We start from the raw sequence: 72,089 nt of genomic DNA on the forward strand, positions 1-72,089 counted from the left end.
ATCTGTTTTATTTCTTAAATTCCACATATGAGTGAAATCATATATATGTTTGTCTTTCTCTGACTTATTTTGCTTAGCAATAAAACTGGAATGGTGATGGGGATGGGAGGAAGATGGTGGCATAGGAGGACACTGGGCTCACCTCGTCCTGCTGATCACTTAGATTCCACCCACATCTGCCTAAATAACCCAGAAAACCACCAGAAGACTAGTGGAACAGGCTCTCTGGAGCCAAGCGTAGACAAGAGGCCCACAGAAGAGGGTAGGAAGGGCAGGGAGGCGGTGCGCGCTACAGGGACTAGCGGGAGGGAGCCCGGGCGGTTAAGGGGCGGCCTGCCCAGCAAGGCAGAACCCCCGAGTCTGGCTTGCAAAAGCAGAGGGGCTGGACTCCGTGAGTTCTGACACCCGGCAGGACTTAACATCTGGAGTGTTAAGAGTCAACACCTCTGCTCAGAGAGCAGGAGAGCAAGAGGACACCAAGAGAGAGAGGTGTTGAGCCCCGGAAGACAGAGCTCAGCACAGCAGGGGGGAAAAAAGGTGCTGGCCAGAACCATCTCCCTCTCCCATCCCCCAGCTGAAATCCCAAAGGGAATCAATTCTCGTCACCGAACTTGCTTGCACCGCACAAACACCCAACGCTGTGCTTCTGTGGATCCATTCCTCCGACAGGTCTGCCTCTCCCTCCTGGTGCTGCAGGGCCCCTCCCGCGGGGGACCACCCACAGCAAAGCAAGCTAAGCCTACCCCTCCCGCCCCTGTGCACCTTGTAGATCCACCCCAGCTAATACACCAGATCCCATCAAAGCAGCACCACAAGTCTGGCAGTGTGCAAGTAGCCCAGACAGGGGCCACACCATTCCACAGTGAGTCCTGCCCCTGGGAGAGGGGAAGATAAGGTACATACCAGTCTGACTGTGGCCCCAGCAGTGGGCTGGGAGCAGACATCAGGTCTGACTGTGGCCCCGCCCACCAACACAAGTTACTCCAGACAGCACAGAGGAAGAGCCCTGCAGTTCCGCGCAACTCCAGGGACTATCCAAAATGACGAAACGGAAGAATTCTCCTCAAAAGAAACTCCAGGAAGTAGCAACAGCTAACGAATTGATCAAAAACGATTTAAGCAATATAACAGAACATGAATTTAAAATAATAGTCATGATGGGGCGCCTGGGTGGCGCAGTCGGTTAAGCGTCCGACTTCAGCCAGGTCACGATCTCACGGTCCATGAGTTCGAGCCCGCGTCAGGCTCTGGGCTGATGGCTCAGAGCCTGGAGCCTGTTTCCGATTCTGAGTCTCCCTCTCTCTCTGCCCCTCTCCCGTTCATGCTCTGTCTCTCTCTGTCCCAAAAATAAATAAACGTTGAAAAAAAAAAACTTTAAAATAATAGTCATGAAATTAATCGTTGGGCTTGAAAAAAGTATAGAGGACAGCAGAGTATCTATTGCTATAGAGATCAAGGGACTAAGAAACTGGAGGAGCTAAAAAATGCTATAAATGAGGTGCAAAATAAAATAGAGGTGACCACAGCTTGGATTGAAGAGGCAGAGGAGAGAATAGGTGAATTAGAAGATAAAATTATGGCAAAAGAGGAAGCTGACAAAAAGAGAGATAAAAAAACCCAGGAGTATGAGAGGAAAATTAGAGAATTAAGTGACGCAATGACACACAACAATATCCGTATAATAGGGATTCCAGAGGAGAAAGAGAGAGAGAAAGGGGCTGAAGGTGTACTTCAACAAATCATAGCTGAGAACTTCCCTGATCTGGGGAAGGAAAAAGACACTGAAATCCAAGAGGCACAGAGAACTCCCTTTAGACGTAACTTGAATCAATCTCCTGCATGACATATCATAGTGAAACTGGAAAATACAAGGATAAAGAGAAAATTCTGAAAGCAGCTAGGGATAAACACGCTCTAACATATAAAGGGAGACCGATAAGACTAGAGACGGATCTCTCTACTGAAACTTGGCAGGCAAGAAAGGAATGCCAGGAAATCTTCAATGTGATAAACAAAAAATATGCAGTTGAGAATCCGTTATCCAGCAAGTCTGTCATTTAGAATAGAAGGAGAGATAAAGGTGTTCCCAAACAAAAACTGAAGGAATTCATCACCACTAAACCAGCCCTAAAAGAGATCCTAATGGCAATTCTGTGAATGAAATGTTGCAAGGACCACAAAGTACCAGAGACATCACTACAAGCATGAAACCTACAGATATCACAATGACTCTAAACCCATATCTTTCTATAATAACACTGAATGTAAATGGACTAAATGCTCCAACCAAAAGACGTAGGGTATCAGAATGGATAAAAAAACAAGACCCATCTATTTGTTATCTACAGGAGACTCATTTTAGACCTGAGGATACCTTCAGATTGAAAGTGAGGGGATGGAGAACTATCTATCATGCTATTGGAAGTCCAAAGAAAGCTGGAGTAGCCATACTTATATCAGACAAACTAGACTTTAAATTAAAGGCTGTAACAAGAGATGAAGAAGGGCATTATATAATAATTACAGGGTCTATCCATCAGGAAGAGCTAACAATTATAAATGTCTATGCAGCGAATATGGAAGCCCCCAAATATATAAAACAATTAATCACAAACATAAGCAACCTTATTGATAAGAATGTGGTAATTGCAGGGGACTTTAATACCAACCTTACAACAATGGATAGATCATCTAGACACAGGATCAATAAAGAAACGAGGGCCCTGAATGATACATTGGATCAGATGGACTTGATAGATATATTTAGAACTCTGCATCCCAAAGCAACAGAATATACTTTCTTCTCCAGTACACACAGAACATTCTCCAAGATAGATCACATACTGGGTCACAAAACAGCCCTTCATAAGTATACAAGAATTGAGATCATACCATGCACATTTTCAGACCACAATGCTATGAAAATTGAAATGAACCAGAGGAAAAAGTCTGGAAAACCTCCAAAAGCATGGAGGCTAAAGAACACCCACTAAAGAATGAATGGGTCAACCAGGCAATTAGAGAAGAAGTTAAAAAAATATGGAAACAAATGAAAATGAAAATACAACAATCCAAACGCTTTGGGATGCAGCGAAGGCAGTCCTGAGAGGACTGCAATCCAGGCCTATCTCAAGAAAGAAGAAAAATCCCAAATACAAAATCTAACAGCACACCTAAAGGAAATAGAAACAGAAGAGCAAAGACACCCCAAACCCAGCAGAAGAAGAGAAATAATAAAGATCAGAGCATAAACAAACAATAGAGAATCTAAAAAAAAAAAAAACTGTAGAGCGGATCAACGAAACCAAGACTTGGTTTTTTGAAAAAATAAACAAAATTGATAAACTTCTAGCCAAGCTTCTCAAAAAGAAAAGGGAGATGACCCAAATAGATAAAATCATGAATGAAAATGGAATTATTACAACCAATCCCTCAGAAATACAAGCAATTATTAGGGAATACTATGAAAAGTAAATGCCAACAAATTGGACAAACTGGAAGAAATGAACAAATTCCTAAACATCCACACACCTCCAAAACTCAAACAGGAAGAAATAGAAAACTTGAACAGACCCATAACCAGCAAAGAAATTGAATCAGTTACCAAAAATCTCCCAACATATAAGAGTCCAGGACCAGATGGCTTCCCTGGGGAATTCTACCAGACATTTAAAGCAGAGATAATACCTATCCTTCTCAAGCTATTCCAAGAAATAGAAAGGGAAGGAAAACTTCCAGACTCATTCTATGAAGCCACTATTACTTTGATTCCTAAACCAGACAAAGACCCAGTAAAAAAAGAGAACTACAGGCCAATATCCCTGATGAATATGGATGCAAAAATTCTCAACAAGATACTAGCAAATCGACTTCAACAGCATGTAAAAAGAATTACCATGATCAAGTGGTATTCATTCCTGGGATGCAGGGCTCGTTCAACATTTGCAAATCAATCAATGTGATACATCACATTAATAAAAGAAAAGAAAATAACCATATGATCCTGTCAATCAATGTAGAAAAAGCACTTGACAAAATTCAGCATTCTTTCTTAATAAAAACCCTCAAGAAAGTCGGGATAGAAGGAATATACTTAAACACCATAAAAGCCACTTATGAAAAGCCCACAGCTAATATCATCCTCAATGGGGAAAAACTGAGAGCTTTCCCCTAAGATGAGGAACACTACAGGGATGTCCACTATCACCACTGTTGTTTAACACAGTGTTGGAAGTGCTAGCATCAGCAATCAGACAACAAAAGGAAATCAAAGGCATCAAAATTGGCAAAGAGGAAGTCAAGCTTTCACTTTTTGCAGATGACATGATATTATACATGGAAAATCCGGTAGACTCCACCAAAAGTCTCCTAGAACTGATACATGAATTCAGCAAAGTCGCAGGAGACAAAATCAATGTACAGAAATCAGTTGCATTCTTATACACTAATAATGAAGCAACAGAAAGACAAATAAAGAAACTGATCCCATTCACAACTGCACCAAGAAGCATAAAATACCTAGGAATAAACCTAACCAAAGAGATAAAAGATCTGTATGCTGAAAACTATAGAAAGCTTATGAAGGAAATTGAAGAAGATATAAAGAAATGGAAAAACATTCCATGCTCATGGATTGGAAGAATAAATATTGTCAAAATGTCAATACTACCCAAAGCTATCTACACATTCAATACAATCCCAATCAAAATTGCATCAGCATTCCTCTCAAAGCTAGAACAATCCTAAAATTCGTATGGAACCACAAAAGGCCCTAAATAGCCAAAGTAATTTTGAAGAAGAAGACCAAAGCAGGAGGCATCACAATCCCAGACTTTAGCCTCTACTACAAAGCTGTCATCATCAAGACAGCATGGTATTGGCACAAAAACAGACACATAGACCAATGGAATAGAATAGAAACCCCAGAACTAGACCCACAAAAGTATGGCCAACTAATCTTTGACAAAGCAGGAAAGAATATCCAATGGAAAAAAGACAGTCTCTCTCACAAATGGTGCTGGGAGAACTGGACAGCAACATGCAGAAGGTTGAAAGTAGACCACTTTCTCACACCATTCACAAAAATAAATTCAAAATGGATAAAGGACTTGAATGTGAGACAGGAATCCATCAAAACCCTAAAGGAGAAAGCAGGAAAAAACCTCTCTGACCTCAGCTGTAGCAATTTCTTACTTGACACATCCCCAAAGGCAAGGGAATTAAAAGCAAAAATGAACTATTGGGACCTCATCAAGATAAAAAGCTTATGCACTGCAAAGGAAACAATCAACAAAACTAAAAGGCAACCAACGGAATGGGAAAAGATATTTGCAAATGACATATTGGACAAAGGCGTAGTATCCAAAATCTATAAAGAGTTCACCAATCTCCACACCCGAAAAACAAATAACCCAGTGAAAAAATGGGCTGAAAACATGAATAGACACTTCTCTAAAGAAGACATCCAGATGGCTAACAGGCACGTGAAAAGACACTCAATGTCGCTCCTCATCAGGGAAACAAATCAAAACCACACTCAGATACCACCTCACACAAGTCAGAGTGGCTAAAATGAACAAATCAGGAGACTATATATGCTGGCAAGGATGTGGAGAAATGGGAACCCTCTTGCACTGTTGGTGGGAATGCAAACTGGTGCAGCCGCTCTGGAAAACAGTGTGGAGGTTCCTCAAAAAATTAAAAATAGATCTACCCTATGACCCAGCAGTAGCACTGCTAGGAATTTACCCAATGGATACAGGAGTGCTGATGCATAGGGGCACCTGTACCCCAATGATTATAGCAGCACTTTCAACAATAGTCAAATTATGGAAAGAACCTAAATGTCCATCAACTGATGAATGAATAAAGAAACTGTGGTTTATATACACAATGGAATACTACTTGGCAATGAGAAAGAATGAAATATGGCTTTTGGTAGCAATGTAGGTGGAACTGGAGAGTGTTATGCTAAGTGAAATAAGTCATACAGAGAAAGACAGATACCCTATGCTTTCACTCTTATGTGGATCCTGAGAAACTTCACAGAAGACCATGGGGGAGGGGAAGAAAAAAAAAAGGTTATAGAGGGAGGAAGCCAAAACATAAAAGACTCTTAAAAACTGAGAACAAACTGAGGGTTGGTGGGGGGTGGGAGATGGGTATTGAGGGTACCTGTTGGGATGAGCACTGGGTGTTGTATGGAAACCAATTTGACAATAAATTTCATATTTTAAAAAAAAGTGAGCAAAAAAAAAATGAATGGTGACAATTTAAAAACTGAAAGGGATTATGGAGTGATGTAGAAGTCTCAGCTCAGGTTAAAGGGCACCAATTTGTTTTGACATAAGATTTCAAAGGTGTGTGATTTTTCCCAAAGTTTATATATCACCTCAGTGGGGAGAAAGGTATACAGGCTGGGCCCAGTTCAGCTGGGAGAGTGCAGCCAAAATCAAAGAGAAGAAAAGTCAGTGTGTCGCTAGAAAGAAGCTCCAGGTGAATGACCTCAGGGCAAACTGATTTAGGAAGGAAAGAAGGCAATCTGGTGGAGGAACTCTCCAGGAAGTAAGAAAGAATGAAGATGGAGTTTGTATGTGGTGAGGAAAATAGAGCAAGAATTTGCACTCAGGTCTGCCTGGCTCCATAGTTCATGTTCTTTCCACTGTCCAAGTTTCCTCCTTTTTGAAATGTTTGATTCAGCAGGTCAGACCCAGGCTGAGTGTGGGAATTTGTGCCAGCTACAGGCTGGAGATGCAAGCCCAGAGTACTGGTGTCTGTCCCAGGATGAGTGCTGAGAGTTTGGAGCAGAGTCTGTGGGCCTCCCAGAAGTTCACTCCCTCTCAATCTCCTCTAGGAAGCCTCTTCTGACTCCCTCAGGCTGGGTTAGGCCACCACCTTTAGGCTCCATATCTCTACCCTCTGCAAAGACTAAGAGCTTCTGCAGAACTAATCCTGGGGCCTGGCCAAGAGGAGTCTTTAGGAATATTGTCTTGGAAGGATCTCAAATACAGATGGGCTATTGAAGCTGATAGTCTCTGAATAGGACCATTTAAACTTGGTGAGATATTGTAGAATCCATGATTCTGTCTCCCTTGCCCCATTATTGTTTTGTTCCTCCAAAAGTTTCCCCTGATCCTGAAGCTAGCTCCAACTTTTCCATTCCACAGAGACCTGAATAGACTGACTGACTCCTCTGTGGCCCCAGCCTAGCCTTCCCTGGAGATAGGTACTGCTGCCAAGGTATCCCTGTGCAGTGGGATAAAACTCGATACCTCTGCCACAAAGACATCCTGGGCTCTTGTGGGATGTGGACCAGTGGAGCAGCCCAGAAAACCACCAGGGTGAGTAACCTGGGCCCCAGCACATCCCTTTCCCTACTTCCCAGATGGATGACTACCAGTACCTCAGCCTCAGATGCATATATCAGTGTGGAGGGCCTGCAAATAACACAGAAGAAAAAGAAGTAATCGGTCTTGAACAGGAGAGAGATTAGCCCCATCTCTTGCTTGGAGAAGAGGGCCTGAAGGAGGCTGCCTGCCTGAGATTCCAGGAGTTTATAGCTCAGAGATAAATTCCAATCCCAGATCACATTCCAGGGAGAGATTTCCCTCAATAATCTCTCCAGAGAGGGAGTGGATGATAAAATGTGCCAAGTTGTCTTCCCATCTGGCATTCTGAGGTCATCTGAGCTCTGGTTCAGCATCTCAGCTATCCTTGTCCTTGTGGGGACCAGCATTTCTCCACAGGCATTCCTTGTCACACTGGTCTGGTTGGGAGGGGTCCATGGTGGCCATCTGGTGGTACAGAGTAAACCTACTTACTAGGACTCTATGAACCAAGTGGGGAAAGAGAGCTGGGGAGCCTCATCTTCCCTCAATTCCTTTGTTTTCAACACTGTCCATCATTTCTGTCTGGTATCTCTGAGTCCAGAATCTTGCTGGGAGAATTTTTCCAGAAAGGAAGCTGTCTTCTGCAAGAATAGGAGAAGGAATAGGAGGAAAGGAAAGGATAGGAGAAGGAATCATATAGCTGTTCCCTATAAAATCATCCTGTTTTTGGGCGCCTGGGTGGCTCAGTCGGTTAAGCGGCTGACTTCAGCTTGGGTCATGATCTCGTGGTCTGTGAGTTCGAGCCCCGCGTCGGGCTCTGTGCTGACAGCTCAGAGCCTGGAGCCTGCTTCAGATTCTGTGTCTCCCTCTTTCTGACCCTCCCCCGTTCATGCTCTGTCTCTCTCTGTCTCAAAAATAAATAAGCGTTAAAAAAAAAATTTTTTTTAAATAAATAAAATCATCCTGTTTTCAATTCCATTCCTCACTCTTACCTTAGTCCTTTTGAAGTGCATGTGTGGCATAACCTCCTCTCTATGAACTTAATCTTCTATTTCTGCCAGTTTCTTTCCACTCTTCCTACGGTTATCTATTAACTATATTATTGTTGATATACCTTATATCCCATCTTGTTCTTCTGTCACTTTCAGATAATATATATTTTTTAATTCATTACTATCATTTAAATGAGATTTTGGAAAGAGTAGAGATAAAAGTTTGTGTGCATTTCACCATGTTTAACTAAACACCTCTTGCCATCAAATGTTACTCATTATAGAAAAAACTTTTGATTTGTTAATCTTTTATTATGAAAAATAATAAAATCCTCTCTCAAAAATAGAGTGTGGATAAACTTGATCTCTATATATCCATATCCAGCTACCATAATCATCAGCTCATAGCCACTCTTTGCAGCCTGGCTCCACACAATTCCCACCACAAGTGACCCCCATGCCCCCAATTATTTTGAAGTCAATATAAGTCATTGTGTCCTTCTTCATCTTACAAATTTTTCAAATCTTAAAACACAGGCATAGTATTATAATTACACCAAAATAAAAGATCATCAAGAATTCAACCAGTATTTATATTTCCCCAATTACCACATAAAAGTATTTTTTAGTGCTAGTTTGCTCACCTTTTTTATTTGATTTGCTGAAAGCAAGATCCTAACAAGTTTTGTCCATTGGATTTGGTTGATATGAGTCAAGTCTTTCTTAATCTATAGGTTTTCACTCTTCCTTTTTTTATTTTCTTATATTTATTGGTGGAAGAAACTGGAATTTTGTCCTAGAAGCTTTTGTTTTTGTTGTAGTTTGGATTTTTCTTATTCCATCTCTTGGTGTCTTTTAACGTATCTGCTTGCCTGGTGTCTCTTATATTCTCCATAAATTGGTAGTCAGATATGATTCAGGCTTATTTTGGTAAAATACAAAATGTAGTTTTCTCTCATTTGTGATGATATCAGCCCCTGATGATTTTTTGCCATTATTTCATTGGGTTTGCTCAAAAGTAATAATTCAGGGGTGCCTAAGTGGCTCAGTAGGTTAAGCGTCTGACTTCGACTTTGGCTCAGGTCATGATCTCATGACCTCTGAGTTTGTGCCCTGGTCCTGCTCTGTACTGACAGCTGAGAGCCTGGAGCCTGCTTCAGATTCTGTGTCTCTGGTTCTCTCTGCCCCTCCCCCACTCACGCTCTGTGTCTCTCTCAAAAATAAATAAACATTAAAAAAAGAAAAGTAATACTTCAGTTGTACTTTCTTATTAGCTAGAATGCTTCTGTAGAAACTTCCCTTCTTCAGTTATTTTCTTTATACCATGTCACAATTTGTAGAAGAAAAGCAGGTTATTTGCCAGTTTTCAGAATACTGAGTGCCTAGCCTTGCTGTCCTCATTCTTTCTCTCTCTCCCCCAGCCCCTCAGTGTGTTTCAATCTCTAGCAGTTATTTTATTCTCACTGATGCTTGGTGGGCCCATATTTGACAAGTGGGCTTTCTGAGTTGACTTCCTACCTTCAGAGTGAGGTGATTACATTGTCTAGATATGGCATAACTGTACCCGTTCATAGTATGTATGAACAGCGTTCATAGTAAAATATGTTCATAGTATGTATGTACAGCGTTCATAGTAAAATCCCTTTGGGGGCGCCTGGGTGGCGCAGTCGGTTAAGCGTCCGACTTCAGCCAGGTCACGATCTCGCGGTCCGTGAGTTCGAGCCCCGCGTCAGGCTCTGGGCTGATGGCTCGGAGCCTGGAGCCTGTTTCCGATTCTGTGTCTCCCTCTCTCTCTGCCCCTCCCCCATTCATGCTCTGTCTCTCTCTGTCCCAAAAATAAATAAAAACGTTGAGAAAAAATAAAATTAAAAAAAAAAATAAAAAAAATAAATAAAATCCCTTTGGCTCACAGATTTATTTGGGGTGGGTTTTTAAATCTCTGTTAAAAGATATTTCAGGGGCTGTTTCCTTATTCTTGTTTTTATTGACTTAACTTTATAGAGTGTTTTTTCTTTGCTTATTTACTTATCTGTCCATTTGACATTTTAAAGGTAAATCCAAGAAAGGAAAGATAACAAGCCCATGCTATCAACCCTTCAGGCTTCCACCATATGCTTGCAATTTATTTCATGAGGCCACTATTTCTTATTTAAAGCATTTTTGATTAGGCCCTTTAGGCTTATCTCACATATTTTTAAAGAAAGCCCTGCTTTCTTCAATATATGAAGAAATCAGTATTTCACATTACAAAATGATACTATTATACTCAATAAATTTAAATTGTAGTTATTCTCTAGTTGGTTTCTATATGGAGTCCATTTTTAAATCGCCTTTGTGTTTCATATTCAGTAATGTGTGGGAACCATGTCACCTAATATCAGAGCTGGTATATTTTCCAATCATTTTGTCTTGTCTTATTTTTCTGCCCAGACTGAAGAGGTCACATCTTTCTGGAGACTTCAACTGCTTCCCAAAGATGCTCCCTTCCCAGACCTATGTCAATATCTCCTTCTTCCAGCCACATGCCTTCCTGATGATTGGCATCCCAGGGCATGAGGCTGTTCATGGATGGATCTCTATTCCCTTCTCCTCCATGTACACTGTGGCCCTCACTGGAAACTGCCTGATCCTCTTGGCTGTGAGGAAGACTCCCAGCCTGCACCAGCCCATGTACTACTTCTTGTCCATGCTGGCCCTCACTGACGTGGGCCTCACCCTGTCCACACTGCCCACCACCTTGGCTGTGCTCTGGTTTGACCACAGGCTCATAGGCTTCAATGCCTGCCTGGTCCAGATGTTCTTCCTCCATTCCTTCTCTGTGGTGGAGTCGTCGGTGCTCCTGGCCATGTCATTTGACCGCTTTGTGGCCATCTCGAACCCTCTTCGCTATGCAACTGTCCTCACCAATAATGTCATCATCAGGATCGGGATTGCCATTGTTGCTCGGGCCACTGTATCCCTCTTTCCAGGGCCCTTCTTACTGAAGCGACTGAACTTTTGTCCTGGCAAGATTCTCCTGTCCCACTCCTTCTGTTTCCATGCAGATGTCATGAAACGGGCTTGTACTGACATTACTGTCAACATCCTCTATGGGCTCTATGTAGTTTTATCCACAGTGGGCGTAGATTCTTTGCTTATTTTCCTGTCCTATACCCTTATTCTTCGTACAGTGATGGGTCTGGCCTCTCCCAGGGAGCGTGTCCGGGCCCTCAACACATGCGTTTCTCATATATTAGCTGTTCTGATTTTCTACATCCCAGTCATAGGAGTGTCAATGATCCACCGTTTTGGCAGGCACCTGCCTCACATTGTAAATGCTCTTATTGCCTATGTGTACCTGGTGGTGCCCCCTGTGCTCAACCCCATTATTTACAGTGTGAAATCCAAGCCCATCAGGGATGCCATGCTCAGATTACTGAGAGAGAAGAGGCAAGGCTGATGAAACCAAGAAACAACCACAGAATCTGAAGAAAAACATGACCAGTCTTATGTCCAGAAAGTCCTTACTCAGATCCTTGACCCAGACACATTACCAAGAGTATGACAAGCAAATGGATACTCTCAGACTGATGGGTGACAAAACAGTCTTCATTCTTTCCTGCACTCATTGACTTCAGCTTTTTAATTCAATATTTACTTGTGTGAAAATCTCTGCCATTACTAGAGACAGTAAAATGAATCATACATGGTCTTGTCTCTCCATTGTAAGACAGAAGATTCTAAATATACAATAATACTTAAATGTATTGTACACACAAAGGCTATAGGAAACATGGTCTTGTCTCTCCATTGTAAGACAGAAGATTCTAAATATACAATGATAATGAAATGTAATGAGGCTATGATAGGTACACACAAAATGCTATGGGAATATAGAAGAGAGTTTCCTGCCTTCCTAGAGGAAACGAGAAGCAAGTCAGGGAAGAAGGAGGCTGAAAGGTGAGAAGGAGTTTGTCAGGCAGAAAAGGTGGGCAAGGGGAAGGCATACCTATGAAGGGAAAAGAATGCAAAAAATAAAAACACTGAGGTGTTGAATTATCTGGTGTGTTTGCAGAAAGGTGAGTAGCCATATGTGGCTCAGCATAATCTGTGTGTGTGTGTGTGTGTGTGTGTGTGTGTGTGTGTGTGTGTGTGTGTGTTGGAGAATGGCAGGAGATGAATTAGAAATGATGAGGAGTGGTGAGACTCCTTGGGGACCTTCAGACCTCATGGAAACATCTGCCCCCATTCCTTGTTTAAGAGTCAGCCATGGAAAGGCTATTGCATTGTAAAGTTTGCACAGACTTAACTGTGTGCTATAAGAAAGGTGAAAGGGGAGAAAAAGAGCGCAAGGAAAGCATTTAGAAGGTTGATGTAACAGTACTGGGAAAAGAGAATGGAAGCTAAAATTAAATCAATAATGGAAAAATTAGATATATTTTTTAAAATTTTATCTCTACATTTCTCTTCTTTGTCTTCTGAAAGTGTCAGAAGCAATGAGCAAAGCTAGGGCCCACATATTGGTTTTTAAAAACCATTCCCACTATAATTCCCTGGGATATTTGGAGCAATGGCTAATTCCAGGTATGAAGCAGAAAAAACATAAGGTGATACTGGAATAGCTTATGCACCCTAAAGCAGTAAAGAACACTAAGACAGCAGAGTCCTGTGGAGGGAAAAAAAAAAATACATAAACTCATTTGAAGAGGCTACCAGTGGATATAGGTGGGTCAATTAGAACATTAAAAATAATTTTGACAGCAGATGGTTATAGCAAATTGAATTTTTAAAGAAAGTGTGAGTCCATAGTAATATTCAAAACAAAGAGGGAGAAGAGAAGAAGGAAAAAATAACTCTTCTTTAGAAAGTACTGATAGATTTAGATCTGAACAATAAGAACACAAAATCATATATGTAAAATTCCTACCAAAAATGTCCAGCCTGAATCTAACCATGAGAAAGTAATCAGAAAAATCATGTATATAAGAAGCACCACACACACAAACACACACACACAAACACACATACACACATACACACACACCCCAGCCCGGAATCTTAAGAAAGGCAATTTTGGGGGTGTCTTGGTGGCTCAGTCGGTTGAATGCCAGACTTTGGCTCAGGTCATGATGTCACAGTTAGTGAGTTCGAGCCTTGTGTCAGGCTGTGTGCTGACAGCTCAGAGCCTGGAGCCTGCTTTGGATTCTGTTATCTCCCTCTCTCTCTGCCCCTCCCCCACTCACACTCAGTCTCTCTCTCAAAAATAAACACTAAAAAAAAAAATTTTTTAAAGCAATTTTGTAAAAACTATGTTGGAGAATTAATCTAAATTAAAAGAGATTAGGGGCGCCTGGGTGGCGCAGTCGGTTAAGCGTCCGACTTCAGCCAGGTCACGATCTCGCGGTCCGTGAGTTCGAGCCCCGCGTCAGGCTCTGGGCTGATGGCTCAGAGCCTGGAGCCTGTTTCCGATTCTGTGTCTCCCTCTCTCTCTGCCCCTCCCCTGTTCATGCTCTGTCTCTCTCTGTCCCAAAGATAGATAAATGTTGAAAAAAAAAAATTTTTTTTTAAAAATAAATAAATAAATAAATTAAAAGAGATTAAAGGGATATAACAACCAAATACTACCATTAACCAGTAATTATTAGGACAATTGTGAAATCTGAATATGTACTGTATATTGGCAATATTATTAGGTTAGTATAATTTGCTTAGATTTGAAAACAGTTTTCTCATCATGTAGGAGAATCTATTTTTAGGAGGTCCATAGTTAATGTTTATTAAGAAGGATTGTAATGTCTACAATTTACTTTCAAATAAGTCTGCTGAGGGGAGTCTGGGTGGCTCAGTCGGTTGAGGGTCCAATTCTTGATTCTCTTGATTTCGGTTCAGGTAATGATCCCGGGGTCATAGGACTGAGCTCTGCATCAGGCTCATGCCGAGTGTGGAACCTGCTTAAAATTCTCTCTCTCTCTCTCTCTCTCTCTCTCTCTCTCTCTCTCTCTCTCCATCTGTCCCTCTCCCTCATTCGGTCTCTCTCTCTCTTTCAAATAAAAATAAAATATTTTTTTTAAAAATGAGTCTGCAGAGGAGCGCCTGGGTGGTTCAGTTGGTTAAGCATCCAACTTCAGCTCAGGCCATGATCTCATCGTTCATGAGATTGAGCCCTGCATCAGGCTCTGTGCTAACAGTTCAGAGTCTGAGGCCTGCTTGGCCTTCTGTGTCTCCCTCTCTCTCTGCCCCTCCCCTGCTCAGGCTCTGTCTCTCTCTCTCAAAAAGAAATAAACGTTTAAAAAATTGTTTTAAATGAGTCTGCAGAAAAAGTGTGTATGTGTGTGGTGTGTGTGTTTGTGTGTGTATGCACACATGTGTGGGATGGCCAGGAGGGAGAGACCAAGCAAGCTACATGCCCATGATCCTAGTATCTCAAGAGAGACAGTACAGTGTCTCAGGTAATTATTGAATGAATGCTGAGAGTGATCCTAAGACTGAGCCTGGGTAAGGTAATCCGCTGGTGTTCAGAATACAGAATTCAAATGCAAAGGAAGCAAAAAAAAAAATTATATTTCCTCTTGACTAGAATATGCTTTTCATTAAGACTTGACTTGGGATTTTGCCCACTCCCATCCTAAGCCAAGTAAGGGGTTTCAATAGTGATCCCCAAGCACTTGTGCTTCCTCTAATTGTAGTACTTAATACATTATACTGTAATTATAAATAGTTACATTACATTTGAGACTTTGAAATCCTTAAAGCTAGGGGTCAGTGCTGATGTTCTAGTTATTTCTGTGTTCTCAGTGCTTAACTTGGGCCTGGCACACAAAAACACATTGCTCAACAAATGATGTTTCAGCGAATGCACAAATGAAGACAGTGAAAGGAGGTAGCATAAAGCCTATGGGTCTGGTCAGAAATAAAGATCTCTGGGTGTAGGGTCTAGCACTCCTCAGTTTACCTCCAAATGTAGGCAGTAGAGGATGAACCTATAACTGCACAGCCCTGGTGAGTGGATCTCCCAGCTTTTTTTTACTGCTGTAATAGTCACCTACTACTTTCTCCACCCTAAGTGGAAGACTCTTATCCTTCCAGGAAGAGATTAAAGGTTCTGTCTTCTGTGTCTTGTTTCTTGATCTTCCCTCTTCTACTCTCTTTGCAGCTTGTACACACGTCTCTCAGAGAACTTATCATCTGCTACTGAAATCATCTATTGTACTGATCTATTCTAGTTCCTGGAAGGCAATACTGATTACATTGAATGCCTTCATTATCCATAAAAGGGATTGGCCCAAACATGGCTTCAGGAATATTATTTGAATAAATCTATTTATAAATCATAATTCCTGAACAAATATACTCATGTCTATTTAACAACTAGTTTCTAAGTTCACACCACACTCAAAGCAATGAAAGCTATAGATAAAGCTCTTCACAGCTGTGGAGCAAATGGGCATCCTTTGTTCCAAAAGGGCATCTTCTTGATCAAGTACAGTTTTCCTCTGGCCTTCCATGATTGCCTGAGATTATAATATTAGAGACTCTAGACTTTGGTTACACATCACTCTATTTTGCTTTAGCTCTTAAAATTCATTGTCCCTGGGATAGGGACACCTTCATTCCAAAATTATCCCAAAAAGACCACCGGGGCAGGCACTTTCTTCACTGACAGGTGCATTGGCAGAAAACTGGGGAGTTGGCAAGTTGAAGTAGAATTTATAGGCCAATGTTAGGAAATACAAATGTTCTCTTAAGATTCTTATGCAAATATTTCTTTGAATCCTGATATCAATTCTTTTGGTATACATCTAGAAGTAGAATTGCTAGATGATATGGTATTTCCACTTTTAATTTTTTGAGTACCTGCATATTGTTTTCCATGGTGGCTACACCAGTTTACATTACTGCCAACAGTGCACAAGGGTTCCAATTTATTCACATCCTCACCAATACTTGTTATCATTTGGATTTTCCTTTCTTTTCTTCTTTTGATGATAGCAATACTAACAGTTGTGGGATGATATCTCATTGTGGTTTTGATTTGCTTTTCCCTAATAATTAGCGATGTGTTGAACACCCTTACATATACCTATTGCCCATTTGCATATTTTTGAAGAAATGTATGTTCAATCCCTTTGCCAACTTTTTAATCAGGTTATTTAGTTTTTTTGCTGTTAAGTTGTAAGAGTTCCTCATATATATTTTTTATATTCATCCTTTATCAGGTATGTGGTTTGCAAATATTTTCTCCTGTTCCATGGGTTGCCTTTTTACTTTGTTGTTCTATTTTCTGTGCATTAATTTTTTTAAGTTTACTTATTTATCGAGAGAGAGAGAGAGAGAGAGACAGAGAGACAGAGAGACAGAGAGAGAGAGAGAGAGAGAGAGAGAGAGAGAGAGAGAACCAGCAGGGGAGAGGCAGAGAGAGAAGGGAACAGAGGATCTGAAGCCGGTTCTGTGCTTACAGCAGAGAGACAAATGCAGGGCTCAAACTCACAAACTGTGAGATGGTGACCTGAGCCTAAGTCTGACACTTAACCAACTGAGCCACCCAGGTGTCCCATGGGCATTACATTTTTAGTCTGATGTAGCTCCAATTGTCTAATTTTGCTTTTATTGATTTTGCTTTTGGTGTCATATCCAATAAATTATTGCTAAGTCTAATGTCACGAAGATTCTTCTCTATGTTTTCTTCTATGAATTTTACAATCCCAGGTCCACTTTTCTGTATATTGTGTAATATAAGCATCCAATGTCATTCATTTGCATGGAGATACCCAGTTTTACCAACACCATTTGTTTACGAGACTGTCTTTTCCCCATTGCATATTCTTGGGACCCTTGTAAAAAACTAGTTGACTGCATGTGTCATTCATTTCTGGGCTCCCTATCCCAAATGTCAGTTTTTATATGAGAACTGTCTTTTTTTTAATTTTTAAAATAATCTCTGCACCCAGTGTGAGTCTTGAACTCACATTCCTGAGATCAAGAGTTGCGTGCTCTTCCAACTGAGACAGCCAGGTGCCCCAGTACCATACTGTTTTAAATTACTATAGATTTTTAATGTACTGTGAAATCAGGAAGTGTAATGCCTCCAGCTTTTTCCTTCTATCTCAAAACTGATTTGACTATTTTGGGTCTCTTGTGGCTCCATATGAATTTTAGGATTGTTTTTTCCTATTTCTGTAAAAAATGTCATTGAGATTTTGATAGGAATTGTACTGCACTCATACATCACTTTGGGTAATATGAATATTATCCAAAATATGAATATTTGGACAATATTAAATCTTTTAATCCATGAACATACAATGCCTTTCCATTTATTTGTGTCTTAATTTCTTTTATCAATGATTTATAGTTTTCTGTGTATAAGTCATCTCCTTGGTTAAGTCTATTCCTAAATATTTTATTCTTTTTCATGCTATTGTTAGTGGGATTGTTTTAGTAATTTTCTTTTTGGATAGTTCACTGTTAGCATATAGAAACACAACTGATTTTTGTATATTGATTTTGTTTCCTTCAACTTTACTATGTTTATTAGTTCTAAAAGTTTTTTAATGGAGTTTTGGGAGTTTTCTATACATAAGATCATGTTGTCTGCAAAGAAAGATAATTTTACTTCTTATGTTTCAATTTGGATGGTTTTATTTCTTTTTCTTGTCTAATTGCTCTGGTTAGGACTTTCAGTTCTATGTTGAACAGAAGCGGAAAGAATGGGCATCCTTGGAAGGAAAGGAAGGAAAATATTTTAGTTTTTCACTGTTGAGTATTTTAGTATGTTGAGGTACATTACTTACATATCTAGATTTCCATTATCATTGCAGCAGTATTCACAATAGCCAAGATCCAACAATCCAAATGTCCATCAAAAGGTGAATAAAGAAAATGTGGTATATACATACTGTAGAATATTATTCAGCCTTAAAAAAAAAAAAGGAAATCCTGCAATTTGCAACAAGGAAACTTTTGGAATTCATTGATATGTCTATTACCTCGACTATGATGATAAATTCATGAATGTATGCATATGTCAAATTTTATTAAATGAATACATTAATAATTTTTACACATCAATTATACTTTAATAAAGCTACCATGCACACACATGCACACACACAGAGATACTATTGCATTTCAGTCCTGTGGCTTCTTCATATTTTCAATTTATTTCACTATATTAGTAAAAAAAAGGAAACTCCTGGGGATGGAACAAGATAGCAAGGAAAATTTCCTATGTTGGAAGACATTCTGTATCTCTAAAAACATAAAAATAGAGATATGGAAGCTCCCAGTAAACATGTGTACCCCCATTCATCTCTCTCTACCTTGGGACCCTTTATTACCCATCTATCTTCTCAGGTTGCTTGATACATATTTGCTGTGCAACAGAATGGGGCTTTCACAATGTCACATGAAGAACAGACACAGAAAGTGGCAGTTCTTAACCTGCATGAACAATCCTAAGGGCCAAGGAGAGAGTGGAGGGAAAGAGACACAATGAACCCTGTGTTTCTGAAAGGTACCATTTAGCAGAGCCAGAAATTGTTCTGTGTGACTCCAGATGTCTGATCTGATATCACTAAAGAGAAAAGTAAAGGAAAAAACTGAAATGCCCAGAAAAATTTCCTGCAGATGTGGTAGAATGGATGAACCTACAGATGATGAGGATTCTACACCTCTCCTCCACATCTCAGTTGCTTAAATATCTCATTTTCCTTATAACCCTCTATGCCAACACACATATCCCACACATTTTCCATTGCCCAAGAAAAAACAAGTATAGACTATCCTCTGGGCTGCGGCTTGGACATCCCTGGGGAATAGCAATTCGCTAAGGTATCTAGCCAGTGGTATAAAGGTAAGTATCTTAGTTGCAGTTTTTCTGGGCTCCTTCAGGATGTGAAGAGGTAGAGAAGGCTATGACAAGCAAGGTAAGTACCTTGTGGCCAAAATACAATCCCTTCTATACTACTTAGAAGGATGGAGGTCTGGTTAGTGAGTCTGAGATTCCCCTCTCTTCAGCTGCTGCCAGGAGGAGGAGCCAATGGTAACGAGATGAGCTTATGTCAGAAGCAGGAAGAAAAGTAAGGAGGCCTGGACTTCCAGAGACAGCAGATCTATGCCCCTAGATGAAGCAGAGGAAATGAAGGAGTCTACTTTCCTAAAGCACAGAAATTTACTGATTCAGAGAATTATTCAGAAATCCAGCTCTGTGTCCAAGAAAATTAGTACCCCTTTGTTTCTCTAAGTAGGGCAACAGTATACGTGAAATGTAAATCCATTTCAGTCATTTATTTTCCAGTAATTATGAGGAAGTTAAACTATTCCCTACATTCTGCATTTGTTTGGGGGACATATTAGCTAATGTATGTACATTCCTGGAATGGTTAATAATACAAAGAGCTGAGAAGATGAGAAATAATTAATGAAAAATTATATACAGCATAAACAAATATCTTCCTAATAACAAGTGTCCTGTCACCATCTTTCTGTCTGCCCAGACTGAAGAGGTCACATCTTTCTGGAAACTTCAACTGCTTCCCAAAGATGCTCCCTTCCCAGACCTATGTCAATATCTCCTTCTTCCAGCCACATGCCTTCCTGATGATTGGCATCCCAGGGCATGAGGCTGTTCATGGATGGATCTCTATCCCCTTCTCCTCCATGTACACTATGGCCCTCACTGGAAACTGCCTGATCCTCTTGGCTGTGAGGAAGACTCCCAGCCTGCACCAGCCCATGTACTACTTCTTGTCCATGCTGGCCCTCACTGACGTGGGCCTCACCCTGTCCACACTGCCCACCACCTTGGCTGTGCTCTGGTTTGACCACAGGCTCATAGGCTTCAATGCCTGCCTGGTCCAGATGTTCTTCCTCCATTCCTTCTCTGTGGTGGAGTCGTCGGTGCTCCTGGCCATGTCATTTGACCGCTTTGTGGCCATCTCGAACCCTCTTCGCTATGCAACTGTCCTCACCAATAATGTCATCATCAGGATTGGGATGGCCATTGTGGCCCGTGCTGCCCTGTCTCTCTTCCCAGTGCCTTTCCTGCTTAAACGCTTGAACTTCTGCCCTAAAAAAATCCTTTTGTCCCACTCATTCTGTTTTCATCCTGATGTGATGAGAAGAGCCTGTGCTGACATCACCATAAACATCTTCTATGGGCTCTATGTGGTATTGTCCACTGGAGGCATAGACTCTCTGCTCATCATCCTATCCTATATTCTCATCCTACACACAATCCTGGGACTGGCATCTCCCAGGGAGCGCATCCGAGCCTTCAACACCTGTGTTTCCCATATCCTGGCTGTCTTTGTCTTTTTCATTCCAGGCATTACCATGTCCATGATCCACCGTTTTGGGAGGCACTTGTCCCCCATTGCACATGCCCTGGTTGCCTATGTATACCTGGTAGTACCCCCTGTGCTCAACCCCATCATCTACAGTGTGAAATCCAAGCCCATCAGGGAAGCCATGCTTAGGATGCTAAAGAGAAAAGGCCAAGACTGATCAAACTATGAAATATAATTGGGTCCGGGTACCATAAAGGAAACGTGTTGCTGTACTTTGCAGCAACCTGCTACCCTCATAAAGCATTGAAAATTCCTACTCAGGAAGTGGGAAGACCATCAGGATTATTTATGTTTCAAATTTACATTCATGATTTACTTTTTACTGTAAATAGTGCTGAGGATTAAAGACTGAAAAATATATTAAACATGATCCTTTCTCTCCAGAAACACATTCTTGTATGAGGATAAAGGCAAGTAAATACACACCAGCATACAAGTACAATAATAAAGTCCTGTACAAGAGGTTACTAGAGGAACTGCAAATTGGTAGTGGCCAGAAATTGCCTGGGAAGATCAGAAAACCTCTACAAAGGAGGGAATGCTTTTTATTTCACCTTGAAAAATGTGTAGGCTTCTCTAGGCAAAGTAGGAATTCAGTAAGAAAGAGAAAAATCCAGGAAAAAAGAGCAATATGAAATAAAAGGCTCCATGTTTTGAAGAAGTAAATGTGTTCATGGAAAGTTAAGCATGCCTGCGCTTCTTTATGTCTCTACCATTTGTTATACCTACACAGGTGTGACTGTGGCGTAGGGTTTGAAGAGGGAGTGGTATGGGATGAAGCCAGAAGATTGTACAATTTGTACAGAATTATACAGAACTGCACATACTAACATACCTTATATGCTAACTGCATATACTATGCTAGGTAGTTTGGTTTGCCAAAAAATATATAAATCATTTATTAAAAATTTTACTATAAAATAAGTTAGGAGTATGTATTGCAGGTTAAAAGTGTATTGACATACAAGTAAACTAGAGCCAAAAGACTATCAGCTTAAGCTTTTATCTGGTCTCAGGGTCTCCCCAGACACCATTTACTTTGCTGCAATGTTCTCATCTCCCCACCTACCTATATCTCATTTCTAGCTACACTTCTTTTTTTTTTTTTTTAATTTTTTTTTCAACGTTTTTTATTTATTTTGGGACAGAGAGAGACAGAGCATGAACGGGGGAGGGGCAGAGAGAGAGGGAGACACAGAATCGGAAACAGGCTCCAGGCTCTGAGCCATCAGCCCAGAACCCGACGCGGGGCTCGAACCCACGGACCGCGAGATCGTGACCTGGCTGAAGTCGGACGCTTAACCGACTGCGCCACCCAGGCGCCCCTCTAGCTACACTTCTTATTAGTCATGTAGAAGCCTAATTTCTCAGAAAATTCTGTCCAATTCTCTTCTCCACATTATTCACTGGACTGTGTTTGTCTCCTATGCAATATATGCACATATGCAATATGCAACAGTCTATCACTCAACTAGACTGTAAACCCCAAGCGTGCCAAAATATACTCAGTTTCTAATGGTGTTTGTGGAGTAATAGCTGCTTAATGATTCTTTTGAATATATAAATGAATTTGAATGGGGAAAAAGAATACATATAAATGATTGCAAAAGTTTGTGAAAAGGCTTCTAGTTGAGCTTGGATAGCTGACCTGGAGATGTGAGAGGTGCAAAACAGCTAACTGATTGAACTAAGGTTCCTCACCTAGTGAAGGTTTCCTACTTTTTCACCCTATGGGATCTCCTGGGCCCTTTTCCCAGACTTTATGCCCTTCACACATCAGTGAAATACTCTGGCTCCATAAAGAATTTTTGTAGGAAAAAAATTACAATACTAAGATTTTTTAATATATTTCTGCTTGAGTATACCTTCATACAAAGTGAAGCTGAAAGGGGATGTCTGTCTCTCTTCTTAACCACTCCCCATCCTCTCAAAAGTATGAGGTTCAATAGCACAATATCTTAGTATATACTGTCTGCACTGGGTTATAATGGTTAAGAACATAAACTGTAGAGTCAGGAAACAAACCTTATTCAAATTCTAAACCTGTCTCTTACACTTACCAGCTATCTAACTTGGGAGGATTTTACCTTTTATGTGTTAACAAATAGTTTGTTTATTCTTTAGTGACCCCTATGTGCCAAGCACTCTGCTAGTTGATCATAATATAAAGGTACCAAAACCAAACTTGATTTTTTTATGGAAGGAATACACATCAATTAAATATCTCTGACTTCTTCAGTCACCAGTTGCAGAAATGTCCCTTCTTTTAAAGGCTCTTGTAATTATCTCAACCCATATGAATATAAACTCCCTGTCTTAAGGTCAACTGTGCCATATAACACAACACAATCACAGGAGTGGTATTTTACCACATTTGAAGATTTGCGGGACTAGACTACATATATACCAAAATAAATGTAAATTTACAATGAATTAAGAGCTATCCATTTAGGCTCTTCTTCCCCCAGTAGACTATAAATTCAATGAAGGAAGAGCCTAACACTTTTTTTCTACACTGCATTCTGAATGCAAGGTTTGCACTCATTTTAATAGTACTTAATGTTAATAGCACTAAAAATGTTCAGTTACTATATTAGTTTTCCACTGCTGCATTAAAAAATTACAAAAAAATTTTGTATCTTGAAATAACACCCATTTATTACTTCACATTCTGGAGGATGGGCTTGGCTAGATTCTCTAACTGGGGGTCTCATAAGGCCAAAATCAAAGTGTCAGCCAACTGGGTTCTTACCTGGAAGCCCTGGAGAAGAATCTGTTTCCAAGTTCATTTGAGCTGTTGGCAGAAGCCAGTTCCTTAAGGTTGTGCAACTGCTGTCTATTGGTCTTCCTCAGTTCCTTAAGACTCCACACTCCTTCTCACATGACCCTCTTCATCACCAAACTAGCAACAATGCATCACATTCTTCTCATGCTTTGAATATCTCTAACTTCTGTCACCAGCTAGCTGCAGAAATGTCTCTTCTTCTAAGGGCTCATGTGGGCTCAAGCACACCTATCTTAAAGTCAGCTGTGCCATATAACAACATAATCATAGAATTGATATTTCACATATACAAAGGTTTTGGGAACTAGAACAGGATATTTTTGTAGTGTTTTAGAATTCTGCTCACCATGGTGACTAAATAAATAGATTAATTAATAGATGAAAGTACACAATAAACATATTTCACCTGTTCAAAGAATCAGGAATGGCTTTTCTCAAAAAGTGATAATTATGGTGATGTCCAAATTCTGAATACAAGTTAACTAGGAAAAAGGAGAGTGTTTAGGGGAAGGTATATTAGGCAAAGAAAACACTGTCTCCAAAGAACTTGTGGAAAGGGAAGCATGGCACAGTAAAGGAATGGAATGAAAAGTAGTGTTACCAGGAAGTCAAAGAGCAAAGAACCTATGGCTTAAGATAAATGTGAAAAACATAAATGAGAACCAATCAGAAATATGGGAAATAATTAGTGTGTTAATCAGGGATGTGGATCATTTTGACATGACCACATTTATTTTAAAAACATCATTTTTTTTTATATTTTGTTGTAGAGAACATATTAAATTATCAGTTAGAAGGCTAGCAAAATAGTCAAGATGAGATTTAGTGGAAACTTGGACTAGGGGTGTGGAGATAAAGAGAAGGAGATGGGTTCAAACTTATTATATAAGTAGAAATTATATAACTTGACTTTGGATCAAATATGAAGACTAAGAGAAGAAAAAGGAAAGGCCAAGGATGACTGATAGTTTGGGACACTTCAGGGTAAATGGTGGTATGATTAACTGAAATATGAAACATGAATAAAGAAACTTATTTGGGCAAAGAATATCATGAGTTCAATTATGGACACTCTGAGCCTGAACTCCCCTGAAAGCATCCAAATGACTAGAATACACAGGCCATTAGACTTATAGCCCAGGAACTCTCGACTAGCCAAATGGTCTACACTAGAGATAAAATTTAAGTCATGATATACAGATGGCAATAAAAGCCATCAACCCAAGTGTCACTGCATAACAATTAAAGGGCTAATTTCAGGCCCTCATATACCATGTTCTCTCATAAGCCCAAGTAGAATGTATGTGGCAAAGGAAACTGTGAAGTACTGAGAGAGATAAGAGGAAAACCACGGGTGTGATGCCATGGATGGCAAAGGAAGTAAATGTATCAAGAAAGAGGTAGTAGTCAACTGTGTTGAATGTTGTTGAGAAGTCAAGGAAGGTAAGGACTTAAAACCTCAGACACACAGAGCTCCTTGATGATGATAGTGAATGCCTTTGGTAGTCTGATGGAAGACAAAGTTATATTGCAGTAATGAAAGAGTTAGATGAAAGATGCACACATGGAGATAAGTTATAGATAACTTCTGTAAGAGATTGGCTAAGAAAGAGATGAAAGAGGAATATAGGATCTAGGCAGGTTTATACTTGTTGTTTTTAATATGGAAGAGGCTTGAACATAATGAATGCTGGAAATGATTGAGATGATAAGTTTAAATATCCAAGAGGGAGAAGGAACAATAATGTAAATTTCCTAAGGTGAGAGGACATTGACCAAAAGAAAATTAATAAAAGCCTATATAAGACCCAGTTTGGTGTCATCTTGATTCATAAAGACTTTGTGATAATTATGCTAATGTAAGGAAATACCTCCTCTTTTAAGAAATTCATACCTCCAATGTTTTTTCTGGAAGGATAATCAGCAGTCTTATCGGAGCCCCTCACTTTCCAGGTTTTGTTTCCTTTAGTTTCTAAGCTATTTATTCAACCAATATTTATTTAGTGTTGTATTTGCAAGGCTAGACTACTTTAAAAACAAAAATATGTTCAGTGATGACACAGTCAGTTTTCATTTATACAAATGGTGCAAATATGGGTTGGTGGAGGGTTGCAGGTAAAAGGGTTTGGCTCTACATAGTTTTTTTTTTTGGAACTTGCTGCTGGTGGTTTACCATATGCAACACGTGGATTCCCAAGTCACATGCAGTGTCAACATTGAAGACTACATAGGAGAGTTTTTAAGCCAGGTCTAGAAGCTGCACACATCACTTCCATTCACATTGAAAGTAATGGCTAGAATTTAATCATACCCAACTTACAGGAGGCTGGGAAATGCCCAGCTGTGCGTCCTGGATGCAGATGAATTAGTGTGGTGAATAGTAGTCAATGTCTGTCATAAGCATCTACTATGCCCCAGGCACATCTACTATGTCCCAGGATGCAATGATGAAGAGGTTCAATGAAACAGTGCCCTCATACACTTACATACAATTCAGCAGCAAATACAGGTATTAAATAAGCATTTCTCAAACATAATGAGTATTACAAGAGAAGAAGAAAGTGTCTTGTGGGAATACCTATCAGGGAACCCAAGGATTCAAAAGGGAAATGAATCACATGTTTCAGAGGTCACATGTTTCAGAGGCTCTTATTTTAATTTCTTGGTTAAGACTGTTTTCACATCATACTGAAGACAAAATCTGTTAACCCTTGGAAATAGTCCCCTCAGAAGCAGAACTGCCTGATTCCTATGCTTCTACAACCCAACTTTCTTCTTGTTTCATACCACACAATACCCCAAATAAAGTACAGTCCTGAAGGATCCCTCACCAGCTACTAGTCACCCTCAAATGGCCAATGTTATCTCTGTCTGCCATCCCACACTTCCCATCTTAGCCAGGGGCTCCCAAACCTTGCTATCTATCAGAATCACTTATGGACCCTTTTTAAATTTCTATCTTGCCGAGCCCTATGCCAGACTTCCTGAATCAGAATCTACAATAACTATAGGTCAAAGCAAAAATGAAAAGGAAAATTACAAGTTATTTTCAACTGAATGAAAATTAAACATATGGAATTTGTGAGATGCAGGCTGAAACAGTACTTAGAGGAAAATGCATAGCACTACAGTACCTGTATAAGAAAAAAAGATCCCAAGCATGGAGGTTAAAGAACACCCTACTAACGAATGAGTGGGTCAACCAGGCAATTAGAGAAGAAATTAAAAAATATATGGAAACAAACGAAAATGAAAATACAACAATCCAAACGCTTTGGGACGCAGCGAAGGCAGTCCTGAGAGGAAAATACATTGCAATCCAGGCCTATCTCAAGAAACAAGAAAAATCCCAAATACAAAATCTAACAGCACACCTAAAGGAAATAGAAGCAGAGCAGCAAAGGCAGCCTAAACCCAGCAGAAGAAGAGAAATAATAAAGATCAGAGCAGAAATAAACAATATAGAATCTAAAAAAACTGTAGAGCAGATCAACGAAACCAAGAGTTGGTTTTTTGAAAAAATAAACAAAATTGACAAACCTCTAGCCAGACTTCTCAAAAAGAAAAGGGAGATGACCCAAATAGATAAAATCATGAATGAAAATGGAATTATTACAACCAATCCCTCAGAGATACAAACAATTATCAGGGAATACTATGAAAAATTATATGCCAACAAATTGGACAACCTGGAAGAAATGGACAAATTCCTGAACACCCACACTCTTCCAAAACTCAATCAGGAGGAAATAGAAAGCTTGAACGGACCCATAACCAGCGAAGAAATTGAATCGGTTATCAAAAATCTCCCAACAAATAAGAGTCCAGGACCAGATGGCTTCCCAGGGGAGTTCTACCAGACGTTTAAAGCAGAGATAATACCTATCCTTCTCAAGCTATTCCAAGAAATAGAAAGGGAAGGAAAACTTCCAGACTCATTCTATGAAGCCAGTATTACTTTGATTCCTAAACCAGACAGAGACCCAGTAAAAAAAGAGAACTACAGGCCAATATCCCTGATGAATATGGATGCAAAAATTCTCAATAAGATACTAGCGAATCGAATTCAACGGCATATAAAAAGAATTATTCACCATGATCAAGTGGGATTCATTCCTGGGATGCAGGGCTGGTTCAACATTCGCAAATCAATCAATGTGATACATCACATTAACAAAAAAAAAGAGAAGAACCATATGATCCTGTCAATCGATGCAGAAAAAGCCTTTGACAAAATCCAACACCCTTTCTTAATAAAAACCCTTGAGAAAGTCGGGATAGAAGGAACATACTTAAAGATCATAAAAGCCATTTATGAAAAGCCCACAGCTAACATCATCCTCAACGGGGAAAAACTGAGAGCTTTTTCCCTGAGATCAGGAACACGACAGGGATGCCCACTCTCACCGCTGTTGTTTAACATAGTGCTGGAAGTTCTAGCATCAGCAATCAGACAACAAAAGGAAATCAAAGGCATCAAAATTGGCAAAGATGAAGTCAAGCTTTCGCTTTTTGCAGATGACATGATATTATACATGGAAAATCCGATAGACTCCACCAAAAGTCTGCTAGAACTGATACATGAATTCAGCAAAGTTGCAGGATACAAAATCAATGTACAGAAATCAGTTGCATTCTTATACACTAACAATGAAGCAACAGAAAGACAAATAAAGAAACTGATCCCATTCACAATTGCACCAAGAAGCATAAAATACCTAGGAATAAATCTAACCAAAGATGTAAAGGATCTGTATGCTGAAAACTATAGAAAGCTTATGAAGGTAATTGAAGAAGATTTAAAGAAATGGAAAGACATTCCCTGCTCATGGATTGGAAGAATAAATATTGTCAAAATGTCAATACTACCCAAAGCTATCTACACATTCAATGCAATCCCAATCAAAATTGCACCAGCATTCTTCTCGAAACTAGAACAAGCAATCCTAAAATTCATATGGAACCACAAAAGGCCCCGAATAGCCAAAGGAATTTTGAAGAAGACCAAAGCAGGAGGCATCACAATCCCAGACTTTAGCCTCTACTCCAAAGCTGTCATCATCAAGACAGCATGGTATTGGCACAAAAACAGACACATAGACCAATGGAATAGAATAGAAACCCCAGAACTAGACCCACAAACGTATGGCCAACTCATCTTTGACAAAGCAGGAAAGAACATCCAATGGAAAAAAGACAGTCTCTTTAACAAATGGTGCTGGGAGAACTGGACAGCAACATGCAGAAGGTTGAAACTAGACCACTTTCTCACACCATTCACAAAAATAATCTCAAAATGGATAAAGGACCTGAATGTGAGACAGGAAACCATCAAAACTTTAGAGGAGAAAGCAGGAAAAGACCTCTCTGACCTCAGCCGTAGCAATCTCTTACTCGACACATCCCCAAAGGCAAGGGAATTAAAAGCAAAAGTGAATTACTGGGACCTTATGAAGATAAAAAGCTTCTGCACAGCAAAGGAAACAACCAACAATACTAAAAGGGAACCAACGGAATGGGAAAAGATATTTGCAAATGACATATCGGACAAAGGGCTAGTATCCAAAATCTATAAAGAGCTCACCAAACTCCACACCCGAAAAGCAAATAACCCAGTGAAGAAATGGGCAGAAAACATGAATAGACACTTCTCTAAAGAAGACATCCGGATGGCCAACAGGCACATGAAAAGATGTTCAGCGTCGCTCCTTATCAGGGAAATACAAATCAACACCACACTCAGGTATCACCTCACGCCAGTCAGAGTGGCCAAAATGAACAAATCAGGAGACTATAGATGCCGGAGAGGATGTGGAGAAACGGGAACCCTCTTGCACTGTTGGTGGGAATGCAAATTGGTCAGCTGCTCTGGAAAACAGTGTGGAGGTTCCTCAGAAAATTAAAAATAGACCTACCCTATGACCCAGCAATAGCACTGCTAGGAATTTATCCAAGGGACACAGGAGTACTGATGCATAGGGGCACTTGTACCCCAATGTTCATAGCAGCACTCTCAACAATAGCCAAATTATGGAAAGAGCCTAAATGTCCATCAACTGATGAATGGATAAAGAAATTGTGGTTTATAGACACAATGGAATACTACGTGGCAATGAGAAAAAATGAAATATGGCCTTTTGTAGCAACGTGGATGGAACTGGAGAGTGTGATGCTAAGTGAAATAAGCCATACAGAGAAAGACAGATACCATATGGTTTCACTCTTATGTGGATCCTGAGAAACTTAACAGGAGCCCATGGGGGAGGGGAAGGAAAAAAAAAAAAAAAAGAGGTTAGAGTGGGAGAGAGCCAAAGCATAAGAGACTGTTGAGAACTGAGAACAAACTAAGGGTTGATGGGGGGTGGGAGGGAGGAGAGGGTGGGTGATGGGTATTGAGGAGGGCACCTTTTGGGATGAGCACTGGGTGTTGTATGGAAACCAATTTGACAATAAATTTCATATATAAATAAAAAAAAAATAAAAGGATTGTAAGAAAATATACCAATAAATTTCACACCTTAGATAAGATGAAAAACTTCTTGGAAGACCTAAGACGTTCTAAGTTAGATAAAGAAAGGGTGATACATCTTTCACTCCTTCTTAAAGTCCTCCTTCCCATCAGCCACCTTTTCTAAGGATACTTTTTCTGGGTGATTTTTACTAGAAGCAATATTTACCTTCCAAATGTCACACTCGCTATCTTTCAAAGTGTGGCTTCTCTCTACTGATGTATCTATATTTTAATAAGGAACAATAACTCACAAAAACAGCTTAAAAACAAAGGTAGGGAATACATTTCCTGTCAATCGTGGTCGTGAAAAAGATGAAAGGGAAGAATAAGAGGAGAAGGAGGAGGAAATGGATTTGGAAGTAAGTCAGGGATCTGGACATGTCTGGGAAGAAGACCGTGGAAGAAGAGCAGCTGATTCTCCATCCCCTTGTTCTTTAACTTTCTTAGAATTAAAAGCCCTGTATCCTGTTGGCTCCCTTAGTTGTAGAAAAGGCAGACTACAATCTGATTCTGCATCATCTTCATTCCCTTTGGATCCAGTCTAACATAAAGAAAGCTATGAGATGTCCAGGAATGAACAAGAAGTTTTGAGAATACAATAGTGCCCCCCTACCCATGGCTTCACTTTCCATGGTTTCAGTTACCCACAATCAACTGTAGTCTGGAAGCAGATGAATCTCCTTCTAACATATCATCAGAAAGTCAGTAGTTGCCTAACACTACATCACAATGCTTACATCAGTCACCTCACTTCATCTCTTCATGTAGGCATTTTATCATCTCACATCATCATAAGAAGAAAGGTGAGTATACAGTACAATAAAATATTTTGAAAAAGAGACACTACATTCATATAACTTTTATTACAGTATAATTGTTCTATTTTATTATTAATTATGTTGTTAATTTCATATTGTGCCTAACTTATAAATCAAACAATATCATAGGTATGTATATATAGAAAAAAGCATCGTACAGTACATATAGTATATATCATCTGCAGTTTCAGGCATCCACTGAGGGTCCTAGAATGTATCTCCTATGGATAGGAAGTGGGACTACTGTACCTTAAGAGATAAACAACAAACATCAACTCTGAAATCCTAAACCAATGGTATAATACGGCACTTTCCCAAATTCAGGTCTGTCTATCTTAAAGACAGACTCTCCACATGTATGCTCATTGCATCCAAAGGAGTCTTATTTCAATTTAATTAAAGTAATAATATAGTATATTTTATTAACTTGAGCGTATATGACTCAGAAGCTCACTCAAACTTTTCTGAACTGTAAATGGTCCAGTTCTAAAGTATGAACCAAGAGGTCTAGGGACACTAAAGAGAAAATGCCTCTTTTGGCCTGACAAATGATAAAAGAGTTTCATTTTATCAAGTGTTGCTAAAAAGAAAAAATGACAAAAGGCAATTCAAAGGAAACAGAGTGAAATAGAGGATTTAAAAGTGCATGAAATCATTGAGAGATGGCAAGTATTATAAAGTAGCTGAAACACACTACGTGGAAAAATTAGAGATTTTACACAGAAAAAATAAGATGGGAACATATATAAAAGTAAAAAAGAATGGCCTACTGTCATTCTAAGAAGTAACTCTGTATGGGAGGCAATAAAAGATCCTCAATGGATTTTAAGTAGGGGAGCAAGATAATCGGAATTGTGTTTGGAAAAATTCCTGCAAACTACATGGGATTTAGGACTTGTGCACAAGATGTTTAAGGCAAGGAGACAAATGTGAAAGTATGGCAATCCTCTAAGCAAGAGGTAAGTATCTGGACCAGAACACTGGTAAGCAGAATGGAGAACACAAGCCACATTTATGAAACATTCCCAAATAAACCTAAAAAAAATGACTGACTTATAGACTGAGATTTAGTATTATTCAGACTCCTCCAGGACCGAACAAAGGTCCAAGTGGCTGAGGCAGCAGGGTCAGAGGCAGCAATGCCTAAACAAAGGAAATGGAGAAGGTAAAAGGATACCTATGTGAAAGGCACATGATGAAGGTCTTTGCCAGAACATACCCTAACTTCCAGCCAAATCTCCTGAAAGAGGCAGCCTATCCCTCTCATTCTAGTCCTTAACTCCAGGCCCTTCCAGGTGACCCAGTGAGTAGTCATTAAATAAATGACCAGAAATCTGACCTAGAAGTTAAAAGAGTCCTGCTATAGCTTTGTCTCTATCTGGCATTTAATAATTTAGTATTTATTAAAACATTAGATAAAGGAAGGTGGTGGTGGTGGTGGTGTGTGTTTATACTCACAAAATGGTTAAGTCACTTAAGATTAAAGCCATGAAACTTATCATGAGCATACTATCACGGACTTGGAATCCCTTCTAAAATCTAGGATAATGGCTGTATCTTTAAATTAAAAAAAATTTAAATGTGTCCGATTTATCTGTTGATTATCCCTGTATCTAACGGGCTTTCAAATACAAAACTGGTAACACACATTCATCATATGTCCATACAGAAGCATGCATACAAACACCTATTAAAAATCTGGAGAAATAAACACAAAAATGCTAACAATGTTTGTCTTTCAATGTGACAACTTTATTGGAGTTTATTATACTTTTCTTTTGTATTTGGGGAATGTCAAAAGTTTATTATACTGCTTTCCTAATAAGAAAGAAAATCTGTCTGTTTCTCTCTCTTTAATTCTCTTTCTCTCAATCCCAATGTCAGGGCTTTACTGGGTAAGGGGCCACTCCTCTGCCCAAAATGACCAAAGCCTGCACTGACTCTAGTTCATGCTCCTAGTGCTGCTGGCCACCACTCACCTGAGCATATCAGATCCCATACTGCTCACAATTCTCATCTTCTGGATTCCAGTCCAAGAAATCACATGTGCTCTCTCTATACCCTCTCTAACAAGCAGTCTGCTAGCTATAGCCAGAAAATTCTGGCGGGTTCTGTGCCAAGCTTTCTACTATACTACCTGCTTCTGTTTAGGTCTAACAAGCGTTCCATGGGTAATGGTCTCATTTCTTCCCTGTCTATTCCTGCTGCACTCCTATAGCGCCCACACCTTCTCCTTCCCATTCTGCTTCCATCTAGAAGTGTTGTGCCTAAGTACACCTCTAGGACTATATTCATGCTAAATACTAGTCTTTATGGCTAAATACTAGTCTCCTACAGCCTTGTTCTCCAAGCACTGATGTTGTGGGCTTCACCCACAGGGCCATTCAGAGCCTAGGGGATAGGCCGTATCCACTGATATGCTCTATTTAGTTTCTTTGGATCCATGCTTGCCTTAACCTTGCTTCCCAGCTAGCCACATGGGCCGCTGGCCTTGCTCAGCCTCATGATGCTTCCTGTTCTAGACCCCTGGTCTGTGAGAGACCTGTCATTTCTGTCATGAGCTTCTAGGTCTTCTCAGCTGCATTTCTCCAAAAAGTGTCTCTCTAGGTATTCTTTGAGTGACCCCACTGCTAATCATACTATTTTCCAAACTAGCCACTGTTTGGGAATGTCCCAAACACATTCTGCTGTTACTACCCAGGTATGGTGGCAAATGGACCAGGAACTATTGGAATTAAAGCCATCAGCAACATTAACAGGAAATTCCTATATGCAATACCAAATGAGTGAGGAAGGAAATTAAATACCTCCCCTAAAAAAAAATGCAAGACTTTTGAAATGTCTAACTCACTACCTCACAGGTTTCTCTAACAGTCCCTCCCCACAATATGGATATCAAAAGACAATTTTTGTGACTTCATATAATTCACTGATCCCCATTAAGTATCAATTCTCCCATTGGTATAATGATGATTCTAATCATATTCCTCCCCAGATAAAAACACTGATAAGATAGTGAAGGGAAAGTATCCATGATCTGTAAAAATGCTCAGAACAGAGTGTGTCATCTTTCATTAATGTAGGTAACTGTAGTATTTTCAAGGTTCTACTCTAATCCTCCTCTTGAGAGCTGGTTCCTAGAATAAAAGAAATTATTTATTCTCTGTGGAGATCATTTTGAAGAAAGAAATCCCGGTACATCTGTTTTCCTGGGATCCAATACAGTTGGGGATTCTGAAGAAAAAATCATAGTTTCAAGCAAGATTACCTGATTATATTGTGCTTTTGTGTTTATTTTACTCTTGCCATGCTTAACTTTTGATCAATGTCCCTTAGATGTACAACTCTCATCTCAGAAATGCTGTGGACTATCAATGCAAGCAGAGATTTGGACTAAATGGTTAAATGGGAAGAAATAGCTCTCCAGCCACAACCATCTCAGGGTTTTAATAATTATATAAAGAGAATTATAAAGTGAAAATAATATTTAAAAACAGGGATTGGGAGTGTATGGTTCTGCTGCCCCTATCCATACAGAGATTCTCCAACCAATTTCCTGTTTGAAGGTATCCGTTGTGTTTCTATTAGGGAAGGTTTTTTTTTCCTAATAATGTCTTCCAAAATGTTGATATTAAAATCTGAATTGAAAAACTTTGAGAGGAAAAGAAATTTTCACTGACATCTAGGGATCTGAAGTATGGGTGGTCACATGGAAAAGACGAAGGATACGCTGCCGGATCTCCTTTGTCTTCACTCCATAAACAATAGGGTTGAGCACAGGAGGAACAAGCAAGTAGGTGTTGGCCATAATGATGGGCAGGAGGGAGTCATGCCGCTTCCCAAAGCGGTGCACCATAGATAACCCAATGAAAGGTACATAGAATATGAAAACAGCACACACATGAGAGACACAAGTGCCAAATGCCTTTGCCTGGGCTTCACGTGTCAAGCCCAACACAGTCTTGAGGATAAGCAGATATGACAAGGAGATGAGAAGTGAGTCCAGGCCAATGGCAGAGATGATGACAATGAGGCCATAGATGATATTGACACGGATGTCAGCACAAGCCAGCTTCATGACATCTTGATGTAGGCAGTAGGAATGGGAAAGAATGTTGGAGCGGCAGAAAGGCAGCCGTTTGATGAAGATAGGCAGGGGTGCCATAAGTGAAGTACCCCGTACCACAGCAGCCACGCCAATCTTGGTAACACGAGGCAATGTTAGCACAGTGGCATGGCGTAGCGGGTGACAAATGGCCACATAGCGGTCAAAGGCCATGGCCAGCAGTACAGTGGACTCCATGCCAGATAAGGAGTGGATGGCAAACATCTGTAGAAGACAAGCATCAAACTGGATGGTAGTGGAATTGAACCAGAAGATGGCCATCATTCTGGGCATAGATGAAGTAGAGATAAGTATGTCAAGGCCAGAAAGCATGCAAAGAAAAATATACATGGGTTCATGTAGTCTGTGCTCAGTCCGCACAATGCAGATGACTGTCAGGTTACCTAGCACAGCAATAAGGTAGAGGGAGCATAACGGGAAGGCCAACCAGAACTGAGCTTTTTCCAAGCCTGGAAGGCCTATTAGAATGAAATATGTGGCACTAGATTCACTGCCATTGGTGTCCACCATAGTGAAGAAGAGGAGCCTCAACCAGTGCCAAGCAGGTACAGGCTGGAATACATAAATAAGCCATTGTCAGATACTCCAGGATCCCAAAACCATGCTTCCTTCCCTCCACCCTGATGTCCTATTCTCTTATATAACTCTAATTTCATTGCCTATCCAAACTCTGATTCTATTCTAAACTCAATCTAACCACCATTTGTAACTCAAGGCCCAGTCCTAATTACTAATCCCACCTCTATATTCAATCCTGAAAACAAGTAAAATACTAAAACAAAAATTCTAAGCATATTTTACATCATTTAGTTCACAAAAAATAGGCTATTGACTGAGTATACAGACTTAGATGATATTTTTATGTTGTCCCATAATTTCCTCTACCCTGTCCTACCCTTATGCTCCCCTATGTTCAGTACCAACTGTAATTCTATCATTAGGCTATCTTTAAAACTAATTCTAATCCAAATATAGCAATACTAGCACAAATCAACATGGTAACCTAATCTTAGCACTAATCCTAATGATGTCTCTCATTCTAACCTTTACTCAGACTTTAACATTAATCTAACGCTTAATTCTGGAAGCTATTTCAAACTTGATCTAAAACTTAATAATACCTATTTTATTATGATAATCCCTAATCCAGTTTTAAAAACTGACAAACTAACTTCATTCTAAACTCTGACTCTATACTTTACTCCTGTCCAACGTCCATCCAGAGTCTTACATTGTCCAGACTATCCAGTTTGTATCATAAAAGGAACAATAGCTGTAGTGGGTGCCACTGGTATATCACTCAGATCCCCTCCACCAAACCAATGCACCTATATTTGCAGTGGGTGTGGAGTACTAAATGTTCACAGTTCTCCCTTTCTCCAGAAAATTATCCTTGATCAAATGAGAGGCACTTCACCCAGAAGTTATGCTATACCCGCCCACCTCAACCCCAGGACACATCTAGAGGTCAATGACTGCCTGACATAAAGGTGCAAAGAGCTAGTCGCCTTGCCTCCAGGTGGGACCTAAGCTGTGATGCAATGAGTACTTCAGAGCTTTCTGAGCAACCAGACTTTGCAGAGACCACAGCCTTGCTTAGCTTTCTCTCCCTTGTCTATCCTGCCCGTCTCACCCCTCTTCTCAGGACAGTAGTTTGTCAGTACATCACTTAAACAAGAATCACCATCTCAAGCTCTGTGTCTAGGGGACCCACCAAGCTTAAAAGAGAGGGACTGACACAGAAGACTAAACCTGAAAGATGATGATGGCATTAGAAGCACTGCAGAAATAATCAATCCTATAGCAGGGGGTTGCTATCCCCAAATTTGGCTACAAAAGTGATGGCTATAACTAGAGATTGTTGAGATGGGAAATGTCAGACGAGTTTTCTCAGATCTTATCTCTCTGTTGAAACAATTAGAGAGTTAACTAACTTCCTTTATCCGTTCCTTTTTTCCATCCACAAATATTCATGTGCTTCTATGACTTACTAGATTATATAAATTTACACTTGTTATATATATGAAAATATGCTTGGCTATAATCTGGAAACTAGCTATCTCCTCTTCCCATAATGGAAATAGTGCCACTTATTGCTAGGATATATTTAAGATAATTTTATCTTGGGAGGAAAAAAGAAAAGGTTAGATTCCTAAGATCTTGAAACTGGAATGGGGGTTACCAGAGAGCAGGTGAGTGTGAGCCATTTGTAACTCAAAGCCCAGACTAATCACTAATCTCACCTCTAAAATCAGTCCTGAAAAGAAGTGAAATACTAAGACAAGTCACCAGACAGCAGTTGACTGTAAAGAAGAGTGCATGGCCAGCATCAGGAAGGACTTACATCATTCACTGGGTTCAGAATGTGTCAATAATCTTTGTTTCACCATCGAGCTATCCCACAAGGGTTCCCTCACACCAGACAGAGAGCAAAACACTGAGAGCATGGGTTTTTGAAAGTTTAATTCCAACTGCTGGAGGGAAAGGGTATAAGGAGCCATATTTAGCCTAGAAAATCAGGCAAAGAAGCCAAAGTCATCAGTGTCTGAAATCCTCTGTACTGACCTCTCTAACCTATGACACTATGAGCAGTTCTCTCCTTTTTAAAACTCTCCCTCCTCCTCCTACTGCTCCTCATCTTTCTCTGATCATCTGTTCTTGGTCTCCTTTCTGGACCTGCAGACTCCTCTGCTTGACCCTTATGCATAATTTTAGATAATAATGCTCTCAGAATTTTATCCTTAGTTTCCCTCTTGTTCTATACCCTCTACCCTGGCCATCCCATCCCCTTCAATAAATCTATTTGTCACATAAAACTACTGATTCCCAAATCTGTTTAGCAAGCTTGAATTGTCTTTTGTGATCCAGATTCATAATTCTTTTTTTTTTTTAATTTTTTTTTCAACGTTTATTTATTTTTGGGATAGAGAGAGACAGAGCATGAACGGGGGTGGGGCAGAGAGAGAGGGAGACACAGAATCGGAAACAGGCTCCAGGCTCTGAGCCATCAGCCCAGAGCCTGACGCGGGGCTCGAACTCACGGACCGCGAGATCGTGACCTGGCTGAAGTCGGACGCTTAACCGACTGCGCCACCCAGGCGCCCCCAGATTCATAATTCTAAAGTCTTACTGAAAGGAATCACCTGACTCTCAGGCATATTCAACTCTCCCTGTCCAAAAATCAAAAGCTTTGAACTCAGTCCTGGATTCAAATCCTGGTGGATAACTTCATTAGCTATGCCATCTGGGCAGATCATTTAACCTTTATAAGCCTCAGTCTCCCCATCTTTAAAATGAGGATAATAGTGACTGCCTAATAGAGGTCAATGTGAGTATTAAATGAAACAATGAGTATAAAGCGTTTAACACAATGCCTGACACAAAGTAAAGGTGCAAATAATTACATCTATCATTGTTAACCGTTTTCTTACAGTGTTTCCTTTTTTTCTGTGGGGTGGCCTGAACAGCCACACAAGCTCAGAGGCTCTATTCTGACTGCCATGTCTCCAGTGCCACCTTCTTCATCTGCACAATCCCAACAATCTTCCCACCAAATGAAATCAGCTATCTATTGCTTAAAAAATACCTCTCAAAGTTCCAAATTGATTCTAGAAAAAAGACTCAACTGTTAGATTGTGGCAAAAAGTCTATCTTCCAGCATTTACCCTAGGTTTTTCTCTCGTCACTGCTGACCATGTCCCCTGTGCTCCAGCCATATTAGAATACATGTTGTTTCATGAAGGTGGCACTGATGCCCATGCTTCTGTGTCTTTTTCTCTTGTTTACTTTTCATTCCTTTGTCAAGATCTTCTCAGAACCCCTTCCTTGACTTCCCACTGAGAAAATCTTATTCATCTTTCACATCCTGGTTTACTGTCTCCCTCCTATGCTGTTTGCTAACTTCTACCCCTGGGTAGAATTAAATGCTTCCTGCCCTGTGTTCCCAAAGAACTTTATTTAGGTCTCTTTTCATGCATTTACAGTCTTGAACTATAATTATTTCTATATTTATTTTGCCTGAATTATGGATTCCTGAATGGCAGGGACCATACCATATTTATTAATTAGCATGCAGTTAACATTTATTGAAAATGAAAGTGAGTTTTATCAAAAGAAGAATCCCTCAATAGACATCTAATGAGGATAGTACAGGCAAGGAGGTAGGAAGGACTGCCCGTTGTATGAACTATAGATTTTGGAGAAGAATGAAAGAATATTTGGAAGGTCAGTGCAGGGTAGTCCTAATTTTAGAACAAGAATCTTGTTCTAAACAGAAAAGGCCTTTATTACCCAGGGAAGCAGAGGGCATGAAAGGATACATGGAGAACAAAGCAGGTGCAGCCTTGGCTCTACATAAATGCAAAGTAGACATGCAGCACAGTTTATGCCCAAGAGACAGGGTGACCTAGGATGCCCCCTCTGGAGACATCAGCAAGAAAGCTCTGCTACTCCAGGAGGCCAGATATCTATAGCATCCAAAAATTTCACATGAACAGACATGGTAGAACAGGATCACCATGTTCCACCTTAGGAAATATTAGGAAATAATCATTGGATTGGCATATTCCAACCTATTACCTCTAAGGGTCAAATCTGGGGCTAGAAATGCAAGTCTCAGCTCAAAATAAGCGGAGGACAGTAACAACCTTACAGTGCTGCTGCAAAATTATGAGATAAGGCATGTCAAAGGGTGCTGTAAAACCTATATCACAATATGTGAAGCACTTTTAAATTTTTTCCATTAAAGTGGAAAACAAGGTTCCTGAAAACACACAGTTCCCAAAAACTTTTCATTTTCCCATTTGTCACCTAAATCACCACTCCACCTCAGGCACATACTCATACACACATACACAGTAGCTAGCAGCCCATCTCTCTCAACGGCAAAGGATAAGCACTGATGTGGAGACATCAGACAAGGAGAAGACTCAGCTGTCTGGGAGAGAGATGCCTCAGCAGTATAAAGTGGGCAGCTACTGCTGGGGAAAATATCAGGCTGGGCCACAGAAACTTCAGCAAGAGAAAAAGGAAGGGATGGTAGGGAGACCAGCCAGAAGGCCCAAGCACTGAAGCATCCCAATCTCTCACAGTCCTGCCAGGAGGCAGGCAGAGGGAACAGATGTCATCTGGTCTGAGTGGCTGTTGGTAATTAGAACCATTTGCATGTACTCGGAGAACATTTGGAACTCTGGGGGAAATAGGAACTAAATCACTCTAGTTTGAAAGTAAAACATACTCAAGAAAAAATAAACAAAGAAAGTATTTTTTCTTTCCTTTCCCTAACCCCAGGGAATAGGCTTGGGACTTTCTTTGAAAAAGGAAAAGTCACGCTATCTCAGCAAGTCGCAGGCGTGCCTTGGAGAACTGTGAAGGACATCTTGGCCCTTTCTTGAGGATGGAGGGAGCAGAAGCCACAACTACACAGAGGAGAAATACACTTTGAAGGCTCCAATTCTCCTCATTCCCTCCCCCTGGCCTCCAGGACTCTGTCCCCCAGTGCCAGCTCAGCCCCCATGACCAGCCCACCCTCACACTCTTCCCAGACCTCTCTGAACATCCTCCTTCTCAGAAACACATGGAAAAGCAGTCAGGGAGGTAGACCAGGGGCCATGAGCTCTATTTCTTCTAATCCAAGAGAACAACAATGAGGTCACTCCCAAAACTGATTTTATTGCTTTTTATGATAAAAATAGAAATCACTGAGCTCCTACCAAATGCTGGATGCTGTAAAAATATTATCTCTAACCTAAGAAAATTCTACATGATAGGAATTCTATTTATCTTTATATATATCTGAGAAAACTGAAGTCCCACAGGATTAAAAAGTGCTCCCAGGGTTTAATAGCTGACTGGTAAAGCAGAACTGGACTAATAGCTGGACCAATACCGAGGTCTGTACATTTTCCCCTATTCTAGGCTGCTCTTAATTGTTGTTGCACCTTCTGAAAGCAATAAAATCTACCTGAGAGGCAGGGTAGAAGGGCTTGGTAAGTAGGATACCTTACCCAGGTAGACCCTTGGAAGGGAACTTAAAAGGGCAGTAAAGAGGACCCTCCCAGACTAAGACTTGGGCATTCTCCTTTTAGCCCCAACTCCTCTGGCTGTGACTTTGGGCAGTCCCCACAATGGAGATTTAAAAACTTTATCCTCTACCCTTCTTATATGATGAGAGCTTCTCATTAACCTGTATTATTAATCCTATTTGACCGATAAGGATGCTGAGAGTTTATTAGAGACTTACGGGTTAAGTGTCTGACTTCAGCTCAGGTCATGATCTTGTGATTCATGAGTTTGAACCCCACATCGGGCTCTCTGCTGTCAGCATTAAGCCTGCTTTGAATCTTCTGTTCCCCTCTCTCTCTGCCCCTCGCCCACTGTGCGTGCTCACGTGCTCCCTCTCTCAAAAATAAATATTTAGAAAAAAAAAAAGGAATGGACCAATGGTTTATAAGGTCCATTTTAATGCTATCTCCAAGAGATCCACACTTTGAGGACCGTGAGTCTAGAGGCCCTCTCCAGGACTCAGGAAACCTGACCAGCTCTCCCCACTTAGGTGCAGCAGGGAGAAGGGTTTCATGGTCATTACCATTGTTGGGGATAAACACATACAATGCTCCATGCTTAGAGCAGCGGTGTTGGGGCCTCAGGTGCCCTTGCCAGCCTCTGCGGGAACATCCGGAAGATAATGTCCTTAGAGGGAGCCCAGAACACCTGGGGGCCTCTGGATCCTACTCTCATGCCCAGAGAGAAAAGGCAAACTTCAGGGGCAATGCTGTGGTGGGCAAGAACTGCGGGAGCTCATCACTCAGTTCAGGAGGGGGGTTCCTTCCTTAATCCTCCATGTGTGTGGTAGCCCCAGAATCACTTCTACCTCAGGTCATCCTTATCTTCTGTCCCCCTACCTCTTTTGGATTTGATAAAGCAGATGAACCTTTGTAGTGTCCAACATTCATTTTAGAAGGGTCAAAATGAGAATAGACTTTGCACTTTCTCATTTTTCTAATTCAAAAAAAGTAGAGTGAGGCTCCCAGCTCTGTTCTATTCACTAGAGGCAGTGTGTGCCTCCAAAATCACCTCCAAACAGAGCTCCAGGGATTCAGGGCCCTGCCCCTCCCCTTCCCAAGTAGGATCAGAGTCTCTAAAAGTCCCACAGAGCTGCAAAGCTTGACCTGGTAATCAGTGCCCAGCAGAACTACTTTGTTGCCTACACATAGGGAAACATGGTGCAGTGAAAAAGCCTGATCTGGGACTTTGATTGGTACACGCATGTTTTTTCAGTAATGACTGACTGACTGACTGACTACCAGGTACCAGAATCTGCACTAAACACTGGAGATAATGAGACACAGAGTAAACAAGGCACACAGTAAACAATGCAGGGGTGGGGAGAAATGGAGACAAATTATGCAGCTATCACAAGTTGTGATAAATGCTAGGATAGGGGTAAGTACAAGAGCCTGGGAGCAAAGCAGACAGTAGCTTACCAAATTTTCAGGTTCAGAGAGCTTCCCTGAGGAGGTAACCTGTGAGCCAAGACTTGAGGGGCCAGTCATGGTTAACCAGGCAGGGTTGGGAATATGGGGACAGCAGCATTCAGAGATAAAACAACAGATAAAAGAGAAAAGATGGCTGTTTTCAGGGAGCTCATACACTAGGAGGGCAATAACAAATAAGCAAGAACATATCAGATAAAGATAAGTACACTAAAGATAAAATAGAGTGATAAGATAGAAAAGGACAGGGGAGAGGCACCCATATTTGAGATGCAGGTCACTGGCAGCCTCTCTGAGGTGATGATGTATGAGCTGAGAGCTGTATGATAGGAACATGCCAGACATTCTGACATCTAGGGAAAGAGCAGATGAGGCAACAAAAGGAAAAGGTCTTCTATTCTGGTGGTTCACAGATCAGAAAGAAAGTCAACATGGCCAGAGTACTGAGAGCTCAGGGGAATTTTGGAAAGTGAGGTCAGAGAGGAGGGCAGGGGCCAGATCACGGAGGGGCTTGCAAGACATGGCAAAGGGCTTTGATTTAATTGAGGGGGCCAGGGGAACTAAAGCAACATATTGGACCTAATTTGTCGTTAAAAGTGCATACTGACAAATTCGAAGACCCAGAGAGAAGGAGTACATACCTTGTTAGGAAAGCTGCACGTGGTTCAGTGGGGCCAGGGAACAGAGTGCAAGGCAGGGGAAGTCACAGTGTAGACAGTAATCCACTTTTTAAATGGAATAAAGACTGGACCCTGCCCCTAGGCACACACAGAGTCAAGACCAGAGCCCTAGGAGGATCTTGAAGTCCCAATATCAGCCACACTCTGTATCAGCCATACTCTGACTCCTGATGCAGAGTACAGAATGAGCCCCTACCCCCAACACAAACTGAACTTCAACCACACCAACAAACTAGGACTGGTCCTGTGAATACACGGATGGACCCCAGTTGAACTCTAACCCAGTCCCAACCCAGTCTGTTCTTCATTCACCTTCATTTAGGACAGCTCCTGCCAGGATCTAAATGGGGACCCCAGTAAACTGATCACTTTTTATAGTACCTGAAAATTACCCACAGGCAGCAGCTAACACTGTCCATGCTTCCCTTCACCTCACATAGAAACTGCTAACACTGTCCTTTGAGTCAGGAGCCTCCTTTATTCTTCCTGGCTCCACTCCCATACTTCATTTCATCACAGCCTGGTTTCTCCTTCACTTGGAAAATCTAATGGGAAATCCCCAGCTACAAGAAACCCACACACCTGCACATATCCCCTGGTCTCCTACACTCACCTCAATGCACTGAAGGAACGTGTCTTTTCCTCTAGTCCTCTTCCTGAAGAGGCTGCCACTCTCTGTCTCCACCCCCTCCTTTGGGCCTCCCTGGTTGGGTATTTATTCTCTGTCTTACCTCCTCCCTCCTTCTGCTTCTCCCTTCTGGTGGAGGGAGTGCTTCCCAGAGGGTCTTTGAGCAGGTACCTCTCAGTAGCCAACTGTAGGTCTGGTGTCCTTCTTGGCTTCTGTGTCCTGGGAAAGTGTACCTCAGGGTATGGGGAAGGAGGGGCAGTGGGTAGACAGGGTCTCTAGAGTCCTCCCCAGATGGACCCTGTGCCAGCTGGGCTATTGGCCAGTTCCCAGTGTAAAGTCAGACAGGGGGATGAGTAAGGAAAGGCTAGAAGAAACTCATTTGTGTGGCCATGACCTTTGTGAGGGGTTTTTCTCTTTCTTCCCAGGCTCATCAAACTCAGCCAGAGGAAAAGCAGAATAAGCTTTCAGTGAGGTCCCATGATTAAGTATGAGCTCCTTTTCTTCCTGAAGCTTTCTCTGTACTATGCCTTCTTCCCATTGGTGGCCCCTGCTTGGGTCCTTGCTAAGTCTGGATCCCAATGGACCCATCTACCTTTCCCCAAAGCTACATTTTCTTTGTCTCCCAGGCTCTGCACCCTGTGTCTAGCTAACTCATAACATGGATCCCTGGGGGACCATACTATCTTGCACTCCCTGGCTTTGGTTTTCTGAACCTCTGGCTGAGGAAGGAAGATGTGATTTCCTTAAACCTCCCCTATCTCCAACACCAGCCATATAATACCAATGCCATCTGGTTTCTCTATTAAGGGCAAAAAATAGTGAGAGAACATTTATAAAACTAGAGAACAATTTTAATGTGAAACTAAATACCTTGAATATTTAAATAAGTTTTTTAAAAGTCACGGGAACAAAAGGTATGACACAGGGAATATAGCCAATGATGTAATAGTGGTGCATGGTGACAGACGATAGCTACATTTGTGGTAAGAACAGCACAACATAGAGATGCTGAATCACCATGTTGTATACCTGAAACTAATTAAACATTGTGTGTCAACTATACTCAAATAAAAAAAATTTTTTTAAAGTCTATAAATAAAGCAAAGTGAATTTTAGCTGGTTTCTCCTTGTTTTCTACTTATCAGCTTTACATCAATATGTGTTAAATTTACAACACAGAGCATGCTAACTCAAACTATGCAAAAATAGACTATGTTAAATCAGGCCATTCCATCTTGAACCACATCAAAACTAGTGATGACAAGAGCTCCAGGTGCCCTGTGGAATCTGTAGCCTGACACTCACTGCCATCCCCCTTGAACTATCTTTGCTGTTTTCCTCAACGTCCCAAACTTTGACTATGTGAAGACTTAAAATATATATACATCCCTACTCTGGCCAAAATGGAGTATCAAGAAGCAACATCCACCTGAAGGAACCAAGAAATGGACGATATACGTACACAATGGTTTACAAGACAGTAAGCATCAGGCAATGAAGGAGAGTAAGCCCTGAGACATGGGAAACAAGTAAGGTGAAACCCTGGGGTTTCCCCAGCTTACTGCAGCACAGGGGAGGAGAACCTAGGCAGAGTCCAGAGGACACCCTAAGTTAAGGAAATGGAGGCAAAGAGTTCAGGAAGATCAAGCCAGCTAGACTGGAAGAGAAAGTATCAAAGATGAAAGAGCTACACAGAGAGAGAAGTCTAGAGATGTAGAGGGTCTTCCTTCAACTGAGGTACTGATCAACACATGCAGGTGAGCAAGCTACCTAAAGATGGGGAAAGAGCTCCCTGAAAATATTAAAGGTAACACTATCCAGTACTTACACAGAGTCAAGGACAGTGACTGTTTCCACCAGCCAGACTGAAAAACTTCAAGATTCACAGGGCACTGCATACAGAATGCAAAAGGACCTTTTCTCAGTAGTGGAGAATAATGAACCTTAGACTGAGCACTGCTCTAGTCCCACCTAACAAATCTTTAAAGCAAGGCCCAAATGATCAAACTATGTACAAGTAACTTGACTGATTGCCTGAACAAAGCATAAGAATACCTACAGGGCTACAAAAATATGTAGCACCAAAGAAAAATTTGCAATGTCTCGCAGGTGATCAAATTACCAGACATGCAAAGAAGAAAAATGACCCAAAATGAAGAGAATAATTAAACTGATCCAGAACTGAAACAGATATTAGAACTACACAATGAAGATATTAAGATGATAATTAGAACTGCATTAAATGGATTACAAATTTAAGTAGAAACATGAAAGATATTTTTTTACAATTGAAATCACACTTCTAGGGATAAAAACTGCAATGTATGAGATGTGAAACTCACTGGATGAGGGTATACTGTGGAAGAAATGATTAGTAAACTTGAAGACATAGCATTAGAAACTATTCAAAATGAAACACAGATAAAAAAAATAATATTTAAAAAACAAATACAGGGGCACCTGGGTGGCTCAGTCAGTTAAGCATCAGATTTCAGCTCAGGTCATAAGATTATGATCTCATTGTTCATGGGTTTGAGCCCCGCGATGGGCTCTGTGCTGACAGCTCAGAGCCTGGAACCTGCTTCAGATTGTGTGTCTCCCTCTCTCTCTGCCCCTCCCTCACTCATGCTCTATTTGTCTGTTTCTCAAAAATAAATAAATGTTAAAAAAAACTTTAAAATAAGTAAATAAAAAACAAACACAGACTCAGCAAGCAGTGGGACAACTTCAAGTGGCCTAATTATATGTAATTGGAGTCCTTGGTGTGAGGAGGGGGAGGGATTACAAAAAAATAGCAGCCAAAAGTTTTCCAAATTTGATACAACTATAAATTCACAGATGCAAGAAGCTCAAGATAAAGATGCTTTAAGTATAAAAAAGCTGAAATAATTCATTATCAGCAGACCACATCACAAGTTATATGATAAATTCTTCGGAGTGCCTGGGTGGCTCAGTCAGTTAAGGATCCGGCTCTGGCTCAGTTCACAATCTCACAGTTCAGAAGTTCGAGCCCCTCATTAGGCTCTGTGCTGACAGCTCAGAGACTGGAGCCTGCTTCAGATTCTGTGTCTCCCTCTCTCTCTGCCCCTCCCCTGCTTGCACTCTGCCTCTCTCTCTCTCTCAAAAATTAATAAACATTAAAAAAAGAAAAACAAAGAAAAAGAAACTCTTCAAGCAGAGAAAAATAATACCAAATAGAAATAATGGGCATCTACAGGGAGAAATGCAGACTGGTGAAAATTGTAACATGGGTAAATACACAAAGTTGTTTTCTTACTATTCAAACCTCTTTGAAGATAATTGCCTGTTAACAAAACTAAATAATTTTCTGTTGGATTTATAAAATAAACAAAAGCAAAATGTACAAAAACAGCACAAAGTTTGGGAGGAGAGGAATGGGAATACAGTATTGTAAAATTCTTCTTCTACACATTGAATGGTTAAATGAAAGTAGGCTGTGATAAGATATATTATAAATGCTAAAGCAGCCATTAAAATAACAAAACAGTGACAGCTAATAAACAATAAAAGGAGATAAAACAGAACCACTGAAAGTATTCAGTTAATCAAAAAGAAAGAAAAGCAAAAGGGGGGAAAACAGATGGTACAAAGAGAAAATGGGATACCATAAGTAAAATACAGATGTCATCAAATCAGATAAAAATGTAAGATCTGACAATATGCCGTCGACAAGGCACTCCAAACAAAAGGACACAAATAGATGAAAAGTAATGAATGGGGAAAAATATATATCATGATTACACTAATTACAAGAAAGCTAAAATGGCTTTATTAACATCAGACAATGTACATTTCAGAGTAATGTATATTACCACAAATAAAGAAGGCCAATTCATAATGATAAAAGATTAATTCATTAAGAAGAAATTTAAAAATGCTAAATATTTAGGTACCTGTTAAGAAAAATTCAAAATATTTGAAGCAAAAGTGATATAATTACATGAATAAATAGACAAATATAAAATTATAGCTAAATATTTCAATATCTCTCTCAAGAATTGATAGAACATACTTAATAGTAAAAAACTAGATATTTCCCCCCCAAGATCACAGGATAGGTATCACTTGTAGTCACAATGTCCTGTCATTTCTTATCAATACAATAACAAACAAACAGATTAATTAAATGTATGCAAATTGAAATGAAAGAGGTAAAACTGTCTTTATTCACAAACAACATGATCATCTATGTAGAAAAATCTAATGAAATATACAAAAAAAACTTGTAGAAACGATTGAGTTTAGCAAAGTGCAAGATTCAGGGTTAATATAAAGAAATCAGTTACAGTTCTCTATACTAACATAATGGATAACCATAAATTTTAACTAAAAAATACCATTTATAATAGCATCAAAATATAAAATACAGATAAATTTGGTGAAAGACATGATAAATCTGTACAATGAAAACTACGAAACATTTCTGAAAGAAACCAAAGACCCTAAAAATTAAGATATATACTTTATTCATGAGTTAGAAGACACTAATTAACAATGTTAATTCTCTCTAAATTGACCTATATCAATGCAGTACAATTCAAATCAAAATTCTAAAAGACTATTTTATATAAATGTTTAAACTGCTGCTAAAATTCCCATGAAAGACCACCTTTGAAAATAAGGAACAAAGGGAAAGGATTGACAATACTGATTGCAAGATTTCTTATAAAGCTGCAGTAGTCAAAACAATGTGGTATTGACATAAAAATAGAAAAATAGGCCAATGAATCAGAGTCCAGAATTAGACCCCACACATATATAGATAAATGATTTTCTACAAAGATACAAAAGCAGAGTTGACGATGGATAGTCCAGTAGCATTAAAATAACTAGATGTCCATATGGAAATAAATCAACTTTGATCCATACCTTACACTATATACAAAAGCTAACACAAAATAGATCACAGAGCTAAACGTAAAACCTAAAACTATAATGCTTCTGGGGGAAAAAGAATAATGTTTTTTGTGTATGTGTGACTGTGGTGATGAGTTTTTAGATATGACATCAAAAGTGTGTGCTATGAGGGGCACCTGGGTGGCTCAGTAGGTTAAGCATCCAACTTTGGCTCAGGTCCTGATCTCTCAGTTCATGGGTTGGAGCCCTGCATCAGGCTCTGTGCTGACTGCTCAGAGCCTGGAGCCTGCTTCAGATTCTGTGTCTCCCTCTCTCTCTCTGCCTTTCCTTGTTCATGCTCTGTTTCTCTCTCTCTCTCTGTCTCCCAAAAATAAATAAGCATTAAAAACTTTTTTTAAAAAAGTGTGTGCTATGAAACAACTTGATAAACTGGACTTCACCAGTTAGAATGTTTGGTGTTTTATAAAGATGCTTAAGAGAAGTAAAAGTCACGGACTGGGGGAAATGTAAAGTATATACCTGATAAAGGACTTACATGCAACATATATTTTAAAAAATTCAAACTCAACAATAACAAAACAAACAACCCAATGGAAAAGTGGCAATGATTTACAGATGGCAAATAAACACATGAAGAGATGCCAGCATCACTATTTATTAGGGTAATACAAATTGAGTCACAATGAGATACTACTACAAATCTACTAAAATGGCTAAAATAAAAAATACAGACTACACCAAATGTAGGCTGAGATGCCAAAAAAGTATCACTCCCATACACTATTAGTGGAAACGTAAAATGGTACAACCATTCTGGAAGACAGTTTGGCAGTTAAAAAGTTAAATATATACCTCCAGTATGATCTAGCCATTTCATTCCTAAATATTTACACAGGAGGGAAAAAAAACCACATGTCCATACAAAGACTTATATGTTCATAGAAGCTGTATTTGTTTCCAATTCTGGAAACATCCTAAATCTCCAACAACAGGTGAATAGATAAACAAACTATGGCATAATTATATAATAGAATGTTACCTAGCAGTTAAAAGAATTAAGTTACTTATACATGCTGCAACATGGATGAATCTCAAAATAATTGTGCTGAGCAAAATAAGCCAGGCAAGAAAAGGAGTACATATTGTATGATTCTATTTATATAAAACTCTAGAAAATGCAAACTAATGTAGCATAAAGCATTTCAGTGGTTGCCTGGGAACTGGAGTAGGGAGTGACCAGGAGAGATGGGAATGAAGGATTTTAAAAGGGGTATAAGGAAACTTTTGGGGGTGACGAGTATGTTCACTCTCTTGACTGTGGTGTGGTTTTATGGGTGTGTACATGTCAAAACTTATCAAACTGTACACTTTTTAAATTTTGTAAGTTTATTTATTTTGAGAGAGAGAGAGAGAGAGAGAGACAGAGAGAGAGAGAGTGAGCAGGGGAAGGGCAGAGAGAGAGGGAGAGAGAGAATCCCAAGCAGGCTCTGTGCTCACAAACTGTGAGATCATGACCTGAGCCGAAACCAAGAGCCAAAATGAAGTGGGACACTTAACTGACCTTAACCAACTAAGCCACCCAGATGCCCCTCAAACTGTATACTTTAAATGTGTGCCATTTATTGTATATCAATTACACATCGCTAAACTATTAAACATTAAACTAAATACAGCTGAGGGCTGGAGGCAGAAAACACCTAAGTTCCTGTACCACAGGTCTTACATGGTTGAAATGTCCAAGGTCAGATGCTGTGGCAGCCATGGAGGTGTGACGTTCAAATCTCCTTCACAAAAGCCTGCTGCTGGGGGCACAGCTGATTAACAGTGCCGGCTGCTGCCTCTCTGGCTCTACCACCATGTCAGCAGAAAAGTCACACTTGTACAGGCTACCCCCAGCAAATGACTTAGTACTGACTCATTCCTGCCAATGTCGGAGTCTTCCAAGGAGCACCCTTTGCTTGGGGATGCTTCTTCGGCCTGAACAAAACTTCCTCAGAACCACACTTCTGAATCAACACATTTCCTAGAAACAGGAATCCAAGATCTAGTTAAATATTTAGAAGCTGACAGCCCGATGGGTTGGATGCTCCAATCACGGAGACATTCAACAAGATCCTAATCCTCCCAGATCTGGCAGGGATTGAAGGCCCTAAGGAGGTTATTCTGCTCACCTGCCACCCTGTGAGAACATATGGAGGACCCGTGAACGGATCTCCTTGGTTTTGGCTCCATAGACAACAGGGTTGACCACAGGTGGTAGTAGCAAATAGATATTAGCCATAATCACATGGAGCAGGGAGGTAGGGCCCCCCAGCCTGTGCACCACTGAGAGCCCAATGAGGGGCACATAGAAGACCAGGACAGCACAGAGATGGGAGATGCAGGTATTGAAAGCCTTGAGTGCTGCCCCCTGAGAAGCCAGCTCCAACACAGTCTTCAGGATAAGAATGTAGGAGAAGCCAATGAAGAGGGAGTCCACACCCATGACTGAGAGGATAATGAAGAGTCCATATACTACATTGACCCTGGTGTCAGAACAGGACAACTTCATAATATCTTGGTGCAGACAGAAGGAGTGTGTGACCATATGTGTTTGGCAGTAGGACAACCGCTTCAGGATGAAGGGCAGAGGGAAGAAGAAAACAAATCCCCTGGTCAGGGCAGCTAGTCCAATCTTGGCCACAGTAGATCCTGTGAGCACAGAAGCATGCCGCAGTGGATGACAGATGGCCACAAAGCGGTCAAAAGCCATAGCCAGCAGGACAGCTGACTCCATGGCTGACAGAGCATGGATAAGGAACATCTGGGCCAGACAAACATTGAATCCTATCTCCTGGATGCCTGTCAGGAAGAGGCTGGCCATCTTGGGCATGGTGACAGAAGACAGGACTAGATCAATAGTGGAAAGCATGGCCAGGAAGAGGTACATGGGCTCATGCAGACGCCTTTCCACACGGATGATGAGGACAATGGCCAGGTTTCCCAGGGTGGCCATGGCATACATAAAGCACAGGGGGAAAGCCAGCCAAAAGTGTATGTCAGGCCCCAGGCCAGGAATTCCCACCAGCAGGAAGTATGCTGGATGGACCAGAGTTCCATTTGGAGTGGCCATGACAGGAACCAAGAGCTGAGGCTTCTGCATGCCAGGTCCAGGGTCTACATCAGGGAAAAGAAGAAACAGCATTAAGTCATAACTCAGAGGAGAGAAAGGACTTACAAGGAAGGGCACTGGAGTCATGATGGTAGCAAACAGAAGATTAAATACTTGCAATTCTGAACTCCAGCCTCTCTGTGCTCTGATTCTCTTTATACTCACTTCCCTGGAGATCCCATTAGTGTCAGTGTGTGATGGCCCACTCAGAAAACATGCAACAGCTCTTCTTTGCCAGAGCCGAAGCTGTGGACTGGGACACTGCTCTTAACTACTTCTCCAACACAGCAGACCTGCCCAGAAGGTTCCACACTGACCCTAGCTCTTCTAGTGCACCTGAGGTTACGGTTGGTTTGGGTCCAGAGTGTGAGGCTTAGCCTGCAGTTGCCTTTAAGACCCACCCTAGTCTGATTTATGGCAGAAAGCAGGGGTTCAGTCTGGTACTGGCTTCAAGAGACAGACTTGTGTTTAGGCCTGAGGAGCATTTCTCAAACTTCCCTGATAGACTCATCTGAAGCAGTTATTGAGAAGACGATCCCCGACGTCTCACTCCAGGCCCAGAGAATCAGAATTTCCAGGGCAGGAAGTCGAGGAATCTGATTAAGGACAGTATCCCTTCTCCCCTGGTGATTTTTGTTTTAATCAAAGAAATTTGTGGAAAGCAGTTCTGGTGTTCTGGGAGGTAGGGAGATGGGGCTAAAGAAAGATTATCATTTTCAGCCCCCAACAAAGAATAGAACAGAATTTTTCATCAGGATCTCTGGACACCTGCATGACAGTCAGACCCAGATTGTGCTTGGGTGGGGTATGACACGGAAACCAGATGCAGCTGAGACGTGGAAAGAAAAGCAGTCCATGCTGCTGCTGGTGCTAGGGGGTGAACACAGGCACATCCCCCCTTTCTGCCACTCCTCTCCCTGGTGATCACATAGCCACCAGGCTCAACTTCCTTTCTCTCACATACAACCCTGTGCTAAGCTTCTGTCCTGAGAACCAACCTATAACCTGCTGCCTCCTCATATTTCTACTTGGATAGCCTATGGGCTTACGCTCATCTCGTCCCAAATAGAACCTCTTCCAAATCCAGTTCAGGGCAGCTACTCCCATCTTTATTTTTCTTCTTTTACCTCCACACGTGATTTTACTTTTCCAACTACTCTATGATGACCTCTCCTCTTATTTAATACACCCGCCTTCCCTCCCAACCTCATTATATCATCCACTCTCCTCTTATGAAATGAGCTTTCTAACTCACCCCCCTGCCTCTACACCCAGATATTTCAATCTACCTTCTGCATCACTGCCATCTAAACAGCAAAACCAGACATGTCAGGCTCTGTCTAGCAAGTTACTGGTGGCTCCCATAGCCCTCTAAGTTGAAACCACTTGGGCTGCATTCAAGGCCCTTTACTGGGTGGCTCCGACTTCACTTTACAGCGCAGCTTCTCAACTTCCTTTTTCATTACTAATCACCACCACCACACATGTATTTGTCCCACACACATAATTTCCTTGGATAAATTCATTCCCCTTGCCTTGTTTCTTCAGTGAAGTGTAGGAGGCTGGAACCGGGGATTCCTTCCTGGCTCAAGCGATAGACAAAGTTTGGAATGGGCCTCACAGTGTTTGAAGAAAATCCTCTCTGGGTAGATCACTGAACAAGGTCTGGGAGCCCGGGCCGCTGTAATCCGGAAAGTGTGCGCGCAGACAGACCTCTCCAAGCGGCCAAGCAAGCTGAGCAGAGGCCGGCTTCCCCCAGCAATGAATTGTGGCTGGATCTCCTGGTCTAGCTCCCCGCTCTGGGCTGCCCCTGGCTCACTCACCAATAGTGCCTCCGCCCAAGGCCACCGCACAAATATAGTTTCTCCGGGGCTCGGGGGAGCGTGAGGGATGATAAAGGATGAATTCCTCGGGGCTCCTTAAGAAGCCGCACTCCACTCAGGCAGCCAAGGAAAACTGCGCCCTAAACTCCTACCCAAAGTAGCTTCGCTCTATTACCATTTATCCTAAGGCTCAGGAGACTGAAGGGAAGGCAAGTGCCATGGGGTGGATAGAGAAGGGATGATCTGTGCTGGAAAAAAAGGAGCAACTGAACGGAGGCAACAGCATGCACCAGAAAGCGCACAGCCACTGATAATCTTGCTCAGGCTCCCAAATTCCCTATCCAAGGGTGGTGGGGAAGCACACGGTGAAGCCTCTTGCTTCTTGATGCTGCCCTCTCGTGGTCTGGTGGGGAAGCTGCAGCCTCGTGGATGATGGGCTGTAGCTCTGAGGATGACTCTTCAAGGACCAAGGAAGGACCTAACTCCTCGGTCTCGAATTTGAACCCCTTCCATTGCATCTTAGCTCTCCTTTCCTTTCAAACTAACCCTTTCTTCTTTGATCCACTAATCATAGCTCACTTGTCCCCCCAGAAATGGGACAATGTACGGTGGTTCTTTAAATGTGGGGCTCTGTCAGGAAACATTTGTGTCCAAACTGGGGTCCAACTATTTGTTCATGGTACAACTAGGCTTAACCTCAGTTTGATGAAAAATAAAATGAGATATTAGCAATTCTCCAGTGAATGTTCGTGTTCATTATTATTACTCAAAACAACTGGAAGAGCCAATGAAGTATGAGGAAATTTGGCTGAGATACTGCTACAACAGTCAAAGGAAGAAAATACACTGGGAAGAAGGAGTGGAAAGCAGTACAGAAGGCTGCTGGGAGATCAAGCACTGTAGGGCTGGAAGTAAAAAAATTCACTTGATACCTTGAGAAAGGCTTGTGGGAAGAGAATCTTGAATGCAGCAAGTAAGGAGTAAGTGGGTTGAAAGGAAAGGGAGAAAGTGGATGTAGACAACTCTTTGAAGAGGTTTGCATGTGAAGAGATGGACTGAAATGGGCAATACATGCAGAATCGATAGTTCTAAGGAGTTTTTAAAAGTGTATTTTGTTTTTTTTTTTTTTAAATTTTTTTTTTTCAACGTTTATTTATTTTTGGGACAGAGAGAGACAGAGCATGAACGGGGGAGGGGCAGAGAGAGAGGGAGACACAGAATCGGAAACAGGCTCCAGGCTCCGAGCCATCAGCCCAGAGCCCGACGCGGGGCTCGAACTCACGGACCGCGAGATCGTGACCTGGCTGAAGTCGGACGCTTAACCGACTGCGCCACCCAGGCGCCGGAGCTACAAGAGATTGAACACAAGTACATGTGATGGAGTTAGTGCAGAAGCTCCATGTTCTCAATATTCATAGAGTTCAGATCATTTAGGGCCTCCTAAGCCAAGAATTTGAGTATATCCTCAGCCAGAGCTCTCCATTGTTGGGTGGACCCTTTAACGCTGTTTGCATTGAATTTCAATTTTCTTACTTATTTTCTTTATTTCTTATGAAAAATACTGAAACAATACTATAGGGATATGCTATTATTTTTAAAGTCATATCATGGTCTATCTTACTCTGGAAGATACTATTCTTATTCTTCTAACAAGTGAAAAAATGTTTGAAAAGTTCCTGTGAAAAATCTCCATTCAAAAATTGTGGCAGCTTGGTCCTTGCTGTTGCTACCAAAAATTTAAGGGAACTTCTCATTAAACATGCCTCAATTGAAGTAATAAATAGAGTTGAGAATTATGAATTAACATCAACAAAAGGACAGGTATTCAGAGTGAATGAAAGAGGACCATAAATCTCCTCTTAAAATATGTGCATCAGTATCCATCCCCCCTGTAAAAATAGACAAAAGATCTCATCATAAGTATGCAAAATAATCTCATAATGTTAAATGCTTTAAGTGAAATAAAAAGAAAAGAGAAAATTAGTCCCACCAAGATTAGGGTCAGGAAAGGTCTTCCTAAGGAAGGCTGTTTAAACAGATACCTGAAGCTAAAAATTCATCAGAACAGGGAGTGGGATGAGTATTCTTACTATGGAGAAAAACATATGAAAGCTGACAGGCGAGAGAAAGCATGACACATTGAAGTGGTGAGATAATTTCACTGCATCTGGGACTTAGCAGGCAAAAGATGGAGGTAGAGTGTTTGGAGATGGGGATGGAGAGGTGCACCAAGGTGGCTCATGGAATCCTTATGAGCTGGTTTGGGGAGTATGAACTTCATCCTGGCATTCTAACATCAATGAGAAGATGCTACAGACTGACTCATGTTTGAAAGATCATACTAGCCACAGCATGGACAGTAATTGGTAGGAAAGATCTTAAGTGGGGCTGATCAGTGAAAAAGTTATTCCGATCACCTAGACAAGAGATTATCTTGGCTTAAACTGGAGTAAAGGCAAAGGAGATGCAGAAAAATCTACAAGGAAATCTCTCCAATAAGAAAGTGTTCTCTTGTTTCCAAGGTATTCAAATTCCATTTGCAAATGAGTAATGCCATTGTTTTTTTGTTAAAAGATAGTGATGGATGTGTTGATACAGAGCCACAAATACTCACATTGAAAGAAAGCGTGGTTTTACCTGAAGATAAAAATGATTTCTTGTGTTAACAACCTGTAATAAGGCAAGAAAAAGAAACATATCATATGAAATTTAGAAAAAAAAATTAATCATTATTTGTGGATTAGTGACGGTATATGTATAAAAATCCAAAAGAATCCATTCATAAGTAATTTGAATTAATAAGTAACTACATAAAGGTTACCAATTAGATAATTAGAATTAATAAGTATATAAAGGTTGCTGAATACAGGTTAATGGACAAAATTCCAGTGTATTTATTTATAAAATAGACATGATTTTTTAAAATCATTTACAATGGCATAGAAAAATCACATGTCTAAGAGTAAATCTAACAAAGGATATAGAGGACCTTCTACATAGAAAACCAGAAAGCATCCTTAAGAGAAACTGAAGAAGACCTAAAATAAATGGGGGTGGGGTGGGGAGGGAGATCCTATGGTCCTTTATAGGAAAAGTCAATAATGTGAAGAATTTAATTATCTCCCCAAATTTTTCTACAGATTCAATGTAATCTTAATAATATCCTAAAAGCTCATTTTGCAGAACTTGATAAGTTTAATTAAAAATTTATAGCAAAATATAAATGGTTAAAAGTAGCCACAACACTCTTAAAGAATAGAACTAACATGTGGGGTGCCTGGGTGGCTCAGTCGGTTGAGAGCCCAACCTCGGCTCAGGTCATGATCTCATGGGTTCATGGGTTCGAGTCCCACATGAGGCTCTCTGCTGACAGCTCAGAGCCTGAAGCCTGCTTCAGATTCTGTGTTTCCCTCTCTCTCTTCCCCTCCCCTGCTTGTGCTCTGTCTCTCTTTCAAAAATAAGTAAACATTAAAAAAAAATAGAGCCAACATGGGAAAACTTGATAGATCAAATATCAAGACTTATTATAAAGCTATAATAATTATGCAAGTGTGATACTGGTGCAGGATGGACAACTGGGCCAATGCTAGTAATAAAAGCCCAGAAGCACACCTACTGATTTACAGCCAGTTGTTATATGACAATGGTAGCACTATGTGACAATGAGGAAAGTGCCCACATGCAAGTGGGGGGGTGGGGTGGGGGGGGGGAGAGTGGGGGTGGCAGACAGAGAGGAAGACAGAGAATCCCAAGCAGGCTCTGAGCTGTCATCCTACCAACTGGGGCAGAGCTGGATCCTACCAACTATGAGATCATGACTTGAGCAGAAATCAAGAGTCTGACACTTAACCGACTGAGCCACCCAGGCACCCCAAGGAAAGGAGGCTACTTTTAATAAGTGGTACCAGAACTGCTGAATATCCATATGGAAAAAGTTAAACTTGAACCCTGATTTCATACCACTCACAAATATCAATTTTTTGTAAACAGAAGTATAAAAGGCAAAGCAATTAAATTTTCCAAAGTAATATAAAAGAATATTTTCATGACTTCAGGTAAAGATTGATTTCTTAATGCCAGCTAATTCATTCATTAATATTCACTTATATGTGACAGGTACTCTTGTAATTAATGGAAATATATCAGTGAACAGAACAGGTAAATGCTTTTGTGGAGCTTACATGCTAGCCACTATGATTTAGCATTACTTTGCAAGTATATCTGTCTAGATGCATGCCAAATAGTTTCATTTTTCTTAGGGTTCAGAAATTTCATCTGAAATTATCCAGGTATGGATCTTTCATTTAATGAATGAGCAAGCATCTTTAAACTTGGGTCTTTAGCTTATGGAAATTTTTTCCTAGTTATTTCCTTGACTATTGTTCATTCCATCTATTCCATCCCCTCCTTTCTTTGCTGCTGGAATGCTTATATTTGCCCTCCATGTCTCTTGTCTTTTCTTGACCAAATTTATACATTTGCTGAAAAACAAAGAACTATACATGATAGACTTGAGCTATTTACCCAGAACATTGTTGCAAAAAGAAATGGCTACTCTGCTTCTATTCAGTTTCTTTCTTTCTTTTTCTTTCTTTTTCTCTTTTTTCTTTTTTCTTTTCTCTTTTCTCTTCTTTTCTTTTCTTTTCTCTTTTAATTTACACCTCAGAGTTTTAGGGATTCAAGAAAATGCTCCTATCTCTTCCCCCTCTTGGTTCAAAACCAACTAAACTTTCTCTACAAAATTTGCACACTCTGCTTTATTGTCATTATTTCTAACAAGTTGCTATTGTTTGCACATTGCTTTTCTTCTATAGCCATCTTTTTATTTTAAGACAGGATTTTCTCAGCTCTCACTGATGTTGCACATTCATTTTTTTTAAGGTTCTCTCGTTTCTTCCCTGTTTTTTACTGGGCCATTTGATTTCTCATATTTGTTATCTTTTTTTCAAGCTCTGATATTTTTCCACATTACTAGCTTCCTTTTGTCTGCTCATGGTTATGAATTATGGTTTGACAAATCACTGGTCTTAGCTGACGCAGGTTCTCATAATGTTCTGCCTTTTCAATGAACAGTAGGTTGGGCCTCTTCTTAGGAAGGTTATGAGAAATAGCCCAGGTAAGCTGGCCAGAACACCCATGGAGACATGAGGCAGAGTTCTTTCTACAGGTGCCAAATACTGGAGGCTCCGAAGTGAGGGCCTCCCAACATGGTTTCATGAGAGCTTTCCCCCAAAGGAGGTCAGCTGCTTTCTACCATATTCTCAATAGATTCACAGGAATCCCAAATTTTAGAATGAATTTTCCTCTCTTTTGTGTGACAGGATTGTATATTCTTGTTAAATTTTATTTTCTTAGTTGAATTTTTTGACATACAAAGTTAGAAAGTGGAAATCAAAGTTATGTTGCCATCTTCCCAAAACCCTCTTGGGTGCAATGTTGAATCTTGATCTTCCCTTAGCATTATTTCATAACGGCCTTCCTTTTTACTGCACAGTCTTGCATGGTACAGAGCTCTAACTTCTAAGACCATGTTTCACAGTGCTGGCTGAATAACTATCACTGAGGGCAGTATTTCAAAGCTCTAAATCATCTATTATTCTCATGCATACTCACAATTGATAAAAATGATCTTAAAAGTTGGGGGGTCAAACCCTAAAAGACTTTAAAGGAAACTGTGCCTGATCACAGTATACCCATAAGAATCTTTTATATTGCTGGAAAGAGCAATGGGCACAATGAAGACTGAAATTCCTTAGTGTGGAATTTTTTGTTAATGGAAGAAAAAAAGGATTATAAATATAACTGAACAGACACAAATATTTTCTTGATTTCAAACTCTTCAAATCACACTGGGGTACATTAGCTCATGAGTGACCATTTGGTAATAAACTTTGTGGCTAAACAATTTACTGAAAATTCCAAGTCCCTGTTCCCTGGTATACTTTCATATCTAAACATGTCAGTCTCCATCTTAAAACTTCACTGTGGCTTCAGATAAAGTCAAAACTCAAACTTCTTAGCAAGGAGAATGAGCCCTGCATGATCTGGTGTCTGCTGATCTCTCCAAAATCTCTCCTCTTATTCATGTTCTATGGTACCTCTGTGGCTTTGCATTTGCTGGGCCCCCTACCAGGAATATCTTTTTGAGTCTACATATGACTATTTCCAGGCAGAATTAGAACTCCATTTTTACTGTTTATACTGTATTAATCATCTGTGTCCTTCAGGTCACATCTCTGCAGACTGGGGAAGGAGCATAGGACTATCCCACTTTGCAAGACCATTTGTAGGCAGAGCAAAGCCCCTCATATTTAGGTCTCAAACTGAAAATGGTACCACATACATAAGATCTTGATTTGTGGAGTCAGGGATTTGCCTTGGAAGGCAGGGAACCTCTCCATTACATCAAATGGTAAGAGTGGAGTAATTCTAAGTGGGCCAAGGGTGAATTAACCCCAAAGTAGCTAGAGATTTAGTGAGGTTATTTTAGGCCTCTAAGATGTTACTACAATGAAGTAGTAAATAGCACTATATATGTTTCCCCAAATTTTGGTGGTTTTCTTCTCCTTCTCCTTCTTCTTTGTAATCTCCTTTAAGTTGTATCCAGGATGGAGGTAGAACTAACTTCTAAGGAACTGCATATCTTGTCCAAAATCTGTCTCTGAACATTGACTATGCGTCAAAAATCAAACTTGGTTCATTTATTAGTTACACCCTAATCAAAGATGTGTATTTCAGAGATCTGGAATGTGGTTCCAAGAATAATAAATGTCATTAGTAAGCAGATAAAGAAGCAACCTTATTTTGAATTGCAGGGGGGCAAGAGCTGTGAATAAAATTATCATAAATCTTCAGGCCAATAAATAATTAAAAGAAATCTATAACAAGAATGTCATTGCTTTGGGTGGTGCCTGGATGGCTCAGTTCATTGGGCATCTGACTCTTGATTTTGGCTCAGGTGATGACCTCACAGTTCATGAGTTAGAGCCTCGCATCGGGCTCTGCACTGACAAAATAGAGCCTGCTAGAGATTCTCTCTCTCCCTCTCTCTCTGCCCACCCCCCACTCTCAAAATAAATAAATAAACATTTTTAAAAAAGAATGCTATTGCTTTGGTAACCAATTGGCTTAGAAACAATAGTGGCAGCTGTATACTCATCCATCTTAGCAGGTAAAATAGTGACAGTGTGTATTAATGAAGAGAGAGAGGGATACCTATGAACTTTAGAAATGGTAATAGACAAACTAAGGGTGTGTCAGGAATTGAAGGAGGAGAGTATCCTCCTTTGGAGTTGAGTTTAAAAAGCAAATGACGGAGCACTGGAGAACATTTTGATCCAGTAAATGTGTTGCTCATACAAGTGGTAGAGAAGATATGTTGCTAATGTTAGAAGTTTAAAAAAACAACAATCTGGACCTGCTTGAAATGATAGGAAGCAAAAAAAAAAGAGAGAAATGCAATAGTAAAGGAAGTTAGAGTCATAGCTTACTAACCATGAACAGAGGTGACAACATTTATAGAAGTTCTGGAAAATACAAAAGCTCGATGAGAAAAAGCAAGAATATAGGAAGACATAGCTAGACCAAAATAGGCCTCTCTGGGTCCCGGAAAGCTTAGGTTCTGGAAGAAAATAGTAGCTCTGGTTCGGGAACTAGCTGTCATGATTTGTCTAGCTCGTGAATGTAAAGAATAATGAAAAACCTCCCAAGAAGGCCAGACTCACAGGAATCCCAGGCCAGTAAGTAGCTGTGGTAGCCACTTTGGAGAGAGCTGGAGTCTTTGGAATCCCACAGCAGATACAGAGAAATACAAAGAAAAAAGCAGATAACAAGGACTGTGGGAAATGTTGGGCCCTCACCTTTGCTTGAAATTTGTTTTTGTTGAATATCATGCATCCTGCTCAAAAGAAAGTAGATAGTGTATCCTTAGATAAGGCATACTCTCAATGCCGCATCTGGGATGCTTGGAAAGTATGGGGACAAAGGAAAGGGAAAGGAAAATGTAGCGGTTTTATAACATACATACTGATAATTAGAAGAATGATACACTGAAAATTTCTAAATTGAGAAAACAAAAGTTTTTCATATACCATTCTCCTCAAAAAGAAGACTGTTTATATAAATATTTTTTTTTCACCTCACATTCTGTGGGAATCAGCATCACTCCCAACTTCTTAATTAGAGACACTCCTGAGTCTAGCTCTAGACACTAAACAATAGACACATTTTGACAAAGAGAACAATTTTGAAAACTTGAAACCATCAATCTTTTGTTTTTTCCCTCATTTTTTCCTTTCTGGCTCCTCCATAAATAAGATTATATTTCTCTTTAAGGACCTATGATGGCAATGTGGCTCTGAACTTCTTTTTGACTAGGGAAATGCTATTGTACAACATGGTGACTACATTTTGTTCTGAGAATTCATGTGTGTTTTCTAAATTTTATGAATATAGAGTTAGTGTTTGTGGTAGAAATTTGTCATTCATTGCAGCCACTCATCATTGGATTGATCTTTCTGTGTTTGAGGAATTTCCCTCCTTATGATTCTACATCTCCCCAAGATGAAAACCATAAAGTCACCTTCATGGCTAATTAATTGGTTTTTCTACCATAACAAAAACTCCAAAATCACAGGAGCTTACAACAAATATTTTGTATTCATATGTTATGGCCTTGGCTGCAGGTAGTCTGCTGGGACTCTGATCCACAGGTCTTCTCATCCAGGACTCAAGCTGAAGGGGGAGTTCCTTTCTGGGACATGTCTTTACTGTGGCAGAGGGATAATATGAAGAAGTAGTGTGAGCGTATCTCATAAATGGTCTGTAGGAAACTGAAACACTTCCTTAGCTCCCATTCCAATGATCCATGACAGCCACATTGCCAAGTCTGATAATGGCCTGGGGAAATATTCTCCATCTCTCAGGAGGCACTGTGAGTCATAAGACCTTGGATGGGGTTGAACACTGCCCTAACAAGAAAATAGATGGGAACAATAATCCAATCTACTACTGTGTGTGGAAGCATGTGATCTAAGTGCTGTCAATCATGCAAACCTGCAAGAAGCAGATTCAGAAGCTAAGAACATAAAAAAGCAGATGCCACACTGAATCATTCAGGTGAAAATTGTTAATAGAATCATCCATCTTCCAGGGAAAGCAGAGGTAGAGATTCTAGTGACAGTTTCTAGTGCCAATATGGGAAGTAAAATATGAGCTGGCTATGTTCAATGGAGGTAGTAGTGACATTTCTACAGAGTAATTTAATGATGTTCCTGCCTGCATCACCAATGAGCTACCTAATACTGCTTAGTAAGTCCTTTCTCTGATTAAAATATGTTTCTGATACTTTCAACCCTTACTATTACTCAGCATTTTGTCTGGCTGGTTCCTAACTCAACCTTCTGCTACCCATGTCCAAGGCAATGAGTTTGGCCAAATCCCTCTTAACTCTATTATGCTCTGATAAAGCAACTACATCAATTTAATCTTTTCTACTATAGAAATATGCCTTCTTTTCCATCACCTGCTGAATAATTCCACAATTACATAGTTGGCCACAAAATATTTTCCCAAAGCATGGTTGTAATGGCATTTAAAAAATAAATTCTTGGGGCACCTGGGTGGCTCATTCGGTTAAGCGTCCAACTTCAGCTCAGGGTCATGATCTCACAGCTTGTGGGTTCGAGCCCCATGTCGGGCTCTGTGCTGACAGCTCCGAAGCTGGAGCCTGCTTTGGATTCTGTGTCTCCCTCTCTCTCTGCCCCTCCCCCGCTCGTGCTCTGTCTCTCTCTCTCAAAAGTAAATAAACATTAAAAAAAACTTTTTAAAATAAATTCTTACGCATTGTGGTCATAAAATAATAGCAAGCCTAAAAAAAATTACAGTTGACCCCTGAACAATGTGGGGGTTAAGGGCATTAGCCACCCCATACACCCTGCACAAATACCCACATTTAACTTTTGACTCCCCCAAAACTTAATTACTAATACCCTACTGTTAGCCAGAAGCCTTACCAATAACATAAACAGCCAACTGACACATATTTTGTATGTTACATGTATTATACACTGTATTATTCTTACAATAAACTAAGCTAGAGGAGAGAAAACGTTATTAGGTAAATTATAAGGAGAAGATAATACACTTACAGTAGTATAGTGTAAAAAACCCATGTATAAGTGGACCTGCACTATTCAAATTCATGCTGTTCAAGGGTCAACTGTACTCATATATTTAAAACTTCACTTATGGTGATCATAGCATAACATACAAACTTGTCGAATCACTGTGTTGTATACCTGAAACTAATGCAATGTTGTGTGTCAACTAGACTTCAATTTAATAAAAAGAAAAAAAAAACCTAATTCAACAATTTCTGGAGAAAATTACATTCAAAACTGTAGTTATAGTTTATTTAATGACAATGAAAGCATCATTACAATTTATGGGATACATAGCCTGACATAAATTTAGAGAAAACTTTATACGCCCAATAAATAAACTAAAAACTGATGCAAAAAGTGAAAAAAAAAAGAAAAGAAAATGGGCAAAAGTAAAATAAAGAGTAATATAATAAGAATAACATCAGGAAAAAAGAAAGTTAAAATAACCATAAATTAGCAGCTTCCTTAAGTGAAATGACAAATTAGACCTTTGGCAATAAAGGTAAGTCTCTCAGGGGAAAAAAAAAAAGTAGTAGTAAATGCATAATATTAGCTATCATAATCAAGAAAAAGTCTAGAAATGAAGAAAACTCAAAATTAAGACAATACGTTTAATTTGGATTGCTGGACCCAATTTCAACCTGTGAAGGAGTGGAAGAGGTTTTTCCACAGGAACAAGCAATTCTCAAACACATACAGGGTGAGAATTCAACTCAGTTCTAACACTATCCACCCCAAAACTAGCATCAGATCCACAGGTTAAGGGTTCAGTCCTACAAGACCAGCCCCCTCTACCCCCCCAGCCCCCCAACACACACATAGGTTGTTACCTGTGCTACTACCTACTGGCTATAAACCAGAGGTCCTCTTTGGGTTCAACTAATTTGCTAGAGCAGTTCACAAAACTGGATTACTGATTTATCATTAAAGCATATAACTGAGAAACAGCCATATGAAAGAGATGCACAGGGCAAGCTACAGAAAAGGACACAAAGTTTCCATTTCCTCTCCAGGGGCGCGACTCTCCCAGTACCAACACACATTCACCAACCCAGAAACTCTCCCAACTCTGTCCTCTTGGGTTTTTATGGAGGCTTCATTACAGAGGCATGACTGATTAAATAAATCTTTGGCCGCCAGTGATTGATTCAACATCTAACCCTTCTCTCTTCCCCTGGTGATCAGAAGTAGGCCAGAGGGCAAGACTGAAACTTACAGCCCTCTAACTGTAGGTTTTCTTGGCAACCAGCCCCCATCCTTAGGTGAGGTCCAAAAGTCATCTCATTAACATAACAATAGACACCTTTGTGGCTCTCATCACAGAGGAAATTCCAAAGGTTTTAGGAGCCAAACATAGGAAAGACCAAACATATATTTCTTATTATAAATCACAATATCACAACTTTGCATAACTGTACATTCATAAATCATGGAAACACTGATACTGAGGAAAATTACTTAGTGAAACATTCAAAATTTAAAGATATCTAAATAGATACCAATACAATGAACTGTAAAGCTATTTCTTATTATTTTTTAATCCAACATAACACTAAGATCAAAACCATTAACAGTATTTGTATGACTCGTTCTGCAGTCAACCATCCAGACTCCTTCCTGACTGTTATATGCAACTATCACCAGTATAAATATATCTTGGTAACTATAAATAAAACATGATATAAAAATGTATTCTTTTTAAAACATCACGCATACACAAACACACATACATGTCCTGTACTTCCATTCATGGTGGCATCTCATGCTGAAGCCACACCGAAGTAGGTCTTCTTCCTACTATTGCTCCTTTCCTTTGCTTCTACAGCTGCTCCCTTCTCTACATCCTGTTCTCAGTCTCTTGGGATGCCTAATAGCTAATACACACTCTTAGAGACTTCCTAATCACTTTCACTGGCCTCCAGTGACTCAGGAGCACTTCGAAGAAGGCTCTCCACCTCCTCTAGACAGAATTCTAGGTGTTAGCTTCTAGGCTCCTCTTGCCCCTCCATCCCTGACTCTCTCCCCAGACTAAGTGAGAGTGTTAACAAAGGTCTGCTCTGAGCCGGGATTTCTTCCCTCTTAGCTTGGGCTAACGCTGAGTGGATGGAGGAGGGAAACCCTAACTTCCCTACTTTGACCCTGGGTAAGTGTCAGCTTTGCTTTCTGGAAACTGACGACAACTGAAAACACTGGAGGAGCAGGAGGTCTTATTCTATTATAAGAGGTCCAGAACGAGACTTCTGAGGTACAGTGGGGCAAGTATCCATTGTCTGAGAGACACTTCTCTTAGCCTCCACCCATCACAGCTTTTCCTTCTGATTGTTATGCCAGTACCAGAGGCAACTATCTCCTACCCTCTAAAGTTCAAGCCTAAGCTTGAATGAAGCCTAGTGAGGCTTCAGGGACTGTACCAGCTTCCCCACCCCTTCCTTAGCCCCACTTCCTCAATGCCCTCACTTCCTTCCCTGCCTCACAATCAGTTCTCAGTCTTTGCTTTTCCTATGGTAACATTCTTCTCCCACAGCACAGACACGATCTTACAGCTAGCCACTCACCTTGTCCTGGTCTGTCTTCGATTCAGGCAGAGGATTGCAGTCTGCAGTTATAGCCTTGCAATGTCTCCAAAATAGAGCCTTGCCTGCATACACATGTCTGCTTTTCACAGCAAACAAGGCACCCTTAGTGAGGCTGGAAAGGACACCTTCTCTGCACAGGTGACAGGCTGATAGGTCTTCAAATGCTCTCCATCCAGCCTTCCCTTGGTGAACACAAGCCCTCTCCCCCAGCAACCCTAAGGTGCCCTTTTGTCTGGGCCTTTGAGAGTCAGTCATGGTCATGGACAGTTGCAAGTTACAAATGAAAAGGATCTCCCCCATTAACTAGTTCAATTTCACCAAAGCTCCAGAGCACAACTGACTTGATCTTGAGCTCCTGAAGAGCAGACACTATATGGCCAATAGCTGTAATCCCAGCATCCAGTACAAGAGCTGCAAAAAGTTGATGCTCAATAAAAGTTTAAAGTGGCTTGTTTCACTAGCCCATTCACTCTTCTGTTAGGGCAGTCATTTCTCTAGATCCAGGTGAGGAAGAGGGTGTAGCTCAGACATCAGTGACATCTTTTTTTCTTTTATTTGCTCATTTATTTCAGGAATTTTCTGGTCCTCACTCTTCATTGTTCCAACCATGGTCTGGACCCTGACATTGGCATGAGGATCCAAAGCGTACAGACCCAGCAATGAAATCATTTGGAACTGGGTTTCAATTGGAGCATTTCCTGGTTACTCTCCACGTGGACAGGCTATGCCTTGCTTATCCAGTAAACACCTAAGTATCAGGAAAAGGATAAGGTGCTGTGAGTACAAAGAAAAACCCAAAACACTGCCTTAAAATAGCAGTTTGTGTGTGCACACGACCGTATCTGTGTCTTTGGCTGAGAGAGGGGTACCAGTCTTTTAAAAATTAAAAAAAAAATCAATGACAATTTGTAATCAGAGATTCCACTTCTACTCTACCAGCTCCCAATATCTGTTTCTAACTTTTTTTAGAAGTATTTATTTTGCTTCCAGTTAGTTAACATACATTGTTATTATTAGTTTCCGGGGTACAACATAATGATTCAACTCTTCCATACATCAAGACAAGCGCACTCTTTAATCTCCATCTCTGCCTCTAACTTTAAAGTGCATTATGGCAATAAGTGATGAGAAGTCACCTGCATACGTATTAAAGGATAAGAGTTCGCCAGGAAAATTCAGGAGGGTTTTTTTCATGAGAACCCTGTGTCTGCAGCCTGGAGCCAGGAGAGGTCGCTCATCGTACAGAAAACTGCATATGTGTGTCCAGCCCTGCTAAATTGGGTCACAGAACTACTCGTGACTGACCTCATATGCCGCCGACTTTAACACAGAAAACTGGCAAATGAATAGTATTAGGTCCGGTGCTATTACCCAAAAGGAACAAGGCTCGCTGTGAAAAGCCTCTAGTCAGCCGGAAAGGAAGGGTGAGACCGCGAGGTTCCTTAGGACCAGAGTCAGCAGGGCCTGGGGGTCGTCGTTCGCGATTCTCAACCCTTCCACCTGTCCTGGGACTAACTCCTGGGCCCCTTCACAGTTTAAGAGACTCTGAGTGGAAGGAGCCAGAAAAACCCACGTAGCAGAAAAAAAAACACTGGCGCTCCGAGAGCCAACCTCCGATTGGCTAGGATTGTCTCGATCCCTGCCTGTGATTGGTTTCTCCCACTGCGATCCCGGGCCCTGCCCGCCGCTCATTGGCTCCGGTCCTGCGGGCGGAGCCTAGGAGCCGTGGTGGCGAGGCAGAGGAGCTGGCAGCTTTGGGGCCTTCATCTCCGGCCGGCGGTAAGTGTTACGCTGGCTGGACCAGCGGCTCGTGTCGCTGGGGGCACGCAGCCGCGGGAACCTGGCGTCTGTCTACTCTTTCAGTTTCTGCCGCGGGGCGCTAGTCCCGGCTGAGGAGGGAGGTGGGTGACAGCTCTTCCCGTTCTGAAGTCAGCGGTCCTGCAGGCTCACCTTTTTCTGTCCCCACCCGTCCTCATTCCGCGGGCCCTGCCCCGCGTCGTGCAGCCAGGAGGTTACCATCCCCCTCTGCTCCCGAAACCCCGGGGTCACCGCCTCCCTCGCCCTGTCTCAGCTCTGATCCCTCCTCTCGAGGTTTTTCCACGCTCAGCTCTCCGCCCTCAAATGCCTTTCCCAGATTGCCACCCCACCCCCACCCCGGCAAAGGCAAGGTCGAAGCAATTAAACGTTTAATAATTCAACTTTTGTGAAAGAAACTTATGTATAATAAAAAATAAACCAATAAAGCAAGTCTTATGTGGAAGAGCAATAGCTCCCTGCCGCTGTCCTTCTTACAGAGGCCACCACTTTAAACTTTTTCATATTTAGATCTTTATGACTCTGAAGTCTTAAGATATGCTTTGCTGTTTTTTCTTGATTTATTATTTGGATATTTCTTTGCCTTACCTCTCTACTGCCACCATGTTCTCAGTTTTCGATTTCTATTTGCATTCTTCTGTTGATCTTTGTTGCTTTGAATCATAGATAATAACTACTTTTGTGCCAACTTTAGGTGGTAGCTCTCGGTGCCCCTCTGTATTAGATGAGGATATTCCACTTCCAAGCTACTATATATACACTAATTCTTTCATATTGAAAAAATGTTTGAAGCAACTCTTCTTGATGGATATAGTAGTGAACAAAATAAGAGAATATCCTTATCCTCATGAAACTTTTAGTGTGAGAAGTAAGGTGATAAACATATGTGTGTCTGTGTATCAAATGATGTTAAGAGTAGGATCACGGAGAAGTTATTTCAAGCTGCAAAAATAGAAATAACCCTGAAGACATGGGTTCAGGAAAGCGTGGAAGTTTCTCCCTTTGCTTAACTGGGCACAGTTGCTGTTTCAGGGGTGAAGAGAGAGATTCCTATTGGACTGGTGGTGGGGAACCAGGAGAGGCTCTCAGTAGGTGAGTGATTTCACAAAACTAGGTTTTAGGATACTGAATCCCACGGTTTGGCAGTGATACTGGGAGGTAGACAATCAGGAGGCAGGGAGGTCAATGAGAAGGCCTGCAGAGAGCCCTGCAAAATCTACTAACTGCTCCAGTTTCTTCAGGAAGCCTGCTGGACTACCCTAAACCACAGTGATTTCTCTCTTTTGAAATTTTATTCTACCCTGAAGCTAGAGAGGTTAAGTAATTTGCCCAAGATAGAATGGTGGAGCCCAGGGCCAAGCATCTGTAAAAGGAGAACAGTAATATAATGGTTTCTGTTTAGGGTTGTGAAATAAACTGAGTTAATCTGTGTAAAGTACTCAGAAAAGTGCCTGGAGCATAGTGGAAGTGCTTAAGGAGTGTTTGCTGTTTTTATTACTGTATGATATGCTCTCAGTTACCTGACAAATTATAAAAGCATTTTGTGTCTAGGAGCTATTTCCTATACCTACCTGGTTTATTCATTCAACAAATATTTATTCAACAATAATGGCATGGCAGGCACTGTTTAGGCGCTGAGGATACAGCTGTGACTAAGACCAACATGGCTCTTCCCTTTACAGATTCTAGCCAGGAACACACAAACTTCGGAAGTGAACAAACAAATATTGCCTACTGAGCCAAGAGCCTGCCATTGACCATTCAAGTTCCATATTCATATCTGGCCCTGGCAAAAATCTCAGGTTTCTTGCTGGGGTAGTGCCTTCATCAGTGTGGATTTGACTGTCATCAGATGACCTGTGTTTTTATCTTGCAATGGGTGTTATTTCATCTTTGCTTCTAAACATATCACTGAAGGCTGAGGAAAGTGTTTTGTCATCTTAGTGAATATTAGTGCTGGAGAGATGGGCAGAGCTTTAGAGGGTGTGGAGAAAATATTGCTGGTTCCCTTATACTTTACACTTAAATATGCAACACAAGAAAACAAACTAAGCATATAGGCAATGGGCATCTAGTATTATTACCTTTTCTGCACCTTGAAGTATGTATACCTAGGGGTATTTCTGGACTTATTTTGGATACTGAAACATCACATTTTTGGGGACCTTTACCAAGCTCAAGAGAAACAAAGCTGGTTTGGAGAATGTGATTGAAGTAGAATGGGAATGGTCTGGTGAACAAACTCAGAGGAGGGATGACCAAATGAATGAAAACAGAAAACTCCCAATATCCACTCACTTAGTCACCCCAGCTGTCTCTACCATGGTATGAATAATATGACTCAGTCAGAACTTCAGTTGGGAAGGCCAACACTTATTAAATAGGGTCAGTAAAGGATCCAAAGGTGAAAGTTAGCTTTTTTCAATCACTATCCTTTTTGCTGATCCCTTTGTTCTTCAACAGAAGAACATTTTTATCCTGTTATTTTTTTTTTTTCTTTCCTTCTCAGCCTTGACTACCTCTGCCTGGCTTTATTCATGTTCTGAGGAGGGAGTGAGAAGGAGCCATGGATCCTGCAGCATTGGTGGAAGCCATCGTGGAAGAAGTGGCCTGTCCCATCTGCATGACCTTTCTGAGGGAGCCTGTGAGCATCGACTGTGGTCACAGCTTCTGCCACGGCTGTCTCTCTGGACTCTGGGAGGTTCCAGGAGAATCCCAGAACTGGGGTTACACCTGTCCCCTCTGCCGGGCTCCTGTCCAGCCAAAGAACCTGCGGCCTAATTGGCAGCTGGCCAATGTTGTAGAAAAAGTTCGTCTGCTAGGGATGCATCCAGGAATGGGGCTGAAGGGTGATGTGTGTGAGCTTCACAGGGAACAGCTAAAGATGTTCTGCAAAGTGGATGGCCTGATCATGTGTGAGGCCTGCAGCCAGTCCCCTGAGCATGAGGACCACAGTGTTGTGCCTATGGAGGATGCCACCTGGGAGTATAAGGTGGGAGATGGAGGCCAGCCACCCCAGTCTCTCCCCTGCCCCACTCTTGGCTGTCTCTAGATCAAGGACTTGACCAGGAGCCCCAGAGACTAAGTGAGAGCTGATTCCCTTGACTCCTCACACCCACTGATCCTGGGGACCAGATACAGTGAGCCACACCTCTCCTTGCATTTCCTTTCCTCCTGCTTCCACACCCTATCCCCGAGCCTAGCATGGCTTAATGGCTAGCCCAAACATGCTTTCCTTACTGAGAATTTGAAGGAGACCAGTTTGGTTTGGCTGAGGTTCTGAGAGCCTTGAATGAGTTTGGGCATGAAGCTGTCAAGGCCACACCCAGCAAAATCTGCAAATTCCTCTTAGCAATGCCACAAATAATCATTTGGCAATAGTCACCTCAACTCTGTCCTTTATGTACAAAACTGAGGCTTAGAAATTTGAGATCATGATAAATGATTTTAGAGCTGGAAGGGACCATGGCTGAGTCATTTAGGATTAAGTGAGATTATCTAATATTACATTATAAGGCATGTCTGACTTTAGGTTAAATAAGTTAAAGGAAGATCAAAGGCTGGGACTTCGGTCTTCTTGCTCTTCCTCCAGTGTTCTTTCTCCTTTCCCTACTCTTTTTATTTTTTTTCGGGGGGGGGTCATCTCTGTTACACCTGCTGCTCCTTTTCTATAGCTCCCCCCATCAGTTTCCAGCTTTTTGCTCTTTTTCCAGATGCCCATGCTGACATATCTTTATCAGATTCATTATCCCAGTGATTCTGTGATCCACTGATCTCGTACTGGTCTTCTCTTTCTTGAAGTTGAGTTTAGAATGTAAGAGTGTAAAACAAATCTCCTGAATTAGGTGTTTTTCTATGAAAAAATGATTTCTAAAAAATTGGAAGCACTTCCTAGTTCATTTTATTTTGAGTTTTAAAATAGGGAGGCAGTGAAATATTGGCATAGCAGTTAGAGAGCGGAGTTAAATCCCAGCCCACCTATTTACTAGCTGAATG

General features: G+C 40.8%; 5 protein-coding genes across 5 annotated transcripts in view; 3 read left to right on the plus strand and 2 right to left on the minus strand.

The window, feature by feature from the left end:
* The first annotated feature begins 10,697 nt into the window (after positions 1-10,697).
* Positions 10,698-11,759, plus strand: LOC112865344 (olfactory receptor 51I2-like). The gene has a single exon (XM_025928407.2). The coding sequence runs from the start codon at positions 10,797-10,799 to the stop codon at positions 11,757-11,759; it is 963 nt and encodes a 320-aa protein (XP_025784192.1). The 5' UTR covers positions 10,698-10,796.
* Positions 11,760-19,798: 8,039 nt separating this feature from the next.
* LOC112865730 (olfactory receptor 51I2-like) lies at positions 19,799-20,803 on the plus strand. Its single transcript, XM_025928804.2, has one exon. It carries the CDS (start codon positions 19,841-19,843, stop codon positions 20,801-20,803), a length of 963 nt encoding a protein of 320 aa, XP_025784589.2. The 5' UTR covers positions 19,799-19,840.
* A 13,267-nt stretch (positions 20,804-34,070) lies between these two features.
* OR51E1 (olfactory receptor family 51 subfamily E member 1) lies at positions 34,071-35,699 on the minus strand. Its single transcript, XM_025928517.2, has one exon. It carries the CDS (start codon positions 35,394-35,396, stop codon positions 34,443-34,445), a length of 954 nt encoding a protein of 317 aa, XP_025784302.1. The 5' UTR covers positions 35,397-35,699; the 3' UTR covers positions 34,071-34,442.
* A 13,976-nt stretch (positions 35,700-49,675) lies between these two features.
* On the minus strand, positions 49,676-52,522 carry OR51D1 (olfactory receptor family 51 subfamily D member 1). Its single transcript, XM_025928624.2, has one exon. The coding sequence runs from the start codon at positions 51,801-51,803 to the stop codon at positions 50,733-50,735; it is 1,071 nt and encodes a 356-aa protein (XP_025784409.1). The 5' UTR covers positions 51,804-52,522; the 3' UTR covers positions 49,676-50,732.
* A 15,443-nt stretch (positions 52,523-67,965) lies between these two features.
* TRIM68 (tripartite motif containing 68) overlaps positions 67,966-72,089 on the plus strand; it is a 10,348-nt gene continuing 6,224 nt past the window's right edge. Inside the window, exons 1-2 of the mRNA XM_025928976.2 lie at positions 67,966-68,057; positions 70,603-71,085. Of these exons, the coding sequence (XP_025784761.1) occupies positions 70,660-71,085 (426 nt within the window). The 5' untranslated portion in view covers positions 67,966-68,057; positions 70,603-70,659. The remainder of the gene's footprint in view (positions 68,058-70,602; positions 71,086-72,089) is intronic.

The sequence above is a fragment of the Puma concolor genome, chromosome D1 (genome assembly GCF_028749965.1).
Source record: "Puma concolor isolate L17-30 chromosome D1, mPumCon1.1.hap2, whole genome shotgun sequence".
NCBI lineage: Eukaryota > Metazoa > Chordata > Mammalia > Carnivora > Felidae > Puma > Puma concolor.

Bases quoted from the DNA above. Each gene is read 5' to 3' on its own strand.
- OR51D1 (XM_025928624.2), bottom strand. From the start codon at position 51,803: ATGACTCCAGTGCCCTTCCTTGTAAGTCCTTTCTCTCCTCTGAGTTAT.
- LOC112865344 (XM_025928407.2), top strand. From the start codon at position 10,797: ATGCTCCCTTCCCAGACCTATGTCAATATCTCCTTCTTCCAGCCACAT.
- LOC112865730 (XM_025928804.2), top strand. From the start codon at position 19,841: ATGCTCCCTTCCCAGACCTATGTCAATATCTCCTTCTTCCAGCCACAT.
- OR51E1 (XM_025928517.2), bottom strand. From the start codon at position 35,396: ATGGTGGACACCAATGGCAGTGAATCTAGTGCCACATATTTCATTCTA.